This window comes from Erinaceus europaeus, chromosome 11, assembly GCF_950295315.1.
Source record: "Erinaceus europaeus chromosome 11, mEriEur2.1, whole genome shotgun sequence".
Taxonomy (NCBI): Eukaryota; Metazoa; Chordata; class Mammalia; order Eulipotyphla; family Erinaceidae; genus Erinaceus; species Erinaceus europaeus.
Window position 1 is genome coordinate 72,727,419 of NC_080172.1, and position 72,089 is coordinate 72,799,507.

A 72,089-nucleotide genomic window follows, 5' to 3' on the forward strand; every position below is an offset into this window, starting at 1 on the left:
TCTGCACTTTGGGGTGACTTTAGGGAGAAGACTGATTAATTTCAGATTATTACAGACATTGCTTGAAATTTGAGCAAACCCCCTCAATTTTACCTGAGATTTGTTTTTCCTTATCTTGTCTCTTCATTGATCCCACTAATCAGTCAGCCATTCTTCAATGATGATATTTTAGAATACAAGGAGAAATAAAGTATGTATATACTACATCAAAATAAAGTAAGGTGTTAATTGCCTTGTGAGAGGTGTAGATAAAGTATTAGGAGATGACTTTTAGCTAAAGTTGTCAATAAGCACTCCATAAGCAAGGAAGAATATGATCCAGATATACCAAATAGATGGGAAGATAACAGGCAGATATGATGGAAAAATAGCATTATTAATGTATTTTTAAAGAAGATAAAAACTATTATACTCACATAAGAATCCACACACAAGGAAGAGTCAAAATAAATCCATTTGGTTGGAGGAAAGGGAATTGGAATGAAAAACACAAATGTAAATCTGAAGCATAGCACAGAGAGAATTGTACTTAATTACTGGAAAAGTAGGAAGCCAACAAGTTTCTATTAGCTAACATTTTCAGTGGCATGTGACAAATAAAAGGAATGCATACCAAATTATTCTCTTACCTAACCCTTTTTTTAAGTTGAGACATTGAAAACAAGTACATTCTTTAACTACACCTGCAAGGTAGTGCTTTTAATTTTCATTTCTATAGTCTAGTTTCCCTTTTTAAAAAATGAGTTTTATTGTTTGTGCTGTGGTAGTATGGGAATGTTCCCACTCTGTCTTGGCTGTTTCATGTCATCAACCTAAAAATAGATGCTAATTAACAAGGTTATTTCCAACTTACATTGTTGAAATAGAGGAAAACAGTGATGAAACACATAGAGAGTATCAAATTAGCTAAGGATGGAACCAACTTCTAGCTCAAAATTCCCACCTCACAAATATTCAATTCACTAAATAGTCCCCCCCTTTTTTTCTAAATCAGATAGTCATTATCCAAATTTCCTGTCCCCAATGTGATAATATAGTGTGATAAGACATGCCCCAACAGAACATAAATTGACTTTTGGAGTTTAGACGCTACATAGAGAGTGTGCATGGCAAAGCAAATATCTCACTCTATTATCTGTTGTCTCTGAACCAACAGATTACATGGTTGACTGACTAGCTGAATAACTTATAGACAGTTTGCTCATGTCTATTTACACATATCCCACAGAAATATATTAACAACTGGAGAACAGCTGTAAAAATTATATGGCAAGATAGATGAGAGCAACAATCTCTTCATATACTTCTCTGTGGAGAAGATGAAATTTTTACATGGTAAAAGAAATGGGATAAAAACACATATATGCATATATTTGTGTTCTTGCTACTACGAAGTGTGAATTCTATATTGTAATAGCAGCAGTCAATGAAATCACATTGTAAAATGTCCTGAGACTCCTTATAGTTAACTAGAATATTATTATATTTTTATAGCTATAGAGTGTTTAAGCTACTCCTTTGTGCTTGATTTTACTGAATAAGCATTTTGTCTTAATAAGAAAACCCCTCATATACATTCAACAAACACAAATAATTGAAATGTTCTGATCTATACTGTTATTTAATAATAAAAATGCCTACTCTCAAATAAGAACTTATTTTTATCTCATTTGCCAGTCACATCTCACATCAAAAAGTAACATTAACAAATATAAGATAATTTGCATACCTACACAGTCTTTTGCTTTAAAAAATAAGCAGCAGTGGGATGCAAAACTTTCTTCAGATAAATATCACTTATGATGTATAAAATTTCTAACTGAATTGATGTGGGTAAATTAATAGTTGGACAGCAAAGAATATGTTGTCTTCAAATATAATGGGCCTAGACTTTGAATGGATCCCTCTCTCTACCACCACTGGTCACTTACATCAGGAACACCATCATGAGCCCCCTTGTGGGCTCTCCTAGGACTTTGCCCTCATAATAAGCAGCAACGGTAGTGATAGCCCCAATCTCTGAAGGAGATTGGGGTATTCTGCCCTGCCACTCAAGGAAGACTGGTCCTGAAATGAGTGCAGCCTGCAATGTTCCTAGATGTGACCATGAGCTGTTACAAGCTCAGATCAATAGGGTCTCAGAGGTTACACAGGCTTTGGTGCTAAATATATACATACATATATATATATATATATATATATATATATATGTATATATATATATATATATATATATATATATATATATATGCCCTGGGTTAATAGCAGTAAACAGTTCATTGTATCCATAGAATTTTTTCAAGAGTGGGAGCTAATCACTGTCCTAATCCAACTTTCTAGCACTTTTCTGTACTCTGCCACCATTTTCTCAGACATTTTTTATTTTTATTTATAAAAAGGAAACACTGACAAAAACCATAGGATAAGAGGGGTACAACTCAACACAATTACCCCCACCAGAACTTCATATTACATCCCCTCCCCTGATAGTTTTCCTATTCTTTATTCCTCTTGGGAGTATGGACCCAGAGTCATTATGGGGTGCAGAAGGTGGAAGGTCTGGCTTCTGGAATTGCTTCCCCACTGAACATGGGTGTTGACAGGTTGAGCCATACTCCCAGCCTGTCTCTCTCTTTTCCTAGGCTCTTGGGAAAGGCTCTTGGGAAGCAGGGCTCCAGGACACATTGGTGGGGTCATCTGTCCAGGGAAATCTGGTTGGCATCATGGTAGCATCTTTAACCTGGTGGCTGAAAAAAGTTAACACATAGAGCCAAACAAATAGTTGACTAATCCTGAATCTAAAGGCTGGAATTGTTCAGGTGAAGAGTTGGAGGAGGTCTCCATTTTGTAGACAGTAATCCTATTTTAGTTATATTTCAAAGATCCCATGATTATACTAGTTTTTTTTTTGTTTTTGTTGTTGTTTGTTTGTTTGTTTCCTGAGCGTGAAATCTGATACACAGGTGGATCCTAATTATTGTCTAGAGAGATGATGTCATGGCTGGAAAAAGGACCAGAAAGCTGGATCAGGCAAGAGTAGTTCCGAAATACGGCAAAGGTGTATAAATATTGTTGACTGTAAACCCCATTGATTTCATCTGATCGGGGGCCCATATTCAGCTTAGGAGCCTATGTGACTTCTGCATCCCTGTAGATCTGAGCTCACATTCTGTGTCAGACAATATATATATATATATATATATATATATATATATATATATATATATATATATATTAATTTCTTTATTTTATTTTTTAGATATTTTTAATATTTATTTATTCCTTTTTGTTGCCCTTGCTGTTTTATTGTTGTAGTTAATAATGTTGTTGTTGGATAGGACAAGAGAAATGGAGACAGGAGGGGAAGACAGAGAGGTGGAGAGAACAATAGATACCTGCAGACCTGCTTCACTGCTTGTAAAGCGACTTCCCTACAAGTGGGGAGCCGGTGTTCGAACTGGAATCTTTATGCTCGTCCTTGCACTTTGTGTCACCTGTGCTTAACCCACTGCACTACTGCCCATTTCCCCAGACAATTTTTTATGGTTTTTCTTTCAATTTTTTAAAAAAAATATTTATTTATTTATTCCCTTTTGTTGCTTTTTTTGTTTTATTGTTATAGTTATTATTGTTGTTGTTATTGGATAGGACAGAGAGAAATGGAGAGAGGAGGGGAAGACAGAGGGAGGAGAGAAAGATAGATACCTGCAGACCTGCTTCACTGCTTGTGAAGTGACTCTCCTGCAGGTGGGGAGCTGGGAGCTTGAACCAAGATCCTTACTCCGGTCCTTGCGCTTTGCACCACATGTGCTTAACCGGCTGTGCTACTGCCCGACTCCACCCCCCCTCAGACAACATTTTTATCCAACTTCAGGCTAGCTATCAAACTCAAGCAAAACTATCATAATTGTGTGATTATGGAACATCCTGAAGATGGACTTTCTGGCTTCTTCTACCATAGACCCCTAACCTCATCTGTTCTTTTCCTGCTTTCTATTTCCTGTTCATTAACTATTTTGTCCCACCACCTTCCAGACACCAAGATGCAGATGCTACGATGATTCCATCCTGACTTTTCTGGGCAGATGACCTCACCAGTGTGTCCTGGGACCTTGCCTTTACAGAGCTCTGGCCCCCTGGGGAAGGACAGAAACAGGCTGGGGGTATGGATCAACCTGCCAATGCCCATATCCAGTGGAGAAGCAATTACAGAAGCCAGAACGCCTACCTTCTTTTTTGAAAATTTATTATCTTTATTTATTTATTGGATAGTCAGAAATCAAGAGGGAAGGGGAGACAGAGAGGAAGAGACAGACACCTGCAGCCCTGCCTCACTACTTGTGTCCATGTGCACTGTAAAGTGTGTGCTCAACCAGGTGTGCCACCACCAGGCCCCCAGAACTAGTACTTTCTGCACCCTAAAAAATAACCTGATCCTTACTCCCAACAGGGGGAGAAGTGATAAGAGAAAGAAGATAAGAGGACTTTGAACTCCAGCTCCATCAGCACCCAGAGAGAGGAAAAAAAGGAGAGAGACATATGGAGTTAGTAATGTTGTCATGAGTCACTTGGGAGGAGAAGAGAGCGTTATATTAGGAAGAAAAAAGAAGCAATTATGTATAAATGTATACAGATAGTTGTAGCAATGATGGCTGGTGTTGTATGCTTTACATTGGGTTGTTCTAGTTCTCCCCCGCCAAGAGAATTGGATCAGTCCTGTTGCGGGCCCTCTTGGCCCCGCCCCTGGGAACCCCGAGAGTTCCAGAGTTCCAGAGTTGGAGAGAGACAGAGTTAGGGAGAGTGCTTGCACCACCGCACCGCCGCAAAGAGACAGCAGAGTCCTGTTTGGTGATTAGTTTGGTTTAGTTTATGAATCGCTGTTCCTGAATAAAGAAATACAGCTTCCCTGCCCAGCGTTGTCTCCGCGTCTCTGTTACCCACCCGTGAAGCTAGCCCAGCCAGCTAGAGCCTCCAAATTTTTAACAACAAATGGCGCCCACGTGGACCTGACCTGCGCATCTCTCAGATAAGTAAAGACAATTTGGCTACCTATGCACTATGGCCTCTTCTGCTTGTGAAGAGATCTCTAAAGGCCTCTGCTCTTTCTTCATGAGACTGTTTTGCTGTTTCTGGAACATTTATCTCTGGACCACTCTGTGGTTTCCACTCGCTCGGGCGAACTCAGAACAGCCAGCGGGAATAGCCAGCGGGCGGGAGGCGAGGCGTGGAGCTGCTGTTTCCACCTGGTTAAACAGCCAGCCAGCCGGCTGCGCCCAGACAACCCCGCGCACCACGCCCGCAGCCCCGCAGCCCGCAGGAGGCTGACACCAGCACGCAGGAGTCCGACGCCACCACGCAGGAGCCCGATGCCACCACACAGGAGCCCGATCCCAGCATGCAGGAGCCCGATGCCAGCACGCAGGCCAGCCCACAGGAGCCGGCTCTCCACCGCGTGGCGCAGGGCACTGGATGCGTGATCCCTCCACGCTGCTCGGCCACTGCGAGCAAGGCAGCAGACATGGCAGGGCCATGGGGCAGGGCCACGGCGGCCTATTATGGCCGCCACCCCTGGGCACCTAGGCCCACGCCTTCTACAAAGCTGGCCCGCCTGCCCTCTTGCTATAAATTCTGGAACGATCCCGGACCTCCCGGACCCCCGGGCTCCCTGCCGAAACTGGGCACATGAGATCTCCAGCCGCCAGTCCAGTCTGAAGGTAGACAAGCTGGAGTGCGTAGAGATTTGTACAGAGATTGCAACCTTCAATTCCTAGAAGTGAAGCTGCCCAAGAGACCACCACTGGACAACGCACCCCCCCCCCAACAACTAAGACAGTACAGATTTAAATTCGTGTTTAAAATGACGTCTTCGTAACAAAGGTTTCTCTCCTTGTGTATTAATGACCATGTTTATGTGTATGTTTAAAGTTTGGTAAACAGTAACTTTAAGGCTAAATTCTTACTAGACAAAGTTAAATGAAAAAGGTTTTCAACGTAACTCTCATAAAGATAAAATTAACTTACATTTAAAGTCTGAGGTAAAAAATAGTGAACAATCAATATATTTTAACTAAATTGGTCTAAACAAAAGGTTAAATAGACTTGTTGATATGTAAAACTCTCTATTACCTTCTCTATTAGAAATGGTAGATCGCACAATGGCTATGCTAATTATTCTCATGCCTGAGGTTTCCTTTCCTGCACAACTAGGGTGTGACTCCATTTGAATGGGTGTGACAAAAGGTTAAAAGACGTTATTGATATGTAAAAGTCTCAAATTCCTTCTCTACTAGAAATATGCTAATAACAAGTTTTGTTTCATAGTAAGTAAATTGCAGCCAGCTGTCTTTGGGACTCTAGGCCATTCCCCGCCCCCATGCAAATGCCCATTGAGGCAAGTACGCCCCCCAGAGGCAAGAAATGTTTTTTTTAAGTTGATAAAGTTTTGCCCACAGAGGCAAAAATGGCCCCCTCAGGCCTTCCCTTGGCAGCACACTGGTTCTTGTTACTTGCTTGCATGTTTCTCCATGTTTGTGCCAGTTTCTTTTTATAAAAATGCCTGTACGATATAGGTTTCTGTTCACCCCACACCCTTGATACTGTATTCATTTAGTTAAAAAGAAAAGCGGGAATTGTTGTATGCTTTACATTGGGTTGTTCTAGTTCTCCCCTGCCAAGAGAATTGGATCAGTCCTGTTAGTTTCGCGGGCCGCTTGGCCCCGCCCCTGGGAACCCCGAGAGTTCCAGAGAGAGAGTTCCAGAGTTCCAGAGTTGGAGAGGGACAGAGTTAGGGAGAGTGCTTGCGCCGTCGCAAAGAGACAGCAGAGTCCTGTTTGGTGATTAGTTTGGTTTAGTTTATGAATCGCTGTTCCTGAATAAAGAAATACAGCTTCCCTGCCCAGCCGTATGTCTCTGGTCGTCTCTGTTACCCGCCCGTGTAGCTAGCCCGGCCAGCTGGAGCCTCCGAATTTTTAACAACAGGCTGGCCCATGTTTAAAACCTTAGGGGAATTGTAGTGACTTGCAGTGAGGCAATTGAAGATTCAGAACCCTGGTGGTGGGAATGGAATGGATTGATACCCCTGTTGACATGTAATTTTGTAAATCAATACTAAATCATTAATAAAATTTTTAAAAAGAATATATTATCTTAATAATCAGTGGAGAAAAGTCTCAATGGGCATATATGTTTGAAATAGCACTACATGTGATACCTTCCTTCAAAGATTTAGACATATCACTTTCTTCTAGAAGCTCTGTCTTCCTTTGAGTCTCATGATGCTCCAAAATCCCTTGATTGTACTTCTTCCTGGCAATGTTTTCTCAATTTCCTTTTATTTTATTTTTTAAATTTATTTTCCTTTTTGTTGCCCTTGATTTTTTTATTATTGTTGTTGTAGTTAATGTCGTCATTGTTGGATAGGACAGAGAGAAATGAAGAGAGGAGAAGAAGAAAGAGAGGAGGAGAGAAAGATAGACCTGCTTTACCGCCTGTGAAGTGACCCCCCTGTAGGTGGGGAGCCGGGGGCTCAAACCAGGATCCTTACTCCGGTCCTTGCACTTCATACCACATGTGCTTAACCCGCTGAACTACCACCCGAGTCCCCAAATTTCCTTTAAAGTCTATACTCACATAGTGGATGTGAAAATGTTGAGTTATCCCAGGTTTAGTAGCTGATTCTTTGCTTAATATATTCCCTCACTAATTGATCAGTTCCATTGTTTTAGCAACATTGGGTGACTTCTAAAAAGTAGATTTGCTTCGAGTTTCAAATAAATATCCTTTTCCACCTGACAGCAACATTTACTCATTTTCTCCAAATTAACATGTCTAAAATATTCAGACCATGTTTCAACCCAAATTTTCTCTAAGCTCCTTTTCCACAGATAGCAACATCATCCTTCCAGATGGGCAAGCCAGTAAAACCCTATCAGATGTATTTGATTCGTTGACCTCCTTTATCTCTAATATCCAATATATCCAATCGTTCTCCAGCTATGATGCTGTTTCCTCTTTCATATGAGCCAGCAATTATTTTCACCATATTGCACAATTATCTCTTATTGGATCTCTTTTTTGGCATTATAGATAGTCCATTGCATTCCTTATAATTTAGCAAAAATATCTAAATATGTAAATCCCATTTTCTTTATTATTATTCTTTTTCTTGCCACTAAGGTTATTGCTGTGGCTTGAAACCAGCATTAAGAGGCCACCACTGCTAATAGCCATCTTTTTTACCCCTCGTTTGTTTTGATAGGACAGAGAGAAATTGAGAGGGGAGGTAAAGAGGGGGAAAGATAGACATCTGTAGGCCTGCTTCTCCACTCATGAAGATTCCTTCCTCCTGTGGGGGGGGGGGAAGGGCTTGAACCAGGGTTTCTGCACATGGTATTATGTACATTTAACTGGGTGCAACATTGTGCAGTCCTCCAAATTCTATTTGCTAATCTCCCCCTGAAAACTCCTCAAAGGGTTCCTGGTGATCTTTGGGAAAGGACTAAAAATCTTTACCAATACTATGCTACTAGATCTTGCCCTTGCTTCTCTCTCAAGTCTCATCTCATGGTCATTCTGCTCCACTTGAACTTCTTGAAGTCTTTCCACCCACAATCTCCACATCAGTCTTTGAAGCATTGCACACACTGTTGTCATTGTCTTAAAATAATATGCATGCTGGATCCCTATTTTCTTTATCTCATCAATTTAAGCATCACTTCCATGTAGAAACTTACCATCTCTCTACCGTATGCCACTTAGGCTGTCAGGGTACCTTATATCTTTAATCAATTCCTAACTCCCCCTTTACAATCAAATGATCTCCATTGAATCATAAACTGAACCTTATTCCTGATTTATCCTAATACTTAACACTGTACCTGTCTTGAAGTAAAATAGATAAAGCAAGGGAAATAAAGCTAGAAGGGCAGCATAGCAGCATGGGCTAATTTGTGAGTGAAATTAGATCTCCCCCTGATTTTTTCTTTTTCAATTCCAGGCTCAATGGCTGCACTAAATATCCACTGCTACCAGCAGCCATTTTTTTCTTTCTATTTTTATTAGATAAGGCAGATAGAAATTGAGAGGAGAGAGGGAAAATAGGAAGAGACCTGAAGACCTACCCATGAAAAACCACCCCTGTAGATGGGGAGTGAGGGCTCGAACCCTGGTCCTTGTGCACAGTAATGTGTTCACATAGCTAGGTGTACCACCACCTGACCCCCAACTTTATTTTCTAATACTTCTCTCATTCTTCACGTTGCTGCTAAACCTAGCATCCTATAGAAAAGAATGTGGGAGAACCTCACAAGTTATAAAGTACACACATTAAAATTGTCATTACTGGTATGTCACTCAAACATTTTTTCACTTTCATACCAAGGTTTTCCATGATCTGATTTCAACCCGACTTACATATCCATAGTCTGATTTACATATGGAGCAGTTCATGAATTTGCCTGTCATCCTATGCAAGAAACATTCTAGTCTTCATATCATTCCAATCTTTGTGTATATGCTGTCAAAAAGCACCTGGTTTCAACCTCTTCTTTCAGATTCTTCTACACAGTTTAAACACAATACTTCAGCTATAGTGCAATATAGAAGAGGAGGCAGAGTACTTTAATGTGAATCATTATTAAGAGAACTATATAATTTACAGTCCTTCAATCATCACCAGTCTCCATACCTTTCTACCTATTCTTCCCTCCATCATAATGCCTGAGCTTTGTCAAGGCAGGATTCAAAAAACAATTCCTCTGTTTTCAGTTTTGTATTAGTGATAGTTACATAACTTTACTTTCTCCACTGCTCCAGACCAACTTTTTTCAGATAGAAAGGGAGAACAAGTAAAAGAAAAGGAGAGACTCCACCACACCACTAAAGTTCCTCATCTCTCCTCTCCCACGTCCCTCAGTGTTAAACTGCTCCCATGCCTTGCTGTATGTTGGGAGCTCCAGTCTGGGTCACCTTTGTGATAAAGCAGAAATCTTCCCAGGTGGGATATCTCACTCTCAGAAGTAATTCTCTCTGGGTTAGCTGAAGTTCACTACTTCTTCTAGCGTTTGCCCTTCTTCCATAGCCAGTCAACAGCGTCAGGTTGAGCCTGATGTCTGCTTGTTGCTGGCTTTGAAAGTGACTGGGATCCATGTGGATTCATGGAAGGATAGGAAGGATCGTCAGTTTCCCCAATAAATGGGTACTCACAGGATGCACCACAAGAAGGTCTATCCAATGCATCCCTACTAGTAGTAGTTCACTACTAAGATAGAGCAGATCCAAGGGTAATTGTGACTAGGCAAGAAAAAAGTAGCAAACAAAATGGAGAAAGCCCAAGTTTCAGAAAAGAGAAACTCAGAGATCATTTATTATTTATAGTACCTAAGGTTGGAAGTTTGTTTATTAAACTGACCTCAACATTATAAAACCCAGAACAAATGGCATCAGCCTCTCGTATACTTTTTCTGATTTCATAGTTAACTTATTTCAAATTATTTCTAAAGTATAAATCTGGTCTTTGTGCCTAGGAGATTGTTCTCAGAATCATTTTTAAAAAGGGATATTTATGAAAAGCTAATGGAATTTTACTAGCATTCTGGCTGAAAGAGCTACCTTCCCATATAGTCAAGCAAATCAACAAACAGCAACTCACATGATCATCATATTAATGTCAAGTCTTAGAAAGCATTCAGAACTTAAACATCCCACTTATTTCTGTCTTTTAGTTTGCCATGACACCAAGAATTCTTCAGTATGTGAACCAGACATTCTTTTTTTTTTAAAAAAATTATTTATTTCCTTTTGTAGCCCTTGTTTTATTGTTGGAGTTATTATTGTTGTGGTTATTGATGTCATCATTGTTGGATAGGACAGAGAGAAATGGAGAGAGGAGGGGAAGACAGAGAGGGGGAGAGAAAGATAGACCCCTGCAGACCTGCTTCACCGCTTGTGAAGCGACTCGCCTGCAGGTGGAGAGCCGAGTGCTCAAACCGAGCTCCTTGCGCAAGCTGCGCTACCACCCAACTTTCAGAACCATACATTCTTAAACTCTCAGCCTTTTAAAAACCTAGATTGTAATTCAGTCCCTCGGTGCTTTAGTTAAATCCATGAACTAAGATGTCTGGTCTATTGTTTAAGTGCCATAAGTCAATTGGGCAAAAAAAGTAGAATAACTCTATTAGTCCTTAGACATTCCAGTTTTCCTATCAAGGACTACCTAAAGGAAATCTGCAGATTATCACAAAGATTTCATTTTTTTTAACTAGCCAACTCTCTCCTCATGCTAATATATATATATATATATATATATAATAGTTAATAAAATCACAATGTTTATAACTCAGTTGATTTAAATTGTTCTTTGTTCAAAGGAACTCAAGCACATTGTTAACAAACAAATCATATTCCTACACACAAAAATACTTATATATACCTCATCTTCATATCTACTTCAGCTGATACCCAATCATTTAGTGCTGATAGTCACTTTCCTCTTTGGGGAAAATACCAGTGAAATTTCCCTTCTTATGATTAAATCATATGGAGAACACATGCTGCATTCCAACCGAAAATGAATTCCAAAGTTTATTTCAGTAAGATAAGTATTGCTATTTGCAGCTGATCTAGTTACTTAAAACCATGGTTTAAGAGCAAGTTCCCAGACTAATTACTTTTCCTTCTGCTGCTCTGTTACCAAAGCTGCAGTCACTGAGGATAATCTTCAGAAGCTTGGCTTTGTTGCTAGAGCAACCAACCAATTTTAAGCATTTTTCAATATCTTCCTTTGAAGTATTTTAAATAATAATAAGATATAACTGATCTAGTCCACGTAACAAGTGCTAAGCTCATTTTTACAAATCTGATCAAGTTATAACAAAATTTAGAACCTAGTCTGGTAGGGATTTGCAACAACAAACATCCTTTGTGTGAAAATGGCATTGCATGTGCCACCTTCAGGCCAGTATCCATTTCCCTAGGGTGAGTGGCTGCAATCAAAAGGAAAAGACTGACAAGAAAATCTCTGCTTCTTCCAGCTCAGACCCTCCAGTCATCTCAGAATTTAAATGCATCATAGGCCAGTATGGCAATGCTCTATATTTCTGTGTACTTGTACTGATCAGGAGACAGGCAAATTTCAAATCTCTCAATGAATATTAAGAATCCAAATATCCTTGCTAAGTAGTAATAGCTAGATTTTTGCTGCCATTAACTAGGTCTTTTTTTTCTTTTATTTTTATTTACTTGTGCTATATTCTACTGGGAATTATGAAATATGTCCCAAAAATAGAATAGATATTAATTCTAAATATTAATATACATATGACATATAGGTGAATATCCCTACATAGTTGAACTACTTCAATATTTACTGTTCACTTGCTTTCTACATGGAGTATAAACCATTTTAACACAATGTCCAGAAGAACAGGCACCTGTTCTTGTAAAGCTGTGATCTCTACTGAGACAGTATAAGAGGACAGGCTGGGCTGGGGAGACATTGTAATGGTTTCGCAAAAAACTTTTATACCTGAGGCTCCAAAGTCCGGGATTGTCAGCACTACCAGAAGACAGAACTGATCAGTGTCCTGGTCTTTCTCTATATTTTTCTTTCTGTACCTATCTCTCAGTAAAATTACATATATATATATATATATATATATATATATATATATATGGAGGGAGAGAGAGAGAGGGAGAGAGAGAGAGAGATCGAGTGAGAGAGCAAAAGGAGAAAGCAGACTTTTTTTTTTTTGGTCCATCAGTCAGAAATGTCATAGTTATAAGGTATCTAAACTGTACTAATAATATTTAAGCATATGATATGTTTCTGCCTCAGGAAGCAACAGCTTATAATTATATTATAATATGTGCTGCTACTTACTAAAATAAAAAAAAATGGTTATCGGACTTTAGAGAAACTAGAGAGCAGAGAATTGTATTAGAAGTAGCTCATGTAAAAATAAAGGGGGAAAAATCTTAAATAATTTACATGACTATTATGTGAACACGTGCCCCAAAACAAAGTTTTCACTAGAACTACTTCCCTATGTCTGGGTTACAAACATGTTAACTTGTGATTCCTAGTGTTATGGTCGGGGAGGGGGGGAGCTGACATTTGTTCCCCCAACATAAAAAAGTTTGTGATCCTTTTGCATTACCACGCTGCCACGAGTTCCAGAGTCTTCTCTCCCACATTGCTGAGTGAGTAGCAGCCCAGGCTGGCTTTGGTAGAGTTCCTTCCAACCCAGCATACGCCTGGGGAAGAAGCACCCCCACGCTAGCCCGGCAAAAGAGTAGTTCTCTCCTTAAACACAGTTTATCTCTGGAAGTTGGGCAGTAGCGCAGTAGTTAAGCACAAGGATCACGATTCGAGCCCCCAGATCCCTACCTGCAGGGTGTCCCTCCACAGGCAGTGAAGCAGGTCTGCAGGTGTCTATCTTTCTTTCTCTCCCCCTATCTGTCTTTCCCTCCTCCCTCCATTTCTCTCTGTCCTATCCAACAATGACATCAGTAACTACAACAATAAAACAACAAGGGCAACAAAAGGGAATAAATAAATAGATATTTTTTTAAAAGTTCATCATCCATTATCCCAACAAAGAATTGAGGAGAGAGCATGAATATGCCGGTACTTTAAACTTTTAAGAAAATTGAGAACATTCACGTGTTAGGGTATGAGAGAAAGAGAGAGAGACAGAGAGATAAAGAGAAGAACCAAGTTAACACTTACATTGTCAGGGTCTCTGGCAGGGTGAGCTCCAGGGGAAAGGTAACGGACCGGTTCTTTCTCGAGTAAAGACACCAGGGAGACCTGCAGCGTGCTCAGAACTTGTTTATTAGCAGGTGGACATGAGTTAAATAGAAAACCAAACAAAGGGAATTATTGAAATATGTCAGAAATTACAGGTTTCTTAAAGATCAGCTCGCCCTTATGGTAGGGGGCTGGTATGACAGGAATTGATGAGATACAAGACAGTTATTCTCCATGACACAAGCAACTTAATTATCCAAAGGTATTTGAGAGAAGCATAGGGGTTAAACCAGTAGGGTGAGACAGAGAGAAGATGGATATCAAAAGGCCATATAATTTGGAATTTCTCTTGTCTGGGGTCTGAGGTGTATAATGGAATGTGTGATAAGGTGTGTTCTTCTGTGATCAGAAGGTAAGGTGACTTTGAGTAAGTGAATTTTAAAGTAGGTGGCCATGTGGCCTGCAGTTAATGGGGAGAAGTATTGGGGTTTCTGTGGGCCTGAGAATCAAGAAGGAAAGAACTAAGTCTGAGCTTCTCCCCTTTGCTCACCTTGGTTGAGAGAGACTAACCAAGAGGATATTTTCTCAGACCTCCATCCAAGGATGGGAGTAGTTCTCCCTAAGCTCTATCAAGCTTACACATAGTCCCAACATTACATGATGGTCTCTGGGCAGAGAGAGCAGACAACGAACACTTTTTTTTTTTTTAATATTTGTTTATTCCCTTTTGTTGCCCTTGTTGTAGTTACTATTGTTCTTGTTATAAATGTCGTCATTGTTGGATAAGACAAAGATAAATGGAGAGAGGGGGATAACAGAAAGGGGGAGAGAAAGATAGACACCTGCAGGCCTATTTCACCACCTGTGAAGCAACTCCCCTGCAGGTAGGGAGGCAAGGGCTTGAACTGGGATTCTTAAGTCTGTCCTTACGCTTTGCACCAGGTGGGCTTAACCCGCTGTGCTACAGCCGAACTCCCCACATTTTTCTTTTAAAACCCAAGCCCTGCCTCCAGCTTTCCAAATCACACTTGTAACCACTCCTATTTTCTGGGTGGTACCTTGTCCCTCAACACTAGAATATGTTTTAACATTTAAAAGATTTTATTTATCTTCTATAAAAGAGAGTTAAAGAGAGTGAGACCAGATTACCTCTCAGCTAAGGTTTGGGATTGAACTCAGTGTCTCGGGGGCCTCAGGCATGAAAATCTTGTGCTCTAAACATTGAGCTATCTCCTAAGCCTATTAAATATTTCTTATACTTCAAATCTCTGACTTGTTCTCCTGCTGGAGAAAATTCCTTTTCAGTGGCCTTTGGGATTAGGCCGGGTCAGCCTTAGAAATTACCCCCCACTTTGGTGTGTCTGGTTGAGTGTACATGTTACAATGCACAAGGACCCAGGTTCAAGGCTCCAGTCCCCACGTGCAGGGGAAAAGCTTTGTGAGTAGTAAAGCAGCTTTGCAGGTAACTTTCTCTCTCTCTTTCCTCTATGACCCCCTTCCATCTTGATTTCTGGTTCTCTATATAATAAATAAATAAATAAATAAATAAATAAATAAATAAATTTAAAAAATAAAAAAGAATGTGAGAATGTGTCTTGAAATTTTATATATTACATTTAATTATATATAATTATAGTTATTTTCATATGATTACATATTTTACATATTTATTTACTACTAGAAAGGTTTTTTTTACATTTTATTGGAGGGGTTAAGGGTTTATAGTTCAGTTGTTAACATATGGATACAATCTTTCACCTCTCCATGGTAGATGTATGCAAAACATTCTCATCCTTAACCTATCTTCTTTCTACAATCATGCATCAGGCACCTAGGCCTCCTCAACTCATTCCTGCCCAGCCTTCCCTAAAGTCTTTTGCTTTGGTAATTCCAGTCCAAGTTTTACTTCATATTTTCCATTTCTGTCTTTGTTTCTTAGGTTCTGTCTATGAGTGAGATCATCCAGTACTCAACTTTTTCTCTTCTATTTTTTAACTTTATTTATTTGATTTGATGGTACAGAGAGAAATTGAGAAGAGAGGGAGAAGGGACTAGGTGACGTGTTACAATGTGCAAGGACCCAGCTTGAGGCCCCCTGTGGCCCCACCTGCAGGAGGAAAGCTTTGAAAGTGGTGAAGCTGTGCTGCAGGTGTCTTTCTGTCTTTATCCCTCTCTAACACCCCCTTTCCTTTAAATTTCTGGCCATCTCTATCCAATAAATAAATATTATAAAAAATAATAATAGGGAGTTGGGCAGTAGCACAGCGGGCTAAGCACAGGTGGTGCAAAACGCAAGGACTGACATAAGGATCCCGGTTTGAGCTCCCAGCTCTCCACCTGCAGGGGAGTCTCTTCACAGGCGGTGAAGCAGACTTGCAGGTGTCTTTCTCTCCCCTTCTCTGTAATCCCCTCCTCTCTCCACTTCTCTCTGTCCTATCCAACAACAATGATGTCAATAACAACAATAACCACAACAATTAACAATAATAATAATAGAGGAATAGAGACAAAGTTATACTTTCATCACTGTGTCACTGCTCGTGAAGCTCTCCCCTGCAGGTGGGAACCAGCGGTTTGAATTCAGGTCCATACACATGGTAACACATTCATCCAGCCAGGTGTGCCACCAACTGGCCCCTCAACCTTCTCTTTTTTATTTATCTCACTTAACATGATTCCTTCAAGCTAATTTCATATAAATTCAAATTACTCTTCACCAAGCTTATCTTCCTCAGTTCCAGGAGAAACCCGGGCATTTTGCCAAGATTCAGGTCAAGTTATGGTGAAGACTTGCCTACTTGGCCTAAACAGAGATGTTTAAAGTTGCCGGGGGGGGGGGGGGGTGGCATGACAAAGCATACTGCATGGCAAACAAAGAGAACTGCAGTAAAATCAGAAAAATATCAGAAAATATCCTGAATGCTGAAGGTTCACATAGAAGGGGAACCTGGCGTATTGTCTTAAGTGTGCCTTTCTGCGTGCTTCATCCATGTAAATGTTTCTCTCCCATGAAAGTTTTTCCAACTTAATCTCCAAGTAGAAAAAGTCCTTGCTACTTCTTTTTTTAAAAAAATTATTATCTTTATTTATTGGATAGAGACAGCCAGAAACTGAGAAGAGGAGGGTAGACAGGGAGAGAGACAGAGAGACACCTGCAGACCTAGTTCACCACTCGCAAAGCTTTTCCCTGCAGGTGGGGACCAGGGGCTGGAACTCAGGTCCTTGTGCACTGTAATATGAGCCCTCAACTAGGTGTGCCACAACCCAGCCCCCTTGCTACTTCTTTTGGATACTTTACCTCACCACTCTAGAGTGAAAATTGCTGTTTCCTCTATATGTGCATAGCCCTTAATTCATACTTGCATTCTGTTTCCTCTATATTGCATAGCCCTTAATTCATGCTTGCATTTACTATTTGCCATAAACTATTTTCATTTATTTATTTATCAGCCAGAAACTTCCCTCCTATAGATGATAAAGTGAACAAAGCAGAGGAAAAATCTTTCCCTTTGGGACTTCTATTTGCTCTATTTTCTTTTGTTCTGTCCCTGTCCCTTTTATTCCTAGTCATGTTATTGCAAATGGTGAGAATTTCACCTTTCTATATCTGAGTAGTATAAAATATATATATTTGTATATATTCTACCTATCCGCATACCGCTTTTATATTCATTCACCTGTTGGATTGTTTCCAACTCATTTATGATCAGCAAAGAGGTCAATATGACTCTGATTAGTATTCTTTTGTATTCTCCAAGTAAATAACCATAAATGGAATAACTACCATTTGGAATTTTTTTGAGGACCAATGAGACACTCACTTGGGATGATGGTGCCTGCTTTGCCATATTTATGATCCAGGTTCAAGATCCTATTCTCGCTAACCCTACAAAACTGGGGAGAAGTTTCAAAGCTGTAGTGTCTAACCCTTCTATCTCTCTTTCTATTCTGAACAAGTCAGCCCAGAGTACTGAAACTCTAGCAGTATTCCTCCACCAAGTTTTTTTGAGGACTCTCCATACTTTTTTCCATAAATAGTGCAATAACCTACTAAATTTAGCATAAGAAGATAAAATAAGAGCTATGTCGTAATTAACAAATGGAAAAAATTATTGATTTTATAAACATTTCAACTGTCATATATGTATCCAAAATGTTTCAAAAACTCTGTGTTCAAAAAATTAAAAGAGTGTGAATCAACACAAAGCTGGAAAAGGTAACACTAACTGTAAAACCAGAGATAAATAAAACAGAGAAGAGAAAAATATAGTTAACCAGTGAAATAAATTGAATCTTTGAAAAAAATCAACAAAATTGATAAATCTCAGTAAGACTGAACAAAAAATATAGCTGAGATGCAAATCACAAAAAAGAAAAAAAATGGCTGCTGGGATCATTGGATTTGTAATGCTAGCACTGAGCAACAACAACCCTGATACCCTCATGGCAATAATAAATAAATAAATCTTTCCTCCCCCCCCCAAAAAAAAAGTCTCTTAAGTTTCACTGGTCAATTTCTAAGAACATTTAAGTAAAGAAACAATATTGCACAAAGTAGAAACTTATTTTATGAAATTATCATTATCTTAACATGAAAGACATCACAAGAAAAGTAAACTATAATTCACTAGCTTTCATGGCAACAAATGAAAATGTCTTCAGGAAATATTAGTACACCAAATGTAGCACACTTCAGAAGCAAGCTGGACTTACTTGAGAAAAAGGTAGATTTAAGAGCTGAACCTCAATTAGTGCAACATACCATATTAACAGTATAAATACAAAAAAAATACAATGAAACTTAACAATCATCCATGATTTTAAAAAAACAGAAATATCTCAACAAGTTAGAAGAATAGAATACTTCCAAAATGCTACAAAAAATGTCTATTAAAATGTATAATTACAGAAGCCAGACCTTCCACCTTCTGCATCTTACAATGACCTTGGGTCTGTACTCCCAGAGGGTTAAGGAATAGGAAAGCTATCAAAGGAGGGGATGGGATATGGAGTTCTGGTGGTGGGAATTGTGTGGAGGGGTACCTCTCTTATCCTGTCAGTGTTTCCTTTTTATAAATAAAAAATTTTGAAAATGTATAATTAAGACATATTTACTGCTGAAATAGTGAATGCTTTCCATAAGAGACAGAAATATTATATCTCCTCTCATCACTTTTATTTAATTTTGTGCAAAAGGCTTTAGTCAGAATGATCAGGAAAAGAATAGAAATGAAAGGTCTCAGACTGAAATGGAAGGAGTAAAACTAAGTAGATATTTTTGGTGGATTACATGGTTTTGTACAGAAAACCAGAAGTAACTCTTTTTAAGTTTACAGAAACTAAAACAAGTTTTGTAAGATCACAGGAAACAAGAAAATATACAAAAATATATTTTATGTAATAATTGTTAACCTTAATACCTGGTTAAGTGCACATATTACAGTACACAAGAACCGAGGTTCAATCTCCTGGTCCCTGCCTGCAGAGGGAAAGCTTCATAAGTGGTGACATGGTGCTGTAGGTATCTCTCTGTCTCTCTTCCTTCTGTCTCCCTTTCCCTCTCATTTTCCTTCTGTATATTTATTTGTTATTCTATCCAATAACAAATAAATAAATAAATATGAATTCACATAGAAATACAAAACAAATAAAAACTAAAAACAGGACCAGGGAAAACAATATTAAATGGGAAAAAAGGAACTAAACCAATAGAATTTCAAGCTTATATTAAAGATACAGTAATCAAGACAGTCTGATACTGGCATAGGATAAACACACAGATCAATAGAAAAGAACAAAATCTAGGCATAGACTTCTACATTTGGACGTAACTAAATATCTGCAAAGTTGTCAAGGTCAATCAATGGAACATGGGAAATTTTTTCAACTAATAATATTGAAAAATTAGATAAGCACAAAATAAATTTTAAGAAGGACTATGAAGAAAAAGAGAATTTATATTTCTATACTTTAAACAAAAAAATACGTTGAATGAATTGCAGACCTAAACATGAGTTAAAACTAAGACTTCTTAAAGAAAATATCGGGGAGTCGAGCGTAGTGCAGTGGGTTAAGTGTACGTGGAGCAAAGCGCAAGGACCAGCATAAGGATATTCCAGTTCAAGCCCCTGGCTCCCCATCTGCAGGGGAGTCTCTTCACAGGCGGTGAAGCAGGTCTGCAGGTGTCTATCTTTCTCTCCCTTTCTGTCTTTTCCTCCTCTCTCCATTTCTCTCTGTCCTATCCAAGAATGATGATGACATTAACTACAATACAGCAAGGGAAACAAAAGGAAGTAAATAAAGTCAAGTGACAATTTAAAAAAAAAAGAAAGAAAACTTAGAAGTGAGATTCTACAAACTTGAGTTAGTTTAATAAACAAAACATCAAAAGAAAAAAATCCATGCAATATTACATATTAAACTGCATCAGAACTGATTTTTATTCTTCCAAGTATAGTAAAATAAAAAATTAAGCTGCAATGGGCAGAAAGTATTTGCTATGCTCATGTTTGCAAATATTGATAAATGGTATTATTTATATATTTTGAATTTTAACTCAGAAGAAATTAAAAACAATATATAATAAGACAAATTTTCAAAATTTACAAATAGATATTTCACAGACCCAAACTATAGTGTACCAAGTAGAGTGCACACATTATGATGCACAAGGACCTGGGTTCAAGTCCTTCGCCACCATCTGCAAAGGGGAAACTTCATGAGTAGTGGAAAAGGTACTCTGTTTCCCTCTGCTAGTATGCTTTGAAATATTAAAGACATAAAATAACACATAAAAACATTAGACAATTATGTAATCTTTATGAAACATTTTGGTATCTAGAAACGTTTTTGTTTTATTATGGTTATTTCATTGTATGTGTTCTTGTGTGTTATTTTATTTTGTGTATGTCTTTCTTTGCACATTCATAATAGCAGCACTTCAGGCAATAGAGCACCTCAGTAAAGAGAGAAAGGTGAAAAGGATAAATGAAAATAAGTTTTAAAAAAATAAAATGCAGGGAAGACTGCTGAAGAAAAGAGAAAATCACCTAAAACTCAACAATTTACAACTGTTAGTCTCCATTGCTATTGATCCTCAGAGGCTGGAGCAGCAGCAGGGAAACCCTATACTGTCATCTGGGGGCAGAGAACTGGTCAGGTGACTCAAGAGAATATAAAATCCCATTGGTACAGAGGTGTGACTATATAGAAGGAACATTTTAACATTTACATAACCTTAAAAATCTACTGAAAGAGCTACAGCAATATATTAACAACGACACAGTAATAGTAGGAGACTTCAACACCCCACACTTTCAACTTTATAGATTATCTAGGCAGAGAATTAATAAAAAAAATGAAGAGATTAAATGAAAAGACAGATAAACTAGAACTATTGGATATTTTCAGTCATTCACCTCAAGAAAGTGGAATGCACATTCTATTCAAGTCCACATGGGCCATTCTCAAGCATAGATCATATGTTAGGCCACAAAGACAGCATCAACAAATTCAAGAGCATTGAAATCATCCCAAGCATCTTCTCAGACCACAGCGGAAATAAATTAACATTTAACAACAAACAAAAAATTAGTGAAAGTCCCAAATTATGGAAACTCAACAGTACAGTTCTTAACAACTATTGGGTCAAGGAAGAAATTAAGAAAGAAATCAAAGTGTTTCAAGAATTTAATAAAAATAAAGACACAAACTCTCAAAATATTTGGGACACAGCAAAGGTAGTACTGAGAGGGAAGTTCATAGCCATACAAGCACACATTAGAAAATAATAAAAATCTCAAATACCCTTCCAAAATTGAACTAGGAAGAACTACAGAACTCAAATGGGCCAATCATGGACAAAGAAATGCAAACAGCTATTAAGAATCTTCCCAACAACAAAAGTCCAGGACCAGATGGCTTCACAAATGAATTCTACAAAACCTTCAGAAAACAGTTAATACCTGTATTTTTTAATATTTTTATTTATTTATTATTGAATAGAGACAGAGAGAAATTGAAAGGGGAGGGGAAATAGAGAGGAAGAGAGGCAAGAGAGACACCTGCATCCCTGCTTCACCACTAGTAAAGCTTCCCCCCTGCAGGTGGGAACTAGGGGCTTGAACACAGGTCCTGTGCACTTAATGTATGTGCTTAAGCAGGTGTGCCACCACTTGGCTCCAATACCTATACTTTTAAAGTTCTTCCAAAAGATTGAAGAAACAGGAACACTCCCTTTCACCTTTTATGAAGCCAACATCACCCTAATACCAAATAATGAGAGAAGGTAAAGGGTAGTACAACTGCTGGTGGGAGCACAAAATGGGGCAATTTATACTTTACAGGAAAATTTAGTAATTCAAATAAAGCTTACTATTTGCTCAAATAAAGCTTACTACTTGCAGATGATATGATAACATATGTAGAGAAACCTATGAATACTCTACCCAGAGCCATATACAATCATTTATCTGGAACCAGAAAACACTGAGAATCACCAAAACAATCTTGAGGAAAAGAAACAGAAATGGAGGCATCACACTCCCAGATCCCAAACTATATTGTAAGGCCATCGTAATCAAAACACCCTGGTACTGGAACAAAATTAGGTATACAGACCAGTGGGACAGAATTGAAAGCCCAGAACTAAACTCCCACACCTATGGACATCTTTTTAAAATTATTTTTATTTATAAAATAGAAATATTGACAAGACTATAGGATAAGAGGGGTACATTTAATTTTTGACAAAGGGGCCCAAATTATTAAATGGAGGAAGGAAGCTCCCTTCAGAGAGGTAATCAAATTGAATTTTAGCACTGAGCTCAAATTGTTAATCTATTTCTAATAATTACTCATTCTTTGAAATATTAAATCTCCTAAAAACTTAGATCAGGGTGAACAGAAGCAACTGGTAGTAATACTTTAAAAGATACAGCTATATGTAAATAGCATCAAAGGACTTAAATTATGGTGAGGTCTTGTATGATACAAGAAATCCTAACAATGGGATTTTCAAATATAACCCAATTGCCAAATAATGTGGTTATTGCAATAACTGTCTCTTTCTTTCTTAAACCCTTAGAAAGCAGGAACCTTCTCCTTTCTCTATAAAGCTCATATTTCTTTCAGGCCTGGAATCTCTAGGATAGGGCTCACTTTCCTGCATGCTTCTCTCAATTCATACCAACTGATGCTGCATCTGCTGATCCCAACCTGAGCAATGCGACTAGTACCACCTCAGCATGTTTCACTTTGGATTCTGTACAGAGATGTCAGGTGTGGAATGTCCATCCTTCAGCTTCAATACTCTAGTGAGACTTTTTCTAGGTCATAGGACTCCATAATTCCATTTCAGGTAGCACACTTCTTCCTCTTCCCCTTCCCCTTCCCCTTCCCCTTCTCCTTCTCCTTCTCCTTCTCCTCCTTCTCCTTCTCCTTCTCCTTCTCCTCCTTCTCCTCCTCCTCCTCCTCCTCCTCCTCCTCCTCCTCCTCCTCCTCCTCCTCCTCCTTCTTCTTCTTCTCCTCCTCCTCCTCCTTCTTCTCCTTCTTATTTTTGTTTGTTTTTTAAAATGGAAACACTTACAAGACCATTGGACAAGAGACCATTGGTACAATTCCACACAATTCCCACCACCAGAACTCCATATTCCATCTCCTCCCTTGGTAGCTTTCCTATTCTTTATTCCTCTGGGATTATAGACCCAGACCAAGGATCATTATGGGTGCAGAAGGTGGAAAGTCTGGCCTCTGTAATTGCTTCCCCATTGAACAAGGGTATTGGCAGGTCCATCCACATTACCATTCTGTCTCTCTCTTTCCCTGGTGGGGCAGGGATCTGGGGAAGGAGGGCTTCAGGACACACTGGTGGAGTTGTCTTCCCAGGAAAGTCCTGTTGGCATCATGTTAGCATCTGGAACCTGGTGGCTGAAAAAAGAGTTAACATATAGAGCCAAACAAATTGTGGACTACTCATGAATTTAAAGGCTGGAATAGTTCAGATGAAGGTCTTTATAAAGCATGGGTCATGACATGTTCTGCCAACCTTTTCTTGTATGTATTTGATAGTTTCTAATTTATATCTTAATGCTTTTACAGCCACCAAGTTGCAGATGCTACCATGATGCTAGCCTGACTTCCCTGGGCAGATGACCCCACCAATGTGTCCTGGAGCCCTGCTTCCCCAGAGCCCTACCCTACTAGAGAAAAAGAGAGACAGACTGGGAGTGTGGATCGACCTGTCAGTGCCTTTGTTCAGAAGCCAGACCTCCTACCTTCTGTACTCCATAATGATCCTGGGTCTATACTCCCAGAGGAATAAAGAAAAGGAAAGCTATCAAGGGAGGATATGGGATATGGAGTTCTGGTGGTGGGAACTGTGTGGTAATATACCCCTCTTATCCTATAGTCTTGTCAATATTTCCATTTTATAAATAAAAATATTATATATACATATACATGTATATATATATATATATAATATCAGGAAAAATGACATCATCCAAAAATGGGGAGAGGATATGAACAGAATATTCACCAAAGAAAAGATTAAAAAGGCCAACATATGAAAAAAATGCTCCAAGTCTTTGATTGTCAGAGAAATGCAAATAAAGGCAACAATGAGATACCACTTCACTCTTGTGAGAATGTCATACATCAGAAAAGGTAGCAGCAACAAATGCTGGAGAAGTTGTGGGGACAAAGAAACCCCCCTGCATGTGGAAAGCAGTCTAGAGAACTCTCAGAAGGCTAGTAGTGGACCTACACTATGACCCGGCAATTCCTCTCTTAAGGATATAGCCTAAGGAGCCAAACACATCTATCCCAAAAGATCCGTGTATGCCTGTGTACATAGCAGCAAAATTTGTAATAGCCAAAACCTGGAAGCAGCCCATGTGTCCAACAACAGATGAGTCACCGAGAAAGGTGCAGTATATATATATACACAATGGAATACTACTCAGCTACTAAATATGGTAATTTCACTTTCTTCACCTCATCTCAGATGGAGCTTGAAAGAGTCATATTAAGTGAGATAAGTCAAAAAGAGAAAGGTGAATATGGGATGATCTCACTCATAGAAGTAAATAATAATAATAATAATACTGTGACACCAACTTGTTTTCCCTGCGCAAATAACATCATCAGTGTGTCCTGGATTTCCCCCCTCCAGAGCCCTGCCCCACTAGGGAAAGATAGAAACAAGCTAGGGGTATGAATCAACCTGTCAACACCCATGTCTATTGAAGAAACAATTACAGAAGCCAGACCTCCAACCTTCTGTACCCCATACAGCTCTTTGGTCCATCTTCCCCGAGGCAAAAGAACAAGGAAGCTTCCAGTGGAGTGGATAGAATATGGCACTCTGGTGGTGGGAACTGTATGAGTTGTACCCCTCTTATCCCACAATATTATCAATTATCATTAAATCACTAATTTAAAAAAGAAGTTGAAAAATAAGAAAACACAAAGCAGAACTTGTACTGTGTCCAGTGTATTGCACCAAAGTAAAAGACCCTGATGTGGGAGGAAGGGTTCAGGTCTTGAAATATGATGGCACAGGGTTACCTAGTAGGGGTTGAATTGTTATGTGAAAAAACTGAGAAGTGGGGAGTCGGGCTGTAGCGCAGCGGGTTAAGCGCAGGTGGCGCAAAGCACAAGGACCGGCATAAGGATCCCGGTTCGAACCCCGGCTCCCCACCTGCAGGGGAGTCGCTTCACAGGCGGTGAAGCAGGTCTGCAGGTGTCTATCTTTCTCTCCTCCTCTCTGTCTTCCCCTCCTCTCTCCATTTCTCTCTGTCCTATCCAACAACGACAACAACAATAATAACTACAACAATAAAACAACAAGGGCAGCAAAAGGGAATAAATAAATAAATATTTAAAAAAAAAAAAAAAACTGAGAAGTGTTATGCATGTACAAACTATTGTATCTACTGTCAATTGTAAACCATTCACCCACCAATAAATAAATTTAAAAAAAAAGATCAATGCACTTTAATTATATTGCAGTCATCATGATCCCCACCCTTATACAACATGCATAAGACAGGTACTCAAACTGCTGTTTGGGACAAGTCTCAGGACATTCCATCAGTAGTCCATAATTTTTCAAAGTCTACCTTCCCTTCCTACTCCAAGAATATTAGGATGCATATTAAATACCTATTCTCCCTAAACAGACAAGAATAGTCAAAGAATCCAAACAAAATCAAGTGAGCCTGAAAATGGATAAACTTGGGGTGCTACTATTTCCTAAATAATATTAAGGCAGAAAGAAATGAGACTTAGGTTGGCAGATCTAACAGTTTCTAAGAAAAGAAGGTATGAGCACATTAAAGCTCACAGGCTTGTCTACATAAGTAGGATAAGTAAAACTGCAACAGACTGTGATTAAAAGATACTGCTTAGTCTTATGTGCATTCTGATTGAAAATTCAGCTACATAACCTTCCATGAACTCTTTATATTGTGTACTTATTTAACTAACATTCAAACTGACAAGGCTCCTATTTCTGGGCCTTCTTTTTATACTTTTATGTAGGAATGATCAGATACCACAAACTTTGCATGTTTTTGATTTTGCACATAAACTGAAGGTTAGAATTCTAGTCTGTATCCTCAGACATCCAATTCTTTCAGATCTTTGAACATAACTTCAAACCCTGCCAAAACAAACCCAAACACAGACTGCTTCTATGTCCGTACAAATATGTAAAGAAATGGGTATGTCAACTTTCAATGGATGCCAGCCTAAATGAAGCCTTAACTACTATCAGGGAACAAAAGCAGTGGGTACTGACTATACCTGCTTTATTCAAGGGTAATAAGGCATTCATTCAGGGGGGAGGAAATGAGGAATGAAAATACATGTAGGTACCATGATAGAAATAAGCCTATATATATTAACTATTATTACTAAGTAGAGATATTGGAACTGAAGCCAACTGTTAGTCATCTCTTCATATCAATCATCCTAATTTGAGAGTGATAACTCTTTGATTTTTCCCTCCTAACACAGAGCTGAAGAGATATTCAATATATACTTGTTCACATAACCTCCCCATTCCTCTATATGTGAAATGGTATGTGGCAGAGAAAAATATGCATTTTTAATCATGCTACCAGTATCCCTTAGACCTCAAGAGGAGGGGGAGGGGCTTTGACAAAGCAACCTTTCAACTTACAGGCTCAGTAATAACTACTGGAAATTCTCAACTGCTACCGGAGTATCTCAACTGGTTATATGCTTCCCCTGAAGCTTGCTCACAGAGATTGATAAATCACCACATGTTTATAATACATCAAGAGTATAAAATCCAAAGTCCAGCACAGGCACTGTAATTTTTCATATAATTGCTATATTTGGCTCCTATTCTTCCCATTTCCCAAACCCATTCTTAGACCCCGCTATTGTGTCTTTCCATTCCAATCTTTATCTCCTGGATGTTTTTTCTCCTGCTGGGACACTCTGGAAATATTGTAATAGGTGTTATAGCAGCTCTTTTTCCCACGGTATTTCACCAAAACAAAAAAATATGTATAGTCACTGCTCAACATGTGTGGAAGTGTGTGGACTGACCATTGCTCTGGCTGTGCCCCAGGCTTACTCTCTTATTCTATTGACAAAGTCAAAATCATTAAATTTAACACAATAATGATCTAAAGATTTTGGAAGAAGTTGCAAGACAGCTCTATTGGGTTCCTAGAATTTTTAGTAGAAGGTCAACATCACAATTGTGCAGCATCAAAAAGAGAAAACAAAAGCTAAGATCTGAAGCCTGCCTCTTATACCATATACTTGTATAGCCTGGTTACTTAATGCAGAAGGATTCAAGGTGGATGGCACCATATATTTAATGCCTCCTTTCCATAAATAATATCCCAATAAAACCTGTTTGAAAATGTTTCTATCTCTTTTTATCTGACCCAGAGCAGTTCAAATGAAGTTCCAATGAAGGTGCAGAGGAAAAAAAAAACTGTTATAGGTTCTGCTCACTCAAGGAAATGCTCTCAGACACCTAATCTGATAAATGCAAAGGCATTAATTTTATATCATTATTGCTTTATCATAGATCTACAATCTTAGAAAGTTTTGGAATATATATGTATATATGTGTGTGTATGTTTTAACATTTAGCAGTTATAAAGTTTGATATTTGATACTTTAATAGAAAATAGATAAATGATAGATGATGGGTAGATGACATGATAAGATAGAGCTATCAGCCACAATTGTTACCAATGTTCTACTGCCACTATATCAGAGAAATGCCCAACTTTTTCCTTTAGCCATACTTCCTATCCTCATGCCCTCTATAATCACCACAGTTTTCATGGAGTGTTAGTGTTAGTTACTGAAACAAAAACAGATTCACAGACTAGTAGAATATAAATAAAACCCAGAAATAAGACTGGAATCTAATTTTTGACAAGGGGAGGGAGGTCAAAGCATTAAATGGAGCAAGGAGTGTCTTCAAAAAATAGTCTTAGAAAAATTGGGTTGAAACATGAAGAAAAATGAAACTGGAATACTACATACATGTCACTACACACAAAAGTAAATTCCAAATGGATCAAATATTTGGATATTAGACCAGAAAACATCAAATATTTAGAGCAAATAGTGACAGAACTCTTTTTAATGTAACCAAAACATCTTCAATGAGTTGGATCCAAACATAAGGAAAACCAAAGAAAAAATAAACCAATGGGACTACATCAAATTGAAAAGTTTCTGCACAGTAAAAGGAACCATGACTAAAATAGAGACTATTCACAGAGTGGGAGAAGATATTTACACGCCGCATACTGGACAAAGAGCTAATAACCAAAATACATAAATAACTGAGCAACAACAAAAACAAAAAACAGAGACTCTTCACAGAGTGGGAGATGATCTTTACATGCCACATACTGGACAAAGAGCTAATAATCAAAATATATAAAATAACTCAGCAACAACAACAACAAAAACATTCAAAAATGGGAAGAGAGCTACAAGGCAAGCAGACATATGAAAAAATGTTCCATGTCATTGACTATCAGATACATGCAAATAAAGACAACAATGAGATAGCACTTTATACCTGTAAGAATGTCATACAACAGAAAGGATAGTAACAACAATTGTTGGCAAGGGTATGGAGAAAAAGGAACCCTTCTACATTACTGATAGGAATGCAAATTGGTCCAAACCCTTTGGAAAACTATCTGAAGACAGTAGAAATGAACCTACCCTGTAACCCAGCTATTCTTTTTTCTGGGGATATATCCAAAGTAGGCGAACAGACCCATCTGAAGAGATCTATGCATACTTATTTTCATAGCAACACAATTTGTAACAGCCCAATCTTGGGAATCCAGATGTCCAATGACAGATGAGTGACTAAGAAAGTTGTGGTATATATGCACAAATGAATACTACTCAGATATTTAAAATGATGAGGTCATCGCTTCTGCTTCATCCTGGATGGAACTTGAAGGTACTGTGTTAAGTGAGATAAGTCAAAAAGAGAAGGACAAATACTAAATGATCTAACTGGTAAGTGTACCATAAGAAAAAAAACCTTAAAAGGAGAGCACAAAAAGATGGCCTACAGGTTCAGGCAGTAGCTCAGCGGGTTAAGAGCACATGGTGTGAACCGCAAGGACCCTAGCAAGGATTCCAGTTCGAGACTTGGCTCCCCACATGAAGGGGAGTCATTTCACAGGTGGTGAAGCAGGTCTGCAGGTGTCTTGTCATTCTTTCCTCCCCTCTGTCTTCCCCTTCTCTCTCCATTTCTCTCTGTCCTGTCCAACAACAACAACATCAATAACAACAATAATAATAACCACAACGATAAAAAAAACAAGGGCAACAAAAGAGAAAAAAAATAGCCTCCACAACAAGGGCAAAAAAAGGGGGAGGAAGTAGCCTCCAGGAGCAGTGGATTCATGGTGCAGGCACTGAGCCCCAGCAATAACCCTAGAGGCAAATATATATACTCCAGGAGCAGCAGATTCATGGTGCAGGCACTGAGCCCCAGCAATAAATAACCCTGGAGGCAAATAAATAAATAAATAAATAAATAGGTCTACAAACTTATTTAAAATGCTCAGAATCACATACTAATAAGGCAATGAAAGTTGAAGCACTATGACAGACTACAGCATAGCAGTGAGAATGACTTTTGTCAGAAAAATGAACATGATAAGTACTGGTGAGATTGTTGGACTGGGCAGGTTGGACTGCACCAAAGCAAAACACTCTGTTTTTTGGTTTAGTTTGGTTTTTTACTTGTTTGTTTAATTGGTAGAGAATGAAAATAATTGTGGGTTATTGGTGTACCTCTATGCCAACAATCATATTATAAGCCACAAACTACTAGCCCACTAATAAAATGAAAAAGTGAATCTACTATTGAGACTTTCAAAAACACTATACAAAAACAAGAAGAATCAGTTTAGCTATTCTTACTATTTGAAAGCTTGTTGATTTTAGTTATTCATATTTCACATATGATTAATTTGGCAGCTTTGTTTCACTTACCATAATCGTTTCAAGTTACATCTTTGCAACCAAAAGACACAATGGCCAATGGCCAGCTTTTTCAATAGTAGCATTTAGTAGAGTATATATCCCATAGTTTCTTTACCTAATTATCTGTAGCTGGGCATTTAGGTCATTTCCATATTTAGGTTAGAGTGAATAGTGCAGCTATGCACATAGCTGCATATATTGCTGCATATATGAAGGCCTCATATATACTTTTGAATTAGTATTTTCATGTCACTTAGGTAAATTCCTAGGAATCACATTGTAGGATTTAAGGTATTTCTGTTGTTCTTGTCTGTTTTTAAGGACTCTCTCTATACTGTTTTCCACAGAGGTTGCACCAGTTTATACTCCTACAAGTAGTATACACATGTTCCTTTACACATGTGTAAAGACATGTTGTTGTTCATCAGTATTTATTTATTCCCTTTTGTTGTCCTTGTTTTATTGTTGTTGTTCATCAGTATTTCTCATTTCCATTTTTCTGACATAAGTCATTCTCACTGCTGTAAAGTACTAACTCATAGTGGTCCTAACTTTTATTTCTCTGTTAATAAGTGATTCTAAGCATTTTTAATATGTTTGTTGACCATCTGTTTGTATTCTTTAGAGAAGTACCTATTCAGATCTTTTCAAAGGCATTCTTATCTGCAGGATACACAAAGATTAATTTACTCCCTTGCCAAGGTAACACACATACATTGTAACAGAAGCTTTCTTAACTCTATGTCATAACTTAACTACTTATATTTAATGCTGAGAATTTCAAACAATGGAGCCGGAGAGCCTCATCATGCTCTCAAAACAGTCAATTATATGCTCACTGGCCAAAAGTTCCCAATTCTTCAATGTTCATAAGCTGATCAAAATAAATTACCATAGGTCAGATGAGTAGTCCCATCATTTTCCTTCTCCATATTTTTTGTTACAATCATAGTGAATCAATTGAATAAAAGTCACTGAGTACTCATTGGCTACCTTCTTTATATTGACCCTGAGCTCTATGTTAGGGATTTTAAAATGTGTTTCAGGACTATCTCCCTTTTATCCTACATGAGTCTCTGAGGTTGAATGTAGTATTACATAATAGCTCCTGCCCTTATAGATTAATGTGTCCCTTTCAATATCTTTAAGTCTATTAAAATTCAGCATACTGCTCAGATTCTTTATTGAAAAATCAAAAACTATATTCTATCAACCATCAATTTACTATAGATTCTCTTATTCTAATCAATCTAATAAATTAACCCACATCATGAATTGTGATAGGTAAAATTTAGTCCTCAAGTATAGTATGTGTCAAAGGCACAGCTAACACTACTTGGATTTATAACATCTCTTTACACTGAGCAGTGCCAAGAAGCCAGATTTTCATAGTATCCAAAATAGGGAAGTAGAAACTAACACCCAAGTGAAAGTGCTTGTGCTAGGCCCATTGAGACCTACTAGCTGACTTAATCATAGCTTCAACTGCTCCCAAGAATAGTCTTAACTGACCAGTACAGAATTTTCTGGTTGTCTCACATGCTAAGTATGAATAGACATGGGTCCTAGGTCAGATCAATGAGACTTCAAATTAGCGGTATTTATATACTTTTCCCACATTTGCAAGCTAATTTAATCCTATTCGTAACACTGATACCATCTTCCTAGACAATACTTCCAGCTCACCTGAATGTTAGCTATCAGGCTTAGCCAAACATTAGTAAAGTCGTGAGCTCCTTGGAATATACCTAAAATAGACTTACTTAGTAATAGGCATGGGTGTGACTTAAAAAGGAAGAAAGTTAGAAAGGAAGAAATTATTGTAGCCTAGAATGTTCCTAGCTGTGACCACAGAATGCGAGCTCAGACCTACAAGGATGCAGAGGTCACAAGGCTCCTGTGCTGAATATGGGCCCCAGATAGGGTTTACAGTTAACAATATTTGTATATTTTTCCAATATTTGGGAGCTACTCTGTTCCCTGATCCAGATTTCTAGTCCTTTTTCCAGCTATGACACCATCTCCCCAGACAATAACCTGGGTCCACCTGCGTATTACATGTCAGGCACAAGCAAAAACTAGTAAAGTCATGGGCCCCTTGGAATATACCTAAAATAGACCAACCTACTTTTTCCAAAACAGAGACTCCAAATCTTTATCTGCAATATTCTTGCCTTCAGGTTCATGATAAGTCAACAATGTGTACTGCTTTATATCTTAACTCTTTTTCAGCCACCAGGTTCCAGATGCTACCATGATGCCAACCTGACTTCCCTGGGTAGAGGACCCCACCAATGTGTCCTGGAGCCCCACCTCCCCAGAACCCTACCCCACTAGGGAAAGAAAGAGACAGGTAGGGAGTATGGATCGACCTGCCAATGCCCATGTTTAGTGGGGAAGCAATTACAGAAGCCATACCTTCCAGCTTCTGCAACCCACAATGATCTGCATCCATCCTTCCAGAGAGATGGATAAAGAATAGGAAACTTCTAAAATGTGCCTACTAGCTATCTACAGAACTGAGAGGCCCACCCCCCACCCGCAACTCTTCATCTGCACTATTCTAGCCTTTAGTTTCATGATTAGTCAACAACTTGTTTGGCTTTATATGTTAACTCTCTTTTCAGCCACCAGATTCCAGATGCTAGCATGATGCCAAACAGACTTCCCTGGACAAACAACCTCATCTGTGTGTCCTGGAGGTCTGATTCCCCAGAACCCCGCCCCACTAGGGAAAGAGAGAAGCAGGCTGGCAGTATGGATCGACCTGTCAACGCCCATGTTCATCAGGGAAGCAATTCCAGAAGCCAGACCTTCCACCGTCTGCATCCCACAATTACGCTGGGTCCATACTCCCAGAGAGATAAAGAATAGGAAAGCTATCAAGGGATGAGATAAAAAGATCTGGTCGTGGGAATTTTGTGGAGTTGTACCCCTCTTATCCTATGATTTTGTCAGTGTTTCCTTTTTATAAATAAAAAAGAAAACCTTCAGCAACAGCAGTAACACAACCTTTAATAAATGGATATTGAACCTCAAAAAAAAAAGAAGAATAGGGAAGCTTCTTTTCTTTTAATTTTTTATTTATAAAAAGGAAACATTGACAAAACCATAGGATAAAAGGGGTACAGCTTTGCACAGTTCCCACCACCAGACCTCCATATACCATCCCCTCCACTGATAGCTTTCCTATTCTTTAACCCTCTGGAAGTATGGACCCAAGATCATTGTGGAATGCAGAAGGTTGAAGGTCTGGCTTCTGTAATTGCTTCCCCGCTGAACATGGGCGTTGACAGGTCTATCCATACTCCCAGCCTGTCTCTCTCTTTCCCTCGTGGGGAAGGGCCCTGGGGACGCAGAGCTCCAAGGCACATTGGTGGGATTGTCTGTCCAGGAAAGTCTGGTCGCATCCTGCTAGCATCTGGAACCTGGTGACTGAAAAGAGAGTTAATATACAAAGCCAAACAAATTGTTGAACAATCATGGAACTAAAGACTGGAATAGTGAAGATGAAGTGTTGGGGGCGGTCCTCCATTTTGTAGATAGCTAGTAGGCATATTTTAGTTATATTTCAAAGGACCTGTAGCTAAACTAGTTTTGTTTGGTTTTTTTTTGCCTGAGCCTGAAATCTGATATGCAGGTGGATCCTAATTTTTGTCTGGGGAGATGAAGCTTCTAATGGAGGGGATGGACAGATGTGGAACTCTGGTGGTGGGAATTGCATGGAATTGTACCCCTTTTATCCAACAAACTTGTCAATCATTTCTAAATCAATTAAAAACAGTAAACAAACAAAAAAGAATATTGTTTCATTCTTCATGGATAGATTATACAAGCCTAAAATAATTTCTTCTCTTTTTGCCATACTCTCTGTCTATGGAATGTTTTTTCTTCTATACAGCTTTTTGTAGTACCTTCCTGTGTGCCTGATGGGATGTTACTTCATTTATAAATTGCTTGATAAGACAACTTTTTATAAGGTGTTGTTTAGATCCTGCTGACTTTCCTGTTTTTAAAATAATATCCAGAATCCTTGTGGGCCAGTTCCCATAGACTGTAGCCCAAGAGTCATAGTCCCAAGTCACAATGAGAACACTCTCCATTCTTAGTTACCTGCATCAAGAATGAGCCTATAAAAGACTTCTCTGTGTCCTAGGGCCTTTTCTCGGCCTTATTTTTTCAGCATTATATATTTTCCCCTTTCTTTTACCCAGTGCTTAACTCTGCCTTTCTTTCTCACAACCAAACACCATCCTGCCATACTATTTGGGCCTGGGGACTTCTTTCCATTTATCCAGCAGTGAGTCTCTGAAGTTAAGCCTGGTGTTGCAAAATATCTCCTGAGGGCTCCATCACAGCTTGATACAGTTCTCAAAAACATCCAGGGAATGTGGGGGCAGTAGTGCTAAATATTTTTGTTCTCCTCTCCCCACTCCCTCCAAAACTTTTTTCTACTTCAGACCCCAATGACCATTGATAGTAGTGTTATTTACGTTTATTACTGGCAACTTAAAACTTTTTCTTAAGAAATCAGTGCCTGACAGAGCATAATGTCCTCAACACAAGACACCAGAAATATTTTTATATTACACAGATAGCAAAAACTAATATTAGTGGACTTAATTACAGAAAATAAGTAACACTCAAAGAAAACTGTTTGGTGAATTCAAAGTGAACTGCCACCAAAGGCCACTGACTGGTGTGATTTGTTTACATTAGTCATTCCCTGTCTGTCCTCCTGCTTCAGGGTAGAGTAACCGAAGGAGTAAATAGATAAGGGACTAACAAGCAATTCCAAAATAATACTTAAAATCCTCTGCCACTATCATACTACCATACTTTACTAATCTAGCAATTTCCAACCATATATTGTCTGCAGTAATCCCACCTAACTCAACAAGACGAACAGACCCAAAGTAAAAGGATGGAAAACTACCATACAAACCAATGGACCACACAAAAGGGCAGTAACAGCTATTCTCAATCTGATACGATAGGCCTTAAAATAAGTAAAATTTAAAAAGATAGGGACAGAAACTAATGACTGCTCAGAGGATCAGCCAACCAAAGGTCTGAACAATTATTAACATCTATGCACCCAAGGAGAGACCATCTAAATGCATCAAACATCTACTGAAAGGCATACAGCAATTAATAACAGGGAATTTCAACACCCCTTGGATGTTAGATCAGAAATTATCAAATACTGAGAGGAAAATAATGGCAGAAATCTTTTCCATATAAATTTTAAGGGCAGGAGTCCAGCAATATTACTGCAGCTAAATGCACGTGGCCCAAACCACAAGGAATGGCATAAGGATCCTGGTTTGAGCCCCAGCTCCCCACGTGCTGGGCAGTTGCTTTACAAGCGGTGAAGCAGGTCTGCAGTTGTCTATCTTTCTCTCCCCCTCTCTGTCTTCCCTTCCTCTTCATTTCTCTCTGTTGTATCCAAAATTGATGAACAACAACAATAAAACAATACTGATGAACAACAACAATAAAACAAGGACAACAAAAGGGAATAAATAAATATTTTTTAAAAACCTAACTTAATTTTAAAGACACACTCAATGAAACAAATGCAAAAAAAAAAAAGTTGAACAATAAACACAAAGCAGAACATGGACTGTATCTGGTGTTTTGCACCAAAGTAAAGGACTCTGGAGGTGGGGGTGGTTCTGGTCCTAGAACATTATGGCAGAGGAGGACCTAAAGGGGCATTGAATTGTTATATGAAAAACTGAGAAATGTGAACAGGGGTAGATGGCATAATTGGTTATGCAAAGATACTCTTATTCTCTGTCTCTCTCCCTTTCTACCACCCCATTGCCTCTCAATTTCTGGCTTTCTGTATCAGTAAATAAAGATCATTAAAAAAAAGTTTTAAAAAATGCCATTGGGAGGGGTGGAGTCATGTGGACCGCAGTTAGAGCTCTGGTGGAAAAAAAAATTAACACAGTGCATTGTATGCAGTAAGTTCTTAATTAATACTTGTTATAATTAATAGAGTTCCTTAAATGTATACTGTTTAAAGTCATTGTATTTACCATCTGCTACATTACAACTTCCTGGAGGTTATTTCTGTGTGTTATTGGTCTTTGTAACCACCTGTCCCTTGCCCCCTTGTGAACACCTTGGCACATGGGATGTTCAATAGATGTTTGCTATATGGACCAATGTATAGTGCTAAAATTTCTTTTAAAATCATCTTCTGCAGGAATAGGGGTTTAAATTCTGTAAATATCTCTAAAATACATGATCTCTGTTAATCTTGTCAGTGTAGCTATAAATGTGCCACAGAGGTGACCACTGCACAAATAATAAAACAACATTTACAGTATTGAGTTACAAAGCAGCCAACAGACAGAGCTGGGATTTACTGGAGTATTAGACTCCATATAAGTGTTCCTTCCACTCCACCACAGAAATCATTGATTCTCATATTAAAGTATCTTAAATTGGTATCACTATACAATAACTAAAATCTCTTTCTTTTTCAATGCCACACTATGGCAATATAGTGAAATCAAATCACCTATCCAAACCCAATAATTTTTGCCTGTATCAAATGTGTAGTCTTTGTTTGGATTACAGACTGAAAAACATGAGCTACCTCAGTAAAATCAAATCAAATCTAGTCATCATACTTTTTAAAGCTTTTTGTTAGTTCTTTAGTAGTGGCTTACAAAATTATAACAGGGGTGTATTTCCACAAATATTCACTGCTAAAGTTCAATGCCTCTACCTAATACCATCATAATTCTCTCAAAGTCTTAGAAACAGTTTGGATACTTTTTTTTTTCTTTGCAAGTCTGTGTGTTCCAACTATCTATATTCCACATTAGAGAAAAACCATTTGCTAGTTGTCTTTTACCTTCTTACTTACTTCATTAAGCATAATCAGCTCTAGTTCCATCCATTTTATTGAGGAGGAAACAAATCTTTTTAAATAGCAGAGTAGTGTTTCAGGGAACATATATCCCATAACTTCTTTATCCATTCATTTAATAGGCATTTGGGCTGCTTCCAACCTTAAGAATTATAAGCAGCTCAGCCACTCATCTGTGGTTGGACACCTGGGTTGCTTCCAGGTTTTGTCTATTACACCTTGTGCTGCTAAGAACATATGTGTACACAGATCTTTTTGGATGGGTGTGTTGGGTTCCTTAGGATCTATCCCCAGGAGAGGAATTGCAGGATCAAAGGGTAGGTCCATTTCTAGCTTTCTGAGGGTTCTCCAGTCTGTTCTCCACAGAGGTTGGACCAATTGACATTCCCACCAGCAGAGCAGGAGGAAGGAGAATACAGGTCCAAAAAGGATGACAGAGGACCTAGTGGGGGTTGTATTGGAACTGTTATGCATGTACAAACTATTGTATTTACTGTTGAATGTAAAACATTAATTCCCCAATAAAGAAATTTTTAAAAATTGTAAGCAGCTATAAGCATATGGATGCATATGTCCTTTTGGAGTCTTCATATCCTTTAAGCAAATACCTGAGAGTGGTATTGCTGCATCATAAGGTACTTCTATTCTTATTTAAGGCTTCTATATATTGTTTTCCATAGAAATCATATCAGTTTGTATTGGAACCAAGAGTGTACCAGTGTTCCTTTTTCTCTAGATCTTCAACAGCATTTGACATTTCCTGTTTTGCTAATGATGTGAGATAAAAGTCATTTCTTATAAGAAGGACATTCTTAGCTAAATCTAATGAGGCAAACACCAAGTTTTTTTTTGTACTATCTGGCAGTATAAGCAGTTAGTTCTAGAAGTTAGCCTCAGTGGAACTTTGCAAAGGCCAATGAATAGTTAAAGGTTTTTAAGAGAACAAACTAATGAGCTCTGCAGACCCTTACAAATCATCAGTGATTCCTCCAAATCATCTGGTATAATAAATAAACTCTGTAGTTCTTATTCAGACTCAAAACTCATTCATTCTAACCATTCTTCAGCCATCAATAGACATAAAGCTGCTTTGTAATGCGTTACTTGTACTCGCCTTGTCTCCTGTCAGCAGCCAGAAGTTGTGTGTTTTTTTTTTTTTTTTGGTCAGGAATGAGATTCAAAGAGTCTGCCCTGCAGCAATCCCATACTGCACTTCTTTGTCAGAATCCTAATGATGAATTCTTAATACATAAGAGACAGTCTCCAGCTGTAAAAGGAAGAGTTTCTAGGGGGCTGTCGAGTTCCCCGACCCCAGAATTATTTTTATATTTTGATCTTGGGGACCAGGTCTCATGACTTTAAGAACCCTCGAGTTATCCCCAGGGTTACAGGGCCCTAGCTTAACCAGTCATAGCAAGACTTAAAACAGGGAAGCCAGGATCAAAGTGGTCTACAAACTAGTGCATTAGCCATTGGACCAGCCCCTGAGAGAACCACATTTAGCTGCATTGTGCAAGTGCTTAAAATCTCCTCATGAAAAAAACCCTCAAAAACACTCAAGACTTTTTGGTTACATACCTTTGAATAACCACTTTCACAGCTCCCCACGTTTTGATATGAAATGTAGGAACGGCAGTGTAATGTTCTGACTGAGATACAAAGAAAACAATATAATTTGAGGGTTTTTTGTAATTAAAAGTTCCTTAAGCTCCAAAATCTGGTGTTACTTGCTCTGTATTTTCCTCCAAGTGATACTAAATGGACTTGCCTCTATTTAAACAGGGGGCTTGATTGAAAACAAATGTTTTAAGTGAGTGAAAAAGAGGGAAAAAATGAAAAGAAAAAAACCTTGAAGAGTCTGGATTAAGAATAATATAGCACAGAGAGTCTGTCAATGAACTGATGCTTCATTTTTCTTTCCATTGTCTGCCTACCCAGAGAGCAGGAGACTAGCAACTGGGATGATCACATGAAGGCGGGAAAAACACAACTGTCAGGCTTCAAGGACAAAGCCTACTTTTAACAATACCATTCCTTAAATCCAGACATTAGAGCCAAAGGAATGAGAAAAAGGCAACTCACTCATGGATAGCTTACTGAGGATACTGCAGAAGATTATGCTAATCTTCACTTCATTGTCCTCTGCAAAATGTTTTCATATCAAGCCTTTTATCTGGGGAAGAAGAGATGCCCAACCTCTCAACTCAGTAACAGCCAGAACTTTCTGTGTGGTTTCTGCGTAATTAACACCAGCACTAGACCTTTTCATTTGTGCTACTCAAGCTTAGGGCCTTTTGAGGGTGACCACAGGGGAGCAGCCCTCACCCTTTGCCTGTGGCCCAGGAGACACAGCTTATGCTCAGATCTGCATGCCATCTGTTAATGGCAGAGGGAGCAAAACTTGGGCTAACTTTTCATTGACTGCCAGAGAATGCAAGAGGCCAAATCTACAAACATAAGATAGCAAATTGTTGCTTAAAAAAAAAAAAAATCAAACCTCACAATTCAGACCAAGTGCCTCATTTTTCATAGTAAATTTTTGTCTCACTCTAAATAGCTTATTTTCAGGACTGAAATGGCATGAAAGCACTAGCTTAGGAGAACAAACTGAATGGACCAAATAAAAATGGACTTTTTATTTTGAAGGACTGAGTTTCAGCATCCATCTCACTTTATTTCAGAATTGTGTCAGAGATGACCCACATTCCAGATTTCAGCTGCCCAAAGGCTACAGGCCACCCCAATGGGAATATAAGATTTAAGGCTGAATTTTTCTATCGATTTCTCTCACTTTTGTTGGTTCAAGTCATGTTGGTTAAAGTCAAATTCATGTGAATGTCATAAAAGTCTATCATAATGATAAATGTTATGTGAAAGTGTAAAGAGAGGCAGTGGTGGCATGTGATCTTTTCATCATTGTTTCCTCAACAATATGTAAAAGGAATGATTAAATGAATTTGAAAAGAAATCTTTTTTTCTTCAGATGGATTCATCAGTCTAGAAGCAAAAAGCTTCAACTATTGCCTGAAAAAAAATTAGCAGACTTAATAGACAATTCTACCCAGAATTCTGCTTCAAACTCTACAAACTTGGCATGGGAGGTAGGGGAAAGGGGCGGGGCACTTCCTAAATTTGGACCATCAAAATCTCTAGAACCTCACCCCCATCATACACACACACAGACACACACACAGAGACACACACACACATACACACACACAATTACTTACAATTAATTTTTAGCTTAATGGAAACCAAACTCACAAGTAAAGCATTCAGATATTTAAAAATGTGAATGTCATAATAATAAAAAGAGGCCTCAATTTGGTGAAAACTGAGGAACATGAAACGAAGATCCAATAAGATATTTTGCAACTTGGTAATCCTCTGATTTGATGAGTATCCTGGCCTAAATAAGCAGTGTTCATGGTAAGAAGCTCCAAAGTTGGCACTCCATGTGTGTAAGATGTATTCTTCTTTGGTAATACTGCTTTTTCCAATATATTGCTGCTTGATTAGTCCAAACAAATAAACTAGCAGGGTTCCAATAAATTAGAAAAGTAGTATTAATCAACACTGCTTGCCTCTAAAACATACTACCCTCTCTGAAACGGGGGAGGGGGGTTTCTTACTCTAAGTTCATCCTATCCACTGAAAGAGGCATCCCACAATGACCTTGAGTCCATACTCCCAGAGGGTTAAAGAATAGGAAAGCTATCAGGGGAGGGCATGGGATGTGGAGTTCTAGTGGTGGGGATTGTGTGGAGTTGTACCCCTCTTATCCTATGGTTTTGTCAATGTTTCCTTTTTATAAATAAAATAAAATAAAATAAAATAAAGAAAGTGGCTGTTTTAAGACAGAAGCTGTGCTCTGTGAAGGCATTAATTAACCCAAACATTTGTGTGCCTCTGGTCACAGTGATGGTCAATGCCAGCACCTGCTTTGTGGCCATTCCAACAGTCTCTGCTGCAGATACATGGGTTATACAAAATGCTCAGTTTCTCCTGTTTTTCTTTATTTATTGCAGCTTAACTATCTGTGTGTATACCTACTAAAAGATTCTGAAGAAAAGTAAGAGAGACTAAAAGAAAGGCTAGAACAAATATATATACTGAATTCTCTCCATAGTGCTGAAGAGTTGGTAGATTGTGTTTTGAATAGTTAGGAATTTACAAACTTAATATGTAATTTTAGCAAATATTTCTTCATGATTACAATCAGACAATAATATAATTTCTATTTAAATGTTTCAATCCTACATAATTCTTTTTAAAAAAGATTTATTTATTAATGACAAAGGAGAGAAAGAACCAGACATCACTCTGGTACATGTGCTGCCAGGGACTGAACTTGGGATCTCATGCTTGAGACTCCAGTGCTTTATCCACTGTACCACCTCCTGGACCACTATCCTATGTAATTAATATAAAAGACTTTTTTCTTGATATTTTTAGCAAATAATGAGTTGGTGACTAGGAGAAAATAATTGCTTGATGTTTTGTTTGTTCACCTTTTGAGAAAAATATTTTTTAGAGATAAGTTGGATTGTAGATAGACTTTTTATAGTATCTAATCTTAAAACTTGTCAACTGCAAATAAAGTCATTGCTTGATAATTTAAATTGACCTGGGAGAGCATGGAAATCTTCACAACATAAGGCAGGGATTCTCTAAATTAGGATACCCTTTAAACAGCTCAAGCAGTTAAATATAAAGGCCACCTGCTTCATCCAACTACCAAGCAATTTGGTGGGTTTAAACTATTTCAGCACAGTTCAATCTAGGAAAAACTGCATAGTTGTGAAAACATCATTTACTGACTACCAAGAGTTTGACTTAGTATAAGCTGTTTAGACCACATGCAATCTGCAATACACTGTTAGATCTTTACAAATTTCATGAAATCTTTTTCGGATATCCAAAAAATCCTGAACTGCTTGAATCTTTTGTATCCTAGCACTGGGGACTGACCCATAATCTCTTTCCCAGCCAGGATACCAAGTCTGGACCCAACCTTGTCACTGATTCAGGCAGCTGCTTCAATTCACCAGAGGGGATGGCAGCAATCCTACTTCTAAGAGAACACCACAAGGGCTTACGTTCATGATGCCTTGAAGAGAGCCTGAAAGGAAGGTCAAAGGTGAAGAAAAGATAAAGTGCCAAACAAGGAGATCAGTAACATAGGGTCTTCTTGATGAAATCCTGATGTCTGATTCTTCAGGATGCAAGCATCATAATTGCATTTCCAAAAGAAAAAAAAAAATCTCACTTCTGTTGGTATGTGCATGTGCACCTGCCTGTGTTTGTGGGTTTGTGTTGTGTGTGTATGCCTGTGTGTGCACGCAAGCTGTGTGGTTTTGATTTTGTGTTGTTTTTAGGTCAGACGACTGTGCATCTAAAAGCCTTATTCAGTTGTCCTTGTCCTGAGTACTTTGTCTTACACAAGCTGCATTACTCTTGTAAACAGAGGCTGCATCAAAGTGAAAGCAGAGTCACATCAGTGGATTAAGGCTTTCTGCATGATAAAGTAGCTACCTAGGGGAGGGATAAACTTAATATGTGAAAGAATGTTATTGAGAGGAATAAAGTACCAAAACTCTGTCATTCTCTTCATAATGTCCTAATCTAATGCCTAACACTAGGGCCTTAGGCCAGGGTTAGTGTTAATCAGTGAAATACCCATCTGTGTTCCCTGTCCTTATCGCTATTTAAAACTAGCCTAAACTCTATTATTGTTCCTTAGAAACCAAGATGGGATATTAAGTTGATTGAAAAGAGTGGTGTGACACAAAAAAATCCCAGTGTTAAGATGCAGAGGTGTCAACATCACTAACTAAATTTCAGCTAAACAGAGATAAAATACTAATTCTTCAAACATGAAGAATCCACATATAGATTATATCTGACTGAGAAGCATCCTTATTTGAAAACATATAAATTATAGTAAACACAGTAGTCAATCTACAGCAGAGTGTGCTTTAAAATAAGAGGTATTACTAATGCCTCCTATAATATGTATAATAAAATGTACAAGGGTGATATTAAGTTCAAGAAATTATTCAGATTTTTATAGCAAAAAAGAATAGGAGACCAGCATTCTTAAATTCACAATAAGTATTAGAATCATGAGTCTATAGGAAGAATTCAATGGAAATATTACATAATTTACCCCTTGAATAGGCCAACTATACCATCCCAAAATGCCTTATTCATAATAAAGTTAAAGGCATATTAATAGAAGGGGCTAGAAAAAGGAGAGAGAAAAAAAGAGTAATCTTACTAGTCTACATTGCCGATAATTGTCTTGTTAATACTGAAGTATAAAAGAGTAACTTTTCCCTTTTACTCTTCTCTGTTTTGTTTTATTCCTACATTTAATGGTAGATTGGTTTTAGGACAGAGAATATTCTCTAAAGCGAAGTTCCCTTGGCATGGATATATAATATGTATTGAATATACTTATGAGAAATTTGAAATAAATAAGCAGCTAAATCTCTTTATATACATAAAAAGGTTAGTCTAAAACTGAGTACATATGTTGTCATTATATTTCTTAAGTCTATGAATATGTTTAAATGCAAACAAATTTGTATGAGATCATCCCATAAATTAATAATGTAGTTATAATTAAGATATCTAGCTACTAATTACTGATAACAAAAAATATATCTTCATTCTGACTGAATGTTAATCAATACCAAGTACTATAACTAGCTAAAGCAGATATAGTGTTAGGGTAACAAGTCTAATAGAACAGAATAAATGTGTTAGAAATAAATTATATTGTATTTGATATATGATGGAGAAGAATTCACAACTCAGTAGTGAAGAGGATTGTTGATTCAGTAAGCAATGTGATCACCTATTACAAAAAGAAATGAGTCTAATCATGACCTCGTATCATGTACCTACATAAATTTCAGTTGCTTTAAAAAATAAAATATATCAAAACCTGGAAATTTTTTATCCAATATTAAAATTTCAGATAGCATTATTTTTTTAACTTCAAACAGTGAAATAAATAACAAAGTTAAAAACTGTCTACATAAAAACTTCAAATCATTCAAGAGACGAAAGCTGAAAAATAAACAATAAACCATGGCAATGTTTACATTAACTATTACACTAAAAGGTCTAATATTCCTCTAACTGGTAGGAAAAAAGAGTAGCCAAAACACAAAACAGAGAGATAGCTTTTAAGCTTTCTAATAGCAATCATCTTTATTTAGCTCACTGTCTCTTGTCAAAGACACTATTTATTTAATATAGTGCACTTTGGGCACTATATAGCAGCACTTTGGCAGGCAGATATATGTGGACTTTTAGAAGTTTTTGCTCTTTTGATATGTTTGTTTATTGTTTATTCAATAATGGTTTACAAGATTATATTTAATAATTGCATAGTTTTACACTGCACCTACCACTTCCCCTGCTCCAAGAGACCTTTGCTTTTGTATGATCTCATAGACTGACTTTCTTTAAAAAAGGCCCCCAAGAAAGCTAAATAGTACATACATTTATTTTCAACAGTTCAGAAACATTGCTCTCCAATTATCCATTTTTAACTTTAGTTGACGCTAACTAGTAGCTGTCTCCTTAGTGTAACAATCAACAGCTGGCCTATGGGGAAATTCTTTGGACTATTTCAGGATATGAAGTAAGAAGAGTTAAAATGACACTTGGAAGTTTCACCTAACAACTTTGACCATGATATTTTTGGAAGTTCAGCCAAGTCTCCTCAACCCCTATGTCAAATAAAATTTCTCATTCATAGCCACTCAAGTGGTCAGTCATTCAAAAGATCAAGAGAGAACTAATTTGGAATCGTGGCCTAATATACTAATACACAAAGTTATAACTCTAACTATCTTACTCTAATTCCAGAGACAAGAACATAACAGTACTATCCTATTTATGTATCATACATAAACAATATAAATTTATTACTTGTTACAAAATTCAAAACAAAATAAAGGGCTTTTATTAAAGTACAACTGATATGAGAATATAGCACCATGTGTCAGAGCCAGAGAGGGGAGCAGTTCTGAAGTCAAGAGCATCTAAACTAGCCTCAAAATGTCAAGCTAAAAAAAAAATGAAAGAATAAGATTGTTATCTTTCAAGGACTGAAGTGGAAGCTGAAGTGCTCTCCCTCAATTAGGCAAAGTGTGGTGCACCTGATTAACCTGAATGTTACCTTGGTAACCCAGGAATTACACTGTAAATGAGGTATGTTCAATGATAGGTACCTTTCATCAGACAAGAGCCTTATGAACACTTTGCACAAAAGAGACACAAATCTTGGATTTCTGGCATGTTAATCATTCACGATATAACAGTCTTTTTTGACAAGAGGCAAGCATGGTCACTAGTTATTAAATCAGCAGAAACAGAACATGTGCTTTAGGATAACAATGAAATATCCAAAGCTCTACTATGGTTTAATTGTAAATTAGCCTGTGGAATAGTTATTATAACATTGGCTGACATATGTATAGCAGAGTAAAGCACCTTGTAATTTTCAGTGGAACCTATTTTTAAAAAGGCTCTGCTGCAGCATACAAAATAGTAATACTTTCAATAAACATCACTAATATTTGTTTCACTGATATTCTTTCTCCATATATCATTTAACCCTGAAGGAAGTCCCATATAACAAAGAGTAAAGCCTTCAGTGTAGGCATTTTCCCCCTCTATAATAGAACAGAACAAGTAAGAAATAATAATAATAAAAAAGTCCTGAGTCCTTTCCTTTCTCATACTTCTCTTGAATTATGAAATTCTCTGTTGGCTTTCCAGTGTACGAGGAGCACAGATAAACATTTGGAAACTAAATGAAGCTTTTAATGTGTTCAAAATTGCCTCCAGGACATGTTTGTGACCATCATCTTGAAGATGAATCTAAAGAGTAAAGTCCTAGGGCCATATTTAGTGCTTTAAAGACACATTTTAAAATTGATGGTAAGTCTCTTTAAGCTAGTGATCAGGTGAGAGGGGAAAGGTCAGCTATTCATCTTTCTCTGTGCTTCTGCCTTTGCCAAAGGACACTCCTTCCAGAGATCTCACTATTGTTAGCCTGTTTTAAAACAGAGAGGCTCTATAGATTAAAATAAACTTTCTTCCTCTCACTCACTAGAACACCTTTCCATTAGTTGAGGTGCTGCTCCACCTCAGTGACTCTTGCCTATTCACCAGTTGGGGTCATTTCAAAGTCAACGTACATAATATTTTTATGTTAGGATCATTAAATAGCAATATAATGTGCACGTGCGTGCGCACGCGCGCGCACACACACACACACACCTGTTCTGTTTCTATTATTCTCTTAACCTCTAGCTTTAGTATGAAAGAACTGTCCAAATTTACTCCAAAAATTAGTGTTTCTATACTATTTCTCAGGCTTGTAATAATTACATGGATTGAACTTGGGACCTCTAGTACCCCATATATAAAAGTCTGTTGCACTACCAATAGTGCTAACTCCCAGATATGTTCCATCCACCTCCTCCTCCTTCACTTCCTCCTCCTCCTCCTCTTTCTCCTTCTCCTTCTTCTTCTTTTGGTTGTTTAACATATTCATTTAACCTATATGCATATATCACCTTAAGGAAGGCAGTGCTTCTCAAAACATATTCTGACAATTTCTTTGTGAAAATTTTATAGTATAGTTTCATAAAAAGGGACAAAATGAATGGAACTGTGTTGGTATCTTCTAATTCTGCTTTTAAAAACCCCTTCTGTTTCATTTGGCTTAGATCGCCCCTGCTTAACACTATTCTATTTGCATAACCACTTCATTCTATTTACATGGCCTCTGTTAACAAGCACCACCTTCCCTCCAGGGCATTGGTGGTTTAGTGGTAGAATTCTCACCTGCTCCACCCCCTCTCCTTGTCACACCCTGATCCTCTCCTTGTCACACTCTGATTTTCACCAGTCACTTTTCTCTCCACCCTCTCTATGTCACATCCTGTTTCCACCCTACTTGGCAAGTATATATAAAGACAGCATTGTAAGTTTTAGGGTACTTTAGTTTAGTTTAGCTTAGCTCAGCTTAGATTGTGCTGCGTCCTGCATGAATAAAGAGATACTGCCTACAGCTCAACCATGAGTCCCTGGTCGTCTGTTACCCGCCTGTGAAGCCAGCCTGGCAAAAACAACATAGCCTGGTGAAAACAACAGAACTGGAGGTGAATATGATAACTGAAATAAAGAACTGAAGGGCAAACGCTAGAAGAAGAAGAACTGAAGGACAACTACTGGGCAGTCTTGTTCATATGTAGAACGCTAAATCAAATGGGCTTGCAAAAAAATGATAATCAAATTGTCTCACAAACTCTTTGAGAACTATGGTGAATATTGGGAAGTAGGGAAACAAATTTTTTGGAAGCTGGTTTATATACACTATGTATGACTATGAAATCTTATAATTTTGTAAAACCATGTTAAATCAGTAATAAAAAATAAAATATATAAGAGGATTCAGGGCCAATTAAATTTTGTATTATGCAAAATTTTAAATGTTTCTTTATTATGGACTTTCTGGAATATTTTGTACCAATATTCACAGATCTCTTGCCAGACATTCATTATCCAGGGAAGATAAACCAGCCATGACCATTAGCACCAGAGAGAAGCATTCCTAACAGCCCATTCAAAGGTGTAAGTTAGAATGTCATCTTGCATTGTGTTTGGTACTTTGTTTTCCATGACCTTTAGATATATTTCACACAACAGACCTGGAATGTAGTGGATATTAGTGTTCCCAATTATTTCCATAAATTAACTTATGTTTGTTATGTGATTAATGGAACCACCCACTCATCTGAAAACTGACAATTCTCCTCTCTCTTACTCTTGTTATCCTTTTTCTCCCAAACACACACACACACACACACACACACACACACACTGTAATGTCAGACTTAAGTTCTAGAATGTTAACTTTTACATGAAAAAGTTCTACTTTACAGCATATAATAGAGCTGCAATTTTATTGGAGGGTCTTTATTACAACAATTTAAGAACACAAGTGAATAAGCAATAAAGGATGGAGGAAAGGTTATGAACCATTTATGATGGAGACAAGTTCATTGACAAATATCTATAAAGAAACTCTGGTCTTCGTAGCTGTTGGTTGTACAGAGAAAAAGGGCTTGGCACTGCTCACTGGAGAAAACTTCCGAATCAAAAGTGTGAGGTCCACAAGGCATCTCAAACTTTGTCCAAGTGACTGCCCAAATGTCTACAGCATTTCAGAAACAGATTTTTCAGGACTGCAAGTTAATTTCTCATTTAGACAAGGTTTCCCACTGCTGGGGAATTATGCAGATGCAGTCACATTTGCCATGCTGTCCCCTCAGGCTTTGCCACTTCCTGCGATATTCTCACAGTGCCTTTTTCAACCAACCCTGTATTGACACGTCACTCCTGGTTGTTGCCCTATAAAGCCCTTCTTCTTCTGCACCTCATCTCTCTTGCCCATTTTTCACATTGGTGATTAAACACAAGGGAGGGTGGTCTGGGAGGCGGCCATTTTTGCTACCTTCTCATGGCCCAAACCACTGCACTCTCACCCAACTCTGAGGTGCCTGTGCGAATAAAGAATTGTGTTCCCTCTTCACTCCAGATCTCCTCTCTCTCTTCTCCACAGTGCAGCCTGACATCCCACATAGATAAGTCTTTAGGTGTTCTTACTTTTCACACATCTGCCTATATTGATTACATAAATCATTCTTTTGACACCAACTTTGTGCTTTTTCATTAGTTGAGGTGCATCTTTGTCTCAGTGACTCCCACATTCATTAGCTGGGGCAATTACATTGTCAATGTACATAATATTGTTATATATAAGGATGAAATATCAATACATATCACACACACACATACATACATACACACACACACACACACACACACACACACACACACACACACCTGTTCTCTTCTCTGTGCCCAAAGTTCTGTTAGCCTCTTAGTTTGGTATGAAGACCTCCACAAGTTGACTCCAAAATTAGTGTTTCTGGTGTTATTTCACAGCAATTCTCTTCTATTTCTCCTGGATTTTACTCTCTAGACCAAGCTACTTGATAAGATCATCAAACTACTTCAGGTTTAGCAGAAAAAGGCTTTGCTCCAAATATACCAAATAAAGTACCATCCATTTTTTCCAGCTGAATTCCCTCAACTCACAAGTGCTCTGGACCCTCACAGTCAGAATTACCTTCTTTTCTGCACTTTTATAGCACTTATTTGTATTTCTAGCCTAGCACATATCACATTCTGCATTGTATTCAAAGCTTTTTTTGTGTATTTGTCAATCTCACCTCCTACTTTGTGAGATGCTGAAAAACAGATTGTATTTTTTTATATCACCATAGCATCTGATATCATACACTTAGTAGGCTCTCATTAAATACATGTTTGTTAAGTGACTTAAAACAAAGTAGGGTAAAAAGGTTTTGTTTCAAAATTACATCTATAATAGTATGGCAAACAATCATTATTAGCATGAAATTATTGCAAGTTTCTTCATAGTTGATCAAACATTCCCAACAAGACATTAACAAATAAATTCAGTATTCAAATTCAATAAATAAAACTCAAATCTAGAGCTATAGAAGAAGTAAGAAATTACAGGTGCACTTAAAAGAATAAAAGCATTCCTTAAAGAGTATGGCAATTTCAACTGACATTAATGTCTTTAATGCCATGTATACCTCAAAAAACATGGGAAAGGGGGAACAAAAATAATCTAGCAGCAAGTAACTAAAATACAATGATTTTTCAACCAATTACATTTCCAGAGACATACTACATATAGGATCATTACTTTTGTTTTAATCACTTGTGAAAAGTAATTGTCCACAGGATCCTCTTCTGTGAAAGAATCAATAGAGATACCGTTAATCTCCCTTTCTGTTTCCTAATACACATCCTCTCTGTGGTTTTCATTTGACCCATCTAGAAACTATATTCCCAGTATTTCATTAAAGTAGATTCTGGTCCTTCTGCCAGCCATGACATCACCTCCCCAGACAATAACTTGGATCCAACTGCATATCAGATTTCAGGCTCAGAAAAAAAAAAAAAAAACTAGTATAGTCATGAGCTCTGAAATAGGCCTACTAACTATATGCAAAATGAAGAAGACCCCCAACTCTTCATCTGAACTATTCCAGCCTTTAGATTCAGGATTAGTCAACTATTTGGCTTTATATGTTAACTCTTTTTTCAGCCACCAGGTTTCAGATGTTAACATGATGCCAACCCGACTTCCCTGGGCAGATAACCCCATCAATGTGTCCTGGAGCTCTGCTTCCCCAGAGCCCTGCCCCACTAGGAAAAGAGAGAGACAGGTTAGGAGTATGGATCGACCTGTCAATGTCCATGTTCAGTGGAGAAGCAATTACAGAAGCCAGACTTTCCATCTTCTGCACCCCATAATGACCGTGGGTCCATACTCCCAGAGGGATAAAGAATAGGAAAGCTATCAAGGGAGGGAATGGGATATGGAGTTCTGGTGGTGGGAATTGTGTGGCGTTTTACCCCTCTTATCCTATGGTTTTGTCCGTGTTTCCTTTTTATAAATAAAAATCTAAATAAAAAAAAAGAAATTATTTATGTCCAAGTAAACATAGTTTGTGCAACTTGTGGGCATGTCCTTACAAGAGGAACACTTATCCTTCAAGTCCTCATTCCCACTCCCTGTAGGGTAAGACCTTGCTATGAAGGTGGAAGCCTTGCTGGAGGATGAAGTCAACAGACCACCAGAAAAAGCAGTGGCACAGCACTATCGTAGAACAAAGCTTCCCTACTGCCCTCAACAGCTACCAGCTCAGACTTTCACATAAGAAAGAATGTTGTTGGGAGTTGGGCTGTAGCGCAGCGGGTTAAGCGCAGGTGGCGCAAAGCACAAGGACCGGCATAAGGATCCCGGTTCGAACCCCGGCTCCCCACCTGCAGGGGAGTCGCTTCACAGGCGGTGAAGCAGGTCTGCAGGTGTCTATCTTTCTCTCCTCCTCTCTGTCTTCCCCTCCTCTATCCATTTCTCTCTGTCCTATCCAACAACAACAATAATAATAACTACAACAATAAAACAACAAGGGCAACAAAAGGGAATAAATAAATTAAATAAATATAAAAAAAGAAAGAATGTTGCTTTGAGTGTGATTACCATGCATAAGGACCTGAGTTTAAGCCCCCAGCACCACCTACAAAGGGAAAAGTTTCATAAGCAATGAATCAGTGCTACAGGTCTCCCCTTAGCCTCTGAATTTCTCTCTGTCCTATCAAAATAAAGTAAATAAATAAATAAAACAAATTTTCAAAAGAAAGATTTTTACTATCAAATTTAATCATTCTTTCTTTACTCACACAAAAATCAACCTAACCTATATCTAACCGAACAAACGTCCATGATACCTGTATAACTGTATCTCCAGAAGTGGCAGGAACATAGCTGTGAGGCTATTTCCATCCAGATTAGGCAGTTATTCCCATGGGAGCAAGTAAAATCTAAGAGAAAAGGGCACGAAATAGGTATATTTGGATGCTAGACAGGAAAAAAGAGAAAGTTAGAAGACTTAGGTCTGAGAATAAGATGGCTTTGGAAAAAAAAAAAAAAGACATGGAAGAAAACAAAACAAGAGACAACAAGAATGGGTGACCTACTACTTCAGAGTTCTAGGGAACCGGCAATTTAACTGTTCACTGCACTGAGAATTCCTTGTGTGAATTGGTGCTTTATGTTTTCTGATTCTTTTCATGCATAATAGGTAAATAACAAGTTTTTTTTTTCAAAAAATCAACTAAAAAACCAAATAGCAGACTCACAGCAGCTGATTAAATTTCTATTTCAATATGTAATTTTTATCACTCATCAACCATAATTGTCTCAACAGAAACTTTAAAAAATTATGAATTCATTTTGAATTTGCTGCGCTCCTGGGTAGCAATGAAATCCTCAAGTGTCTACCTGACTGAGTGACATCAGGAAGCAACAGGGAGCAGCCAGAAAGGAAGGTAACAGATGCCAAAATTAGGAGGCAGTTTACACTCTTCCAGACGAAGAACTGTAAAAGGAGTGATGGATTGCAGCACAAAAAGAAGCCTTTAACTAGGTTTGCTCAGCATGGCATCAAGTAAGTAGCATCGACTGCATTCAGCAGAGTGAAAAAAAAGTGTCTGTATGCTGAGATGTCAGCTTGTAAAAGTGTCAGTCTCTAAAATAAATCAAGTAGCTAATGGAAAACATAAATAACTAGACTTGATGCCACCAACACTAAGCAAGGGAAGAATAGCCATTTTAAAGGAATTTTCCTTGTTAACCACACAGTGAGTTAGATTTAACTGGAGGGTTTTCTAGAATGGCAAAGAAAGTTTTCAGTTTTTATATAAAGCAGATGATGGTTGCAGGGTCTGCTAGAAGTACTGATGGGAAAGGCCAACATCTGGGCTTTTACCTTAACTCTGTTAATATGACACAAGTTGTTTATCTCAAGAATTTTTATTTAACTTTCAGACCACCCACCCTCATAAAATGGACATTGAGGATGTAATTCTTCCTTGTCTTTTGCTGAACTGCACCTGTTCACCTAATTTAAAAACCTAATAAAAGTCACCACAATCACAAGCTCAAATTTGGGAGTACAACTGAAGTGTTACCTAGAGAATAAACTCCAGGGATATCAGGATGTGTCACTGTACCAGAGATATATCCAACCATCTGTTAAACATTAAATGGCCCTTTAACATGGGTCAAAACACTACATACTATAGTTTAAAATGCAAATGGACATGAAAAGCATTACCCAGACCTGAGGAGATGGCATGATAAGTCAGATAAAGCCATGCACTTTAAGGTCAAGTGATCCAAGTTCAGATGCTACTTTGAAATAAATTCTTTATAAATTATGTGACTACCAAAGTATCTGACCTCATTAAGTCCTGTGTTTATCTCTATGGCATGGGAGAGAGGGTTCTGGAGTGGAACATCTGTATGTCACCTAAGAGAAATAAATGATAGAAACAACTTCTCTATTACACAAATATTTTTCCAAACATGGGTAGAAATTTTACCAATTCAAACAGGCATGTTTGTCTATAGGTTGATATGAGTAGAAGTCTTACCTTTTCTGCAGAAAAAGATCTTTCTTTTCTTTTCTTCACTTTTCTTTTTATTGTTGTTACTGATGTCATTGTTGTTGGATAGGACAGAGAGAAATGGAGAGAGAAGGGGAAGACAGAGAGGAAAAGAGAAAGACAGGTACCTGCAGATGGGCTTCACTGCTTGTGAAGCAAATCCCCTGCAGATGGGGAATCAGGGCTCAAACCCAGATCCTTAGGCCAGTCCTTGCCCTTTGCGCCATGTGCGCTTAACCCGTTGTGCTACAGCCCGACTCCCAGAGTGTTATTTTCTTTTTTTTTTTATATTTATTTTATTTATTTATTCCCTTTTGTTGCCCTTGTTGTTTTATTGTTGTAGTTATTATTGTTGTTGTCGTTGTTGGATAGGACAGAGAGAAATGGAGAGAGGAGGGGAAGACAGAGAGGAGGAGAGAAAGACAGACACCTGCAGACCTGCTTCACCGCCTGTGAAGCGACTCCCCTGCAGGTAGGGAGCCGGGGTTCGAACCGGGATCCTTATGCCGGTCCTTGTGCTTTGCGCCACCTGCGCTTAACCCGCTGCGCTACAGCCCGACTCCCCAGAGTGTTATTTTCTTATCTGTTTTCCCAAATCCGGAATATTGCTTACAAACATTAGATCAACTTCAATGTGTGAATTTCTTGAGATTAAACCTTAGCTTTCACCCTGATCTCTAGCCAGTTGATTAGTTTAACCGTGAAGTGCTTTTAAAATTCATGTGGGGGAGTCAGTGGAGAACACAGTAGAGCACACATGTTACCATGGGGAGGGCCCAGGTTCAAATCCCTGATCACCACCTGCAAGAGGGAAAGTCTCACAAGTAGTGGATTAATGATGTAGAAGTCTCTCTGTTTCTGTATTTCTCTCTCTCTCTCTCTCTCTCTGTGTGTGTGTGTGTGTGTGTGTCCCTTGCCTTCTATCTAAAAAAGTGTCCACCAGAAGCAGTAGAGTCATCTAGGCACCAAGTCTCAGCAAAAATCCCAGTAGGTGAAAAAATTCAATATGCCTGTATATTTGCAAAGGTGAGGAGATCAAAGATGATTATGTCCCAACTCCATTCCCTTACTTTTCTTCAGAAACCACATTTGCTTACAAGTTCTCTGAACACCTATATCACATAAGATCCTCTGGACTGGTGAAATAGCTCACTCAGAAATAATGCACACATGTGCATGACTCAGGTTGGAACCCAACCTACACGCACTGAAGGAAATGTTGATGCTGCAATCTCTTTCACTTTCTCTCTGTCTCTCTCCAACATAAGTAAATAAGTAAATAGATAAGAGATAGGTAGATTGATTTATTGATAAATTGGTAGAAAGATGATAGATGCCATAAGAGCTACTGAAATGTGCACTTTGTGATATTAAATCATAGAGACATTGTCATCTCGGGTCATTTAAATCCCAGATTTTCACCTGCATCTATCTGAAAGAAACATCTAGGATGTAATTAGTTTCATGATAGTTTCTGAGAGGCATGGTTATCAAGAGATATGTACTTCTATACAATTATCAGTTCCAGTGACCTGATTTAATTCTGTCATATGTCTCCTATTATCAGTTTTTCCCTTCAGAACCCCTCAGTTATAACTTCATTCTTCTGCTTGGGCCTTCTCCTAAACTAATAAGCCAAACAACTATAATTAGGACATTTTCTAGGTTGGAAAATGACTTGGTTATAAGGTCACCTGCACCATCTAGATAAATTATTGAATGGTAAATACAGTTGGCTTAAGCCAACACATTTCTCAGTAACATACCTAATTCTCTAATAAATAATTGTTTTCTTTCCTGTACATATAGATTTTTCTGCAATGCAAATGTTCTTCCATAGTACTGCCTCTTTCTTATTATCACCAAGCGATTCTCTATAGGTAGCAAGAGTCCAATGTATTATGCATGTACCTATGCCCTAATAAATAATAAGATTACTTTGTTTATAGCTGCCAGTGTGACTGCTAATTTGGCTTTTCTTTTTCTGACTATGTCTGACTGCAAAAGCTAAAACAAACTTTGAAGAAAATAAAAGAACAGGGGGTCGAGCGGTGGCGCAGTGAGTCAAGCACATGTGGCGCAAAGCTCAAGGACCGGCGTAAGGATCCTGGTTCGAGCCCCCAGCTCCCCACCTGCAGGGGAGTCGCTTCACAGGCGGTGAAGCAGGTCTGCAAGTCTCTATCTTTCTCTCCCCCTCACTGTCTTCCCCTCCTCTCTCCGTTTCTCTCTGTCCTATCCAACAATGAACAACATCAACAATGGCAATAATAATAACCACAACGAGGCTACAACAAGGGCAACAAAAGGGGGGGGGGAAGGGCTTCCAGGAGCAGTGGATTCATGGTGCAGGCACCGAGCTCAGCAATAACCCTGGAGGAAAAAAAAAAAAGCAAAAGAAAAGAACAAACTAATTTTTCAAGTATTCAACTTTGGTATTTGAAATGAAATAAATATGTTAATGTAGGTCTTTATTTTTTTTCTTCCCAGTACAATTAGCATTATTGCTGGGTATTTTAATACTAAGCAATGTCTTTGTTTCATGATTACTAGTACAATTCCCATAACTTAAACACAAAATTTTACATAGCAAAAATATAATAAGTTAAAATTGAGTCTTTACATTATAATTTCAGAAATGAAGTCTTCACCATAATATTCATAGCATTAATAGTCCTCTAGAAGGAGAGGACTACTTCTTATGGGCATTTTAGAAAGCAGAGGTCACTTAAAAGTAGCTTCCAAATATGTTTCATAGGAGCTGGATGGTGGCATACCCAGTTGAGTACACATATTGCGCACAAGGACTGGGTTCAAGTCCCCAATAAGCACCTCCAAAAGGGAGACTTCAGGAATGGAAAAGCAGGTCTTCAGGTATCTTTATCTCTTTTATTCTATCTTCCCATCCTTTCTCATTTTTTCTCTGTTCTAGCATGTAAATAAATAAATAAATATTTAACAAAATATGTTTCATGAAACTTGATCTTACATTGATGCCTAAAACATTCAGAATTTTTTCTGCTATTATCTAACTCAAATATAAACTTCAATTTTATATTTGTATTACATTTAAGTATAATTTTTCAAACTTGAATCTTTAACTTTTGTTTCTTCATCTCTTGCAATCACCATATTGCTCTTTCAAAAACTTTTTGTGGACTTTCTTTGGACACTAAGAATCACCTTCTCCTCTTCGTACAATGTCATATCAATACTTCTATAATACCTTTCCAGAACTATAAGAGTACACTCAAAACATGACAATACAACAAGCTGCCACCTGCAACAAAAATAAATAACTTCTCATGTCCCTTTCAACCAAGGAGTTGTGATTCTTTGATCCCATTAAAGTACCTAGTCCTTAAGCCAGGACTATGCCCTGTGGGAACATAAAAGGAGAAAAAAAATGAATGAAAAGTACCAGTAGAAAACTAAAGATCACTCCTAATAAAATACAGAGACTTATGGCCCAGAAAATTACAACCACACAACCTTTGTGTCTCATATACCTATAGTATGTTCTAAAAGACAGGGCCATCATGAAAAGAAAAGGGGAAAACACACCTGTTCTCTCTCCTTTAAACTACATTGTGATTAACATGAATCTTCAAAAGCTAAATTTCATAAAATTTTAGAAAGAAAAAGTAGAAAATAAATTCAACATATTTTCTTATGACTTTTTTTTCTTTTGCCACCAAGGTTATAGCTAGGGTTCAGTGTTGGTATTACTAATCTACTACTCCTGGAAGCCTTTTTTTCCTTTATTGTTTTCCTTCTATTTTATTAGAGAGAACACAGAGAAATTGAGAGAGGAGGGACAGATAGGGAGAGAGAAAGATAAACACCTTCAGACCTGTTCCACCACTCCTGAAGTGTTCCCCTTGTAAGTGGGAAGCGGGAGCTTAAACCCAGGTACCTTGCACATGGCAATATGTGCATTTAATCAGGTGCACCACAACTTGCCCCCACTTTCTTATAACTTTCTCATATGTTGATTTTTGTAAAATAGGACGGAGAGATAGTAGATAAAGACAGAAAGTGACCATCAGTTCTCATCAACAGAAGTTAACTGCCTTAATGTTTGTCTGGGTGGCAGGCATAATGCCAGGGATTCACAGACTTTTCCTTGTTTATCTTTAAAACAATCCTATCAGTATATACTATACTCAGTGAAATACTACTGAAAATAAGAATAATATTATGCCTTTCATGGCAAAATGAATAGATCTAGAGGTGACTGTGCAAAGTAAAAAAGAAAATGATAGACAACTAGCAATGGGTTTACTTATGTGTAAAATATAAATAACTAAAACACACAAATGTGCAAAATATGATAAATAAACTGACTCAGCTTCTATGAAAACAATGATGTTATTGAAGTGAATGGACAGGAGTAGGTATAGGTAGGGGATCTCTTTGTTGTCAAGACCCTAGAACTTTGCTGGTGGTGGGTGTGGTAAGTATTACACACACACACACACACAAACACACACACTTACACAAACACATATACACACATAAGATACATATGAAACAGAGAAACTATACTCCTAAAATTATATAACATTATAAACCAGTGCTAAATAATTTTTGAAAACTATGATAATAAAATGTATAATAAAAATAAAGTAACAAAGCAATCTTGTGAGACTAATATTGGTTTAATATTCATTTTACAAGTGAAAAAACTTAGACTTCCATGCCTAATAGTTATAGAAGTAGAATTTGGTTTTTTTACCTTTAACTTTTATTTATTTATTTATAAAAAGGAAACACTGACAAAACCACAGGATAAGAGAGGTACAACTCCACACAATTCCCACCACCAGAACTCCATATCCCATCATATCCCTTGATAGCTGTCCTATTCTTTAACCCTCTGGGAGTATGGACCCAAGGTCATCGTGGGATGCAGAAAATGGAAGGTCTATCTTCTATAATTGCTTCGCCAATGAACATGGGCATTGACAGATTGATCCATACTCCCAGCCTCTCTCTCTCTCTTTCCCTAGTGGGCCGGGGTTCTGGGGAATCAGAGCTCCAGGACACATTGGTGGGGTTGTCTGTCCAGAGAAGTCTGGTTGGCATCATGCTAGCATCTGTAACTTGGTGGCTGAAAACTGTTGACTGAAAACTGTTGACTAACTATGAATCTAAAGGCTGGAATAGTGCAGATAAAGTGTTGGGGGGGGTACTCCATTTTGTAGATAGCTAGTAGGCATATTTTATATTCCAAAGGGCCAGTGGCTATACTAGTTGTTGTTTTTTTTTTTTCCCTGAGTGTGAAATCTGATATGCAGGTGGATCCAAGCTATTATCTGGGGAGACGGTGTTATGGCTGGAAAAGGAAGAGAAAGCTGGAGATCAGGGAAGAAAGTAGCTCCCTATTAAGGGAAAGGGGTATAAATATTGTTGACTGTAAACCCCATCTATTTGATTTGGTCTGGGGCCCATATTCAGCTTAGGAGCCTATGTGACCTCTGCATCCCTGTAGATCTGATCTCACATTCTGTGGTCATGAGTAGGAACATTCCAAGCTGCCCCAATATCAGAACCCATCTTCCTCAGGTGTAGCATAGAGTATGTTGTCCATCCTCCTTTCAGAGGATGGAACATTCTCTACCATTGTTGATCCAAGTTGAGGGCAAGGTCCTATGTGGGGCCCACAAAGGGTTCTATTTTGTTGTTCCTGATAGAGATAACCTGTAACAATAGAGAGGGGGATTTATTTGAAGTCTAGGCCCATCATGTTTGTTTGGGGATCTCAGGACTCCCCTACTAGGGCCCTAGCTGATGGGGTGGCCTGATAGTGACTAAAGAGTCATCATTAAAGTATGCCAGTCTCTTGCCCTTATTCAGCTTTTGCAGTCCTTGCTTTGATAGTTAGCTTTGGAGTAAGTGAGGGAAGTATAATAAGATGTAGGTGAGGAGGGTATCTAAGTCTAAGTAGAAACTATTTCATTAGGAACTTTATACTGATTCACTGCAGACTATTGTGTACTTTTGCTTTCATGTATATATTTTGCCTTAATTTATAGATACATGTGAACATATGATCTATCTCATGAGACCTGGTCTATACCTAGGTTTTGGGACTTTGTTAGGAAGTGAACCACCTGGAATGGAATTAGAGAATCCTATGAAAGGAAAGGTTTCACCTGAGTAATGAGGGTGAAGTGTTGTCATTCCATGCTAGACGTCTCTAGACACAGTCTGAAGTGAAGAAGGCTGAGGTGGTACTCATTGCATTGATTAGGTTGGGATCAGCAGATGCAGTATCATTTGGTATGAATTGAGAATAGTATGCAGGAAAGTTAGCCCCACCATAGAGGTTTCAGGACTGGGGGAAATGCAGACTCTATTGAGGAAGTGGGAGGTTGCTGCTGTCTTAGGCTTAAGAAGACAACGGATAGTTACTGCTATAATCACATTATTTGGCAATTGGATTAACTTTGAAAAATCCCTTTGTTAGGATTTACTGTATCATACACAACATCACCATAATTTATGTCCTTTGACATTTCTGTTTCCAACTTGCCACTTCCAGGTCCAACTCTTAAAAGCCTTGGCTCTCTGATCAATAAAGGATTGAATCGCCTTGCCACCATGAGCTCTGTTCCTGGGTCGTCTCTCTCGCGTCGCTGAGTGAGTAGCAGCCCAGGCTGGTTCCTATCACATTCTCTCCAACCCAGAGAGTACACGCCCGAGAAGAGGCACCCCCATGCTAGCCTGGCAATCCCATAGTCATCTTTATCTTTCTGACTTAGCTCACTTAACATAATTCCTTCTAGCTCCATCCAAGATGGGTCAGAGAAGGTGGGTTCATTGTTCTTAATAGCTGCATAGGAGTAGAATTTGAAGCTACAACTTAGTCTCTCTACTCTAGAACACAAGTTTATTTTGTTTTGTTTTTGTGGAGCCAGGATCTCCTGCATAAAAGACTTTATCACTTTTTCAATCAAAGAGTGACATAGAGACAAAGGGGATAAGCACTAGGCACTAAAACACCAAAACTTCCTTTGGTGCCATGGTACCTCCCATGTGATGACAGGATTTAAGACTCAGCTGATTGTGTGATAAGGCATGTGCCCTACTCAGTGAATTATTCCTCCAGCTCTTAGATCCCAAGCTCTTAAACACTCCTTCAAATGGAATGACTAACATTTGAAGCTACCAACCAAAGAATCTGTTATGATTTCATCTTATTTTTAAGGCAATGTTTCCTATACTAATGACCCCCAACTTTTCAGTTTACATTAGAACCCTGTGGATAGTTTATAGGTGTAGTATACTTTCCACCCAAATTACCTATTGCCAATTGCCAAAGTAAACCTAGCATGTGCCTAGCTGCCAGGAATATTATACTGTCAAATAAATCCAACACCAAATAGGATCTTCATGTTTTTCTAGCCATGTGGTCTTGTATATATGGTATTCTTGCTCCCTAGCAGGAGACACATGGGGGAAGCAACTTGAATGGTGGAAACAGCAGGTATTTAAATACTTCCATTCAGACAGCAGGTAGCATGTTACCTGAAATGTCTGGGATACATCACTTGGCAATGAAAGCACAAAAACTAGACACAAGTTTCAAGAACACTGCAGGAAAATGTACAAACTCACAGTGGAGAGACATTTTCTCTTTCAGGTAAGGGGTATCTACAGAACCCCATATTCTCCTCCATCTTAGATCTCCTGCATAACAGTGAGATTAGCAATAGTCTTAAGAAAACTGACTAGGTTCAGATTCCTTTCTCTCCTGCTTTGGAGAACTACAAGCACAGAAATGCCTAAGAGATTTTTCAGCAAGCTATAGAGCACTGGTGATATATTGGCATTGTGGACAAATATTGGAAACTCCTGACTCAACTCACCAGCTTCCCAGGAGACTGAAATAAGACATTTGGTAAGTGTGACAATCTATAGTGTATTCACCAGGGAATCTGATTAACAAGGAATTTGACCCAATGGCTTAGAGACAAGTAACATCACAACACAAATATTTGTTCTCTTCTTTGTCCTTCTCTCCCTCTACCTCTTACCTTATTATTCCTCTTTGTCCTCCTTCTTCTCTCTTTCTTTCTTTTTTTTTTTTTGCCATCAAGTTCATTATTGGGGTTATGAGCCTGAAAGACTCCACCATTCCCCAGGGGTCATTTTATTTTTCTTTTATTCATTATTTGGTTTTTAACAGAGGGTGAGACAATGAGGAGATACACCTGCAGCACTGCTGCACCACTTGTGAATCTTACACACACACGTAGACATGAGGCTAAAAGCTGGGTCCTTACGCATATTATCAACAATATGTGCACTATGTTGGATGAACCACCACCCAGCCCCCAATGCTATCCCTTCTACAAGCTGCAGTGACCTAGTAAATGCTGTTCTCCTTTGTCTATAAGGAAATTTGGCAAGGTTATTAGAAAGTACTATGGCCTCAAATAGAGTTGTCAGTTCAGTTTCCACTTGGAAAAGTTCTGCATATCATTTATTTGCAGATTACTCCCTTTAATTAAAGCTTTTGGAGAACTATGTGTTCAAATTTCCTGATTTCTAATATTTTTACCCAAAGGAGCTAAAGAGCGAAAAATTATCAAAGGGGAAAAAATGTTTCCTACTAACCATTTGTGTTTTCTCACTGCAGCTCTGCTTTGTAATACATGCTAAGAAATGCCTCATGTGTCAGTAACTTCACTGTAAACTACTAATACTGCCCCCAATAAAATAAAATAGGAAAGAAATGCTGTTGTGTATTTTTTTTTTCTCTTGAGGAAAGTAGTGCTGTTTCTATTTTGTTGAAAGGTTTAGGTCTTGTTGACTTGAGTTTAAGGAGCAGAACTTCATTTCAAACTAACTCAAGGCAGTTCTGAGGGCTACTCTGGAGTAGTGACACAGCCATTATGAAAGATCCTACTAACTAGAAGAGGTTCCACTGAGAGTCATTCTAGTTCTTGGCAGGTCTTCATGACTTTCCTCTGGTTCTTATTGGTAGGTGTCTCACTCTCCTCTCTGTCAGTCGGTAAATGGTTCATTATGGCCTTTCTGAACCTTAATGTATCACTAAACACTCTGCCTCATCTTCTCGCTAGCAACTTCAATCTCCAAAAGACCTTATGATCTTCTCCTGATGTCTCATTGAAATAAATCTGTTTCCATACAGGTAATTATTAGATATTTAGATATTTAGATATCACAGAAGGTGAGGGCCTAGGTATGGGATGAGGGGACTTTTATGGTTTTTGTTGCCATATTAAATACTTTCTTTTTTAATTCACTTTATTTCATAGTTCTATCTGATCTTTTACTTAAGTTGATGAAGTACTTACACAATAAACTTTTTACCTTAGTCTATAAGTTGGGACAAATAACTTCAGTGAGTATAGCTGTAAAGTAAGAGAATATCCCTTAATTGACTTTGTCTTTCATGAAATGTCCAGGAGATATAATTAATTGAGATCTAGCCCTGGAAGATTTCAAGTAAGAGTCGCTGAAGACAGGAATTACTATTCCCGCATATCACTTGGCATGGCGATCCACTATTGTCACAGCTGCAAATCATTTCCTATAGTTATTAACTGGCAAGTTCAAATAAGCATATCTTGAAAAATTAACTTCCTGACAGTTTCCCAGACTGGTCTCCTAAGATAAGGAGTTAACACATAAAATAATAAGAGCTCTAAAACTAGTTTGTCAGTTTACTAATTATTTCTCCATTTTGCCTGTGTGGTTTTAATTTGAGCAATCATTTGGAAAAATTGTACACAGAAGACTTTAAAATTTCTGAGTTCAAACAAAATAGAGACATAAAATTAGAGCACTAATTCTAGGAGTACAAACTATACCTGTATCTCAGTGACAAGCTCATAAAAGAAAGATTAAATCTGTCCAGTGCTTTCAAAACTGGTATCTTGGGTTAGAGAAAGTGCAAGCTGACAAATTGTGAGTGTTAAGTGGTAGTAATGATAACAATACCCCTTGCTGATTTAGTTGTATCTTATTAAAGATCTTTTAGGACAGTCAACAAATATATGCATTTTAAAAGAGAAGGAAAAGAACAGTTGGACTTCTAGATTAAACTTACATATTAATTCCTCTACCCTCTACCTGAACATATTTTGGTAACATTTTTACAGTTTTTATATAGTTATATGTTCTATAAAGTATGTTAATTTGGAATACTAACTAAAAATATATTTGCATGTGAGAGGTTCCAGGCTCCATCCCTAGCACACTAATAACTCTTCGAGTTTTAAAATATATAAGGGTCGAGGTGACAAACCAGGTGAAGTACACACATTACAGTGTGCAGGGACCTGGGTCTGCAGTAGAAATGGCCCAAGACATCCTCCAATGGGAGGGTGGACAACATACTCTATGCTACACCTGAGGAAGATGGGACCTGATATTGGAGCAGCTTGGAATGTTCCTACTTATGACCACAGAATGTGAGCTCAGATCTACAGTGATAAGCTCCTAAGCTGAATATGAGCCCCAGATCACATCAAATCCATGGGATTTACAGTCAAAAATATTTGTACAGCTCTCCTGTATTTAGGAGACACTCTCTTCCCTGATCCAACTTTCTGGTCCTTTTACCAGCCATGACATCATCTTCACAGACAATAACTTGGATCCACCTGCATATCAGATCTCACGCTCAGGGAAGAAAAAGAAAAAAACAAAACAAAACAAAAAACTAGTATAGCTACAGGCCCTTTGAAATACAACTTAAATATGCCTACTAGCTATCTACAAAACGGAGATGCCCCCCCCCCCCCAACTCTTCATCTGCACTATTCCGGCCTTTAGGTTCATAATTAGTCAATAGTTTGTTTGGCTTTATATGTTAACTCTTTTTTCAGCCACCAAGTTCCAGATGCTAGCATAATGCTAACCAGAATTCCCTGGACAGACAAACCCACAAATGTGTCCTGGAGCTCTGATTCCCCAGAACCCCACCCCACTAGGGAGAGAGACAGGCTGGGAGTATATATCGACCTGTCAACACCCATGTTCATTGGGGAAGCAATTACAGAAGCCAGACATTCCACCTTCAACATCCCACAATGACCTTGGGTCCATACTCCCAGAGGGTCAAAGTATAGGAATGCTATCAAGGGATAGGATGGGATATGGAGTTCTGGTGGTGGGAATTGTGTGGAGTTGTATCCCTCTTCTCCTAATGGTTATGTCAGTGTTTCCTACTTATAAATAAATAAATAAAAATAAAGAAATGGACCAACAATTGCAGGTCATGATGTCTACAAAGATGTCCACATAAAACGCAGATAGTCCAGTGGAGGTGTCATTCTGAGTAAGTCAGAGGAAGTGGAAGTTCCAGAGAGGTGCTACCAGAACAGAATTCTGCCACTGCACCAAGTTTCTTTTCCTTTTATTATTGTTTATCATTTCTCATTTTACTGGGACGTGGGTCATTTACACTATGATTGTTGACACATTACATACCCTCCAAAGTCCTCCCTTCCCAGAGAGGAAGGGAGAGAGGAAGATTCACAAGCAGTAAAACAGTGTTGCTGGTGTCTCTCTCTCTCTCTCTCTCTCTCTCTCTATTTTTCTCTGTCTCTATCAAAAATAAATATATATAAATGGTTTAAAAATAATATATACATACATATACATACACACATGCACTTGTATAAGTTTTTTCACCATACATACTATTGAGGCTGCTCTCAACATAGAAACTTACCATTATTCAAGCTCTAAGTAAATTTCATTCAACATTAAAGAATTAAAGATCTTATAGACACATAGAGAGCTATCTTTTATTTTATTTTATTTTATTTTTTTATTTAAGAAAGGATTAATTAACAAAACCGTAGGGTAGGAGGGGTACAATTCCAGACAATTCCCACCACCCAATCTCCATTTCCCACCCCCTCCCCTGATAGCTTTCCCATTCTCTATCCCTCTGGGAGCATGGACCCAGGGTCATTGTGGGTTGCAGAAGGTAGAAGGTCTGGCTTCTGTAACTGCTTCCCCGCTGAACATGGGCGTTGACTGGTCAGTCCATACTCCCAGTCTGCCTCTCTCTTTCCCTAGTAGGGTGGGTTTCTGGGGAAGCGGAGCTCCAGGACACATTGGTGGGGTCTTCAGTCTAGGGAAGCCTGGCCGGCATCCTGATGACATCTGGAACCTGGTGACTGAAAAGAGAGTTAACATACAAAGCCAAACAAGTTGTTGAGCAATCATGGACCCAAAGCTGGAATATAGGAGAGGAAGTGTTAGGGGGGTATTCACTGCAAACTCTAGTGCACTTCTGCTTTCAGGCATATATTTTGCAGTAGTTTATGGATACGTGTGAACATATGCTTTCTCTCACAGAAACTGGTATATATCTAGGTTTGGGGACTTTGTTAGAAAGTGAACCACCTGAGATGAAATTAGAGTATACTATGAAAGGAAAGGTCTCACCCGAGTAATGAAGTTGAAGGGTTGTCATTCCACACGTGAAGTCTCTGGACACAGTCTGAAGTGAAGCATGTTGAGGTGGCAATCGTTGACTTGGTTAGGCTGTGAATGGCAGATGCAATATTATTTGATATGGATTGGGAGAGGCATATAGGAAAGTGGGCCCTATCCAATGGTTCCAGGACTGGTGGAAGTAGAGGATCCATAGTGGAGATGTGAGGCTAATGCTGACTTAGGGTTCAAAAAGACAATCAATAGTTAATGATATCATCACATTATTTGGTAATTGGGTTAACTTTGAAAAGTCCTTTTGTTAGGGTTTGCTGTACAGTACCCAGTATCTTGTATATAGCTGTGCTATTGGTTGCTTCTGATCTACTTGGTCTAGGCTTCTCAGAGAGTCTGCATATAGATTACACAGCCTATATATTGAAAAGATTCAGTTTGTGTTTTGAAAAACTTCGAGACATACAATTAATTTTCCCCCTCTCGTATTAATTAACTAGTGATTTATATGACTACATTTTACTAGGAGTGTACATAAACACCATTCCCACCACCAAAAGACTGTGACCCATCCCTCCCACCCACTCCCACCCCCCACTGTCCCAGGAAGCTGCATGTCTACTCCTCACCACAGGGTTTTTACTTTGGTGCCCTACTTACAATTTGGTCAGGTCCTGCTTTTAGTTTCCCTTTCAGATCTTCTTCCTCAACTTCTGTTGATGAGTGGGATCATCCCATACTCATCTTTATCTTTCTGACTTAGCTCACATAACATAATTCCTTCTATCTCTGTCCAAGATGGGTCAACGAAGGTGGGTTCATTGTTCTTGATAGCTGCATAGTATTCCATTGTGTATATATATACCACAGCTTTCTCAGCCACTCATCTGGTGTTGGGCACCTGGGTTGCTTCCAGGTTTTAGCTATTATGAATTGTGCTGCTATGAACATAGGAGTACACACCTCTTTTTGGTTGGGTGTTATGGAGTCCTTGGGGTATAACCCCAGGAGAGGAATTACTGGATCATATGGAAGGTCCATGTCTAGCCTTCTGAGAGTTTTCCAGACTGCTCTACACAGAGGCTGGACCAATTTACATTCCCACCAGCGATGTAAAAGGGTTCCTCTGTCCCCACAACCTCTCCAGCTGTCCTCTTTGATGTATGCCATTCTTACAGGAGTGAGGTGGTTTCTTAGTGTTGTCTTAATTTGCATTTCTCTGACAATCAGTGACCTAGAGCAGTTTTTCATATGTTTGTTAGCCTTTTGGATCTCCTCTGAGGTGAATGTTTTGTTCATATCCTCTGCCCATTTTTTGAAGGGGTCATTTGCTTTTTTGGTGCTAAGTTTGTTGAGCTCTTTATATATTTTGGTGATTAGTTTCTTCTCTGATGTATGGCATGTGAAGATCTTCTCCCATTCTGTGAGGGGTCTCTTTGTTTAATAGTTTCTTTGGATTTGCAGAAGCTTTTCAATTTGATGTAGTCCCATTGGTTTGTTTCTGCTTTAGTCTTCCTTGCAATTGGGTTTGATTCGTCAAAGATGTCCTTGAGGTGTAGGTGGGAAACTGTTTTACCAATGTTTTCCTCTAAGTATTTGATTGTTTCTGGTCTGAAATCTAGGTCTTTGATCCATTTGGAGTTGATTTTTGTTTCTGGTGAGATAAAGTGGTTCAATTTCATTTTTCTGCATTCTGCAACCCAGTTTTCCCAGCACCATTTATTGAAGAGAGCCTCCTTTTTCCATTTAATGCTTTGGGCCCACTTATCAAAGATTAGATGTCCATAGGTGTGGGGATTTATTTCTGGGCTTTCAATTCTGTTCCAGTGGTCTGTGTGCCTATTTTTGTTCCAGTACCATGCTGTTTTGATGATGATGGCTTTATAATATAGTTTAAGGTCTGGGAGTGTGATGCCTCCATTTCTGTTTCTTTTCCTTAAGATGGTCTTGGCAATTCTAGGTGTTTTCATGTTCCAGATAAATGATTGTAGTGTTTGTTCTATTCTCTTAAAGAAGCTTGGTGGAACATTGATGGGTATTGCATTAAATTTATATATGCTTCTGGGGAGAATATTCATTTTGATGATATTTATTCTTACAATCCATGAGCATGGGATATCTTTCCATTTCTTGGTGTCAATTTCTATTTCCTTGAGTTGTGACTCATAGTTATCAGTATATAAGTCTTTCACTAAATGGTCAAATTTATTCCTAGGTATTTGATTTTGCTGAAACAGTAAATGGGAGTGATTTCTGGATGTCTTCTTCTTCAGATTTAGTGTTTGCATAAAGAAATGCCACTGATTTTTGTACATTGATTTTGTAGCCTGATACCTTGCTATATTGCCTAACAACTTCCAGTAATTTTCTACTGGATTCTTTAGGTCTTTCTATGTATACTATCATATCATCTGCAAATAGTGAGAGCTTGACTACTTACCGTCCAATCTGTATTCCTTTTATTCCTTTCTCTTGCCTGATTGCTATGGCAAGAACTTCCAATAATATGTTGAAGAGTAACGGTGACAGTGGACAGCCCTGTCTAGTTCCCGATCTGAGGGGGAATGTTTTCAGCTTCTGTCCATTGAGTATGATGTTGGCTGTAGGTTTGCTATATATAGACTCCAATATCTTGAGGAATTTCTCATCTATTCCCATTTTTTGTAGAGTTTTGAGCATAAATGGGTGTTGGATTTTGTCAAAGGCTTTCTCTGCATCTATTGAGATAATCATGTGGTTTTTGGCTTTGCTTGTATTGATGTGGTGAATGACATTGATTGACTTACGGTTTTGAACCAGCCTTGCATTCCAGGTATGAATCCCACTTGGTCGTGATGAACAATCTTTTTGATATGTTGCTGTATCCAGTTGGCCAAGATCTTGTTTAATATTTTGGCATCTATGTTCATCAGAGATATTGGTCTGTAGTTTTCCTTTTTTGTTCTGTCCCTATCAGCTTTTGGTATCAGGGTGATGTTGGCTTCATAGAAGGTGAAAGGGAGTATTCCTGTTTCTTCAATCTTATGGAAAAGCTAAAGAAGTAGGGGTTCTAACTGTTTCCTGAAAGTTTTGTAGAATTCATTTGTGAAGCCATCTGGTCCAGGACTTTTGTTGTTGGGGAAGTTCTTAATAACGGTTTCAATTTCTTTGTCTGTGATTGTTGCATTTAGATTTTATAGTTCTTCTTGGTTCAGTTTTGGAAGGGCATATGCTTCTAGGAATTGTTCCATTTCTTCCAGATTCTCTAGCTTGGTGGCATATAGTTCTTTATAGAAGTTTCGCAGGATTCTCTGGATTTCTGTGGTGTCAGTTGTGATATCTCCTGCATCATTTACAATTCTATTAATTTGAGTCTTCTCTCTTTTTTGTTTGGTAAGTCTGGCTAGGGGTTTGTCAATTTGGTTTAATCTTTCAAAGAACCAACATTTGGCTTCATTGATCTTTTCTATGGTTCTTTGATTTTCAATGTTGTTTATTTCTGCTCTAACTTTAGTGATTTATATCCTTCTGGATGCTTTAGGGTTCCTTTGTTCCTCTTCGTCTAAGTCCTTGAGGTATGCAGTAAGGTCGTTCATTTGAGCTTCTTCTTGGTGTTTAATATGTGATTGTATGGCTATAAGTTTCCCTCTCAGTACTGCTTTATTGTCCCAAATATTTTGATAGGTTGTGTCTTCATTTTCATTTGTTTCCAGGAACATTTGAACTTCCTGCTTGAGTGAATCTCTGACCCAGTGGTTCTTAAGGAGTATGTTGTTTAGTTTCCGAATTTTGTGTCTTTTAATAATTTTCTGTTTGTTGTTAAATGTTAGTTTTACTCTACTGTGGTCTGAGAAGATACTTGGGATGATTTCAATGTTCTGAATTTATCGATGTTGTCTTTGTGACCTAACATGTGGTCTATCCTTGAGTATGTGTTATGTGGATTTGAAAAGAAGGTGTATTACAGTTTTTTGGGGTGGAGGAGTCTGAAAATGTCCAAGAGGTCTAGTCTGTCAATCTCTTCATTCAATTCTCTTGTATCTTTGTTGGTTCTCTGCTTTGTTGATCTGTCTAAGTGTGAGAGTGGGATATTGAAGTATTCCATTATTATTGTATTACTATGATGTATTTTTGAAATTCTTTCAGTAAGTGCTTGACGTATTTGGATGGTCCTTCATTGGGTGCATAGATGTTAATGATTGTTAAGTCTTCTTGGCTGATTGATCCTCTAATCATTATGTAATGTCCTTGCCAATCTTTTATTACTTTATTTAATTTAAAATCTATCGTATCTGAGATGAGAATGGCTGTTCCTGCCCTTTTTTGTGGTCCGTTAGCCTGTATAATAGTTTTCCATCCTTTCACTTTAAGTCTGTGTTTATCTTTTTGACAGATGGGATTCTTGCAAGCAGCATATGGTTGGATTATGTTTTCTGATCCATCCCCCAACTCTGTGCCTTTTGATGGGTGAGTTTTAGCCATTGACATTTATTGATATTATGGATTTAATGTATTGTAGTGTCATTGTTCAAAAAAAATTTTTTTGTTTGCTCTGATATATTGCCAGTATTATAGTGATGTTCTTGTTTATAAGAGGTCTTTTAGAACCTCTTTCAGGGCCGGTTTGGTGATGGTTGCCTCCTTTAACTGTTGTCTAAGAAGGTTTTGATCCCTCCATCTAGTTTGAATGAAAGTCTAGCAGGATATATTATCCTTGGTTGAAACCCTTTTTCATTCAGGGCTCGATAGATATCTTGCCATTCTCTTCTAGCTTTTAAAGTTTGAGTGGAGAAATCTGCAGATAATCTTATGGGTTTTCCCTTGTATGTGACTTTTTGTTTCTCTCTTGCAGCCTTTAGGATCCTTTCTTTATCCTTACTTCTTCTCATTGTGACTATGATGAGTCTTTGTGTCTTCAGGTCTGGGTTGATTCTGTTTGGTACTCTCTGGGCCTCTTGAATCTTGATATCCTTTCTGTTATTCAGGTCTGGGAAGTTTTCTTCTATTATTTCCTCTAGAATGTTTGCTTCCCCTTCCTCTCTTTCTTCCTCTGGCAGGCCATTTATGTGAATGTTACTTCTTTTGAGATCATCCCATATGTCACTTTTGTTGTTTTCAGTGTCTCTCAATCTCATTTTAAGCTCTTCACCTCTTTCTTAGTTTTCCCCAACTCATCCTCTGTCTGACTAATTCTGTTTTCTGCTTCTCTTAGTCTGTTTTCCCTTGCCTCAGCTTCTTTCTTCACTACAGCTATTTCAGCTTTCAGTTCTCTAATTGCCTCAAGATAATCAGTATTTACCTTGGGGGTCTCAACTGTTGTTTCCCTAATACTGCCATTCCTTTCCTCCAATGTTGTTTTCATTTCTGTGATTAATAAGTTTATTATTGCTTGCATCCTTTTCTAATCTATGGTTACTTCTGGCTGATTTGTAATTTCTTCTGGGCTATTGTCTTCATTCATTGGAGTAGCAGTTTTATTTGTTTTTTATCTACCCATTTTTTTGATTTATGTGTTTCTTTTCTTTTTTTTTTTTTGCTCTGTTGTTCCTCAGTTGTTGTGTCTTGAGCACAAGCAACACTGTACTAAATACCTTTATGACAATTGCACTCACCAACCTCAGGAATTACAGTAGCAACTGAAGCAAGTATTGAAGCAGTTTATTCACTACCAGTTAGCCAAACAATTTCTCCAGTCTGTGAAAAAATAGTAACCAAATCCCAGTGAAGAAGAAAGAGAAAAGAAAGAAGGGATAGCAAGAATAGAAAGTTATTCAAATCTACTATCCACTGTATATTATAGGGGTAGCCAGAGGGGAAAGGGGACTAGAGCAGAGATACACACATAGAGAGTCCACTCTGAGTCAGATTTTTTCCCAAATAATTCACAAATTCAGAAAGGCAAAGAAGGAAGGAAGGAGTGTATGACAAGATAAAAAAAAAGAAAGAAAGAAAAAGAAAAAAGAGACAAGTGAGAGAACAGGGAAAAGATAAGAAAAAGAGTTGTAATTAAAGTGCAGTGAAAAGAAAAAAAATCCTCATGACTAGACAAGGATGGCTGAAATAGACAATTATGCAAATCTACTATCCACTGTATATTCTAGGGGTGGCTAAAGGAGGAAGGGAAGTTGAGCAGAGACACTCGCAGTGAGAGTCCACACTGAGTCAGAATTCTTCCCCAAAATAATTCCCAAATGTGTATCAGTGAATTCAAAAAAGCACACTGTTTGGTGGTGTGGGGGCTGGGGCCTGTGGCTTTGGAAGCTGTAGGATTAAGGAAGAAAGGATGACAAGAATGAGAAAAAGAAAAAAAAAGAAAGAGAGAAAAAAGAAAAAGATAAGAAAAAGAACAGTCATAAAAGGGCTGTGAAAGAA